General features: G+C 28.8%; 4 protein-coding genes across 4 annotated transcripts; 2 read left to right on the top strand and 2 right to left on the bottom strand.

Annotated features, from left to right (window-relative positions):
- The first annotated feature begins 32,727 nt into the window (after positions 1-32,727).
- Positions 32,728-35,871, top strand: LOC136089940 (uncharacterized). Its single transcript, XM_065816040.1, has one exon. It carries the CDS (start codon positions 32,728-32,730, stop codon positions 35,869-35,871), a length of 3,144 nt encoding a protein of 1,047 aa, XP_065672112.1.
- A 23-nt stretch (positions 35,872-35,894) lies between these two features.
- On the top strand, positions 35,895-36,326 carry LOC136089939 (ATP-dependent DNA helicase PIF1-like). Its single transcript, XM_065816039.1, has one exon. The coding sequence runs from the start codon at positions 35,895-35,897 to the stop codon at positions 36,324-36,326; it is 432 nt and encodes a 143-aa protein (XP_065672111.1).
- A 5,434-nt stretch (positions 36,327-41,760) lies between these two features.
- LOC136089938 (ATP-dependent DNA helicase PIF1-like) lies at positions 41,761-42,192 on the bottom strand. Its single transcript, XM_065816038.1, has one exon. It carries the CDS (start codon positions 42,190-42,192, stop codon positions 41,761-41,763), a length of 432 nt encoding a protein of 143 aa, XP_065672110.1.
- A 23-nt stretch (positions 42,193-42,215) lies between these two features.
- On the bottom strand, positions 42,216-45,359 carry LOC136089937 (uncharacterized). The gene has a single exon (XM_065816037.1). It carries the CDS (start codon positions 45,357-45,359, stop codon positions 42,216-42,218), a length of 3,144 nt encoding a protein of 1,047 aa, XP_065672109.1.
- Between the last annotated feature and the right edge of the window lie 26,730 nt (positions 45,360-72,089).

The raw sequence follows: 72,089 nt of genomic DNA, 5'->3' as shown, positions 1-72,089 counted from the left end.
ATTGGTATAAAAGTAGTTGCATTTATTTTGCAAAGCACCAAAATCAGTAAAATAATTAAGATCATTATCAAATTCTTCGTCTAATAAGAAATCATTAGTTCAAAGAAAAATTATAAAAACTAGACTCAAAATTTAAGGTTTCGTAAGAACCAATTTAATTTTTGTTTTTTCATAATCGAAATGAAATAACCAACTTTTAAACAAAAAGAATGTTCCAAATTTTTTTGCGTTCATAGGTTTGACGAAAAGATTCTTCACAAAAAATAATTGCTGTGATACGAGAATGGGAACAAGAAACCCTATAATCGTGAGAGCAATGAGTTAAATTATATATTTTTTTACAAATATAAACTTATGTATTCATCGACAGATTTCAAATTTTATGTTTAAATTATTCAGTGTTCAGTTTTATGACCATTTTAAGAATAAACCCTCCCTCAATTTGAGGGGGCGACAAACTTTACAATACAATTTATTACTTTTATTTCAAATGTTTAAAAATCTTCCTACGCCACAATACATAAGTGTATGAAACTTTGACTGCAAAATCAGAATAAAGTTATTAAATCTTACAGCATTAGAAGACAGAAGAACCAGAGTAGATGATATCGAGTGTTTTACATTTTGAATAGGTTCAGTAATATTTAATAATCAAAATTAAGCTCAGCCAATCAAAGTATCTAGACTAACAGAAGGTAATAGGGAAAGCAAACTAAGAATCAAAAAAATACTTGTCAGGAACTGAGATCCATGAACTTCTTTGCAAATAAATTGGTTTTGAAAATTAACATCTTTAGGCAAACAAGTAAAAGTAACAAATTTAAGATTATTGAATCCTTCCTTACCAATCGTATTATAAAAGTTTTCCTCGATGCACTCCTATTCATATCCTGTAACTTCAGAGATTCATCAAGGTTCTATCCTTGGCTCTATATAATTTTTTTATTTACGTTAATAATCTCCCAGAAACTCTCACATCTAGGTAGCATTGTTCGCTGACGATACTATCATTTATTCTTGTCTTGATAAAAAAACACACTCTGATTGCTTTGAGGGAGCATTTGAGTTTGAAAATGATCTCAATTCTGCTACAACATGGGGCTCTCGGTGGCTGGTGAACTTTAACTCAGATAAAATTCAATCTTTGAACGGTAATGTACTCGATGAGTCATCTACCCTTCATCTTCTAGGATTAACTCTTATTTCCGATCTTTCTTGGAAACTGTATATCTAATTCATTTCAAAAAAAGCATCTGCTAAGGTTCGACACTTTTTTATTCCAGATTTTATTCTTTATCTCTATAAATCTCAAACCCATCCTTGTATGGAATACTGTTACCATATCTGGGGCGGATTTTCTAATGATGTCTTTTCTCTTTTATATAAGGTGCAAAAACACATTGTAAATACAGTTGGACTTGCTCTTTCAGTGGCGTAGCTAGGATTTCTGGCGCCCAGGGCAATGGTGAAAATTGGTGTCCCCCTGAAGCAGACATACGACTTAAAAAAAAACACCTAACGTTTCCAAGTATATGACTATTTTAATTTAAAAAAATGCAAATGCTAATCAATGCATAATGCAGACTCAATTTAAGTCATGTTTCCGATTACATATCCATTATGGTTCATGTGAATTAGTCATTGAAAGTGACAGATGGTCAATCAGATCCAATAACCAATAACTATTTATAAATTATATTTTGATCTTTCTAGCTTTAACTGCAGCAAATTTATCTATTATGTCGTCAAAGTCTGTTGATTCTAGAGTTTCGACACTAAGGATTGCCAAATCAACAAGACGTTGTTGCCGCATTGCAGCTCGTAGATATGAAAGAATAAGCGTCAACTTGCTGAAGGAACGTTTGCAACTGGCTATTGACACTACAATTGTGAGAAAGAATTGTAAGTAAAGTTTGGAAAAACGTCATCTCCGTATGACAAAATAAATGATAGTAAATATAGCGGAGTTGTTTGTGGTATTGGACCCCCACGAGAATTAAGCAGCATCTGACAGCCTGCAATTTCGGTAAATAATTCTGGTCCAATGTACTGTAAGAGTTTCCCAGATCCAAACAATGTTGTTGCAAATTTTTTGATTTTCATTGACATCCCTCTTTAGCAATAATCTCACATCGAGCAAGAATCCAAATTTTTCATTGAGATCATTTAATTGTCTAAAGCGAAATGTTAGTTCTTGTTGGAAACGACCAAATATCATTTTCAAAACTCTGCTAACTTCATGTTCTTTCACCTGGCATTATTCGCCGTTGCCTGATTCTCCTCTCAACTTCAATTCTCCATTCCATACATCTGCCCTTGCTATACTCAATTGCATTTTGGAACAAATGATTACAAAATTCTTTAAGATAATTTTCCAACATTTCCATATCAGATGCTGCATCTTTAAAGTTCATTGTGGGATCTTGTAGTCCTTTTTGAACGCAGTCTTCTTTTCCAAGAATGTTGTTCCAGAAATAAAGTAAAACAATGAAATTAGATTTTCGAATATTTTGAAGTAAAGTTCCAGCTTCATTTTTTGTATCCATCGTCAGGCTTATATCATCTAAAAGAGTTTCAAGAAGTTCAACCAGTTAAGTGACTTCTTCAGAAATTGCTTTAACAGCTTCTGCTAATGTACTCTATCTGGTTTCTGCTTCTTTCCATATAGTAAATGATTTGCGGTGACAGGGACTGTTCTCGTGATCTTTTAATTGTTCTGTGTGTCTCCAGTTAGTGAATCCACCAGCTTCAATGGACGATTATGAATTTGAGCTGGAAGTTGGAAATAGTAAACAACAGGAACAATAAGCTGCTTCGTTAACTAGTGAATATAACAACCACGAACAACCCACTTCATCACCATTACTAAGTCGTCGTTTGAACCACGTCGAGTTCATAGAACGTCCTCCTGAGTTTGCAACATTAGATCCACTGTTTTTTTGAAATAAATCAGATCGGCAAGCTATGATCTCAGTTCTAAGACTTTGCGACATCATAGGTTGCTGTGTTGTTTCCTCAAATTTTAAAAACTCAACATCAAGAAATGACTATACAGCAGGAATAGGAAGATCTTCAAGCATTCCTTCATTTTTACCGTCACTGTCATTATTAGGATCCGGATCGAGGGTATCTTCACCTCCTTGTCTATTGAGTCTATCAAAAGGTAGTTATCAAACAATTGATAACTACCTTTATCTCTGCTGTCATCTTCAGATTCTGATTCAGTATGCTTCACTTTCTGTATCATCTGTTTACGCTTTCTTTGAATATAGAAACTTGCTCATTAATTCTTGGACTTCAATGCCTATTTCTCATAATTTTTCTGTTTTTGTAAATTAACGGCTAAATTCACGGTGTCGAACTTGTTTACATTTATCATACATTGATGGCCTTAACTGCTTTAAAAAATATATATATATATATATATATATTCTATGTATAGAAGGCGCGTTCGAATCCGAGAATTCCGCTTTTAACCTTTTAGTCACGTTTAATGTCTCGACGAGGACGATAATGCTGTTTATGCAATTGCAATTTAAGTGTTGAAGTTATGTCATTTTAGAATATTTAAACTATTAAAATTGTATAACTCAGTTTTAGTATGATATTACCACTTACCTTTTGCATTGACAATTTTATTTTAGCTGAAATGTTTATGCTTCATATTGATTTATATATAGGATCAGAAATTCACCGCGAACGGGCGTATTTTTTTTTACTTACTGGTTATCAAAATAAAAATACGTCCGTTCGCGGTGAATTTCTGATCCTATATATAAATAGTATATTGAATAATATAAGAAAGGTTGCTATGGAATCCAAAAAAGGAGCATATATTCAAATATATAAAAATCTAAAAAAAGCCTTGTACAGACATTGCACCTCGTTGGGAATCCACTTTTTTGATGATAAAAGATTTTCATACCAACGCAGAATCAAATCAAAGGATAAGACACGACAAGTTAAAGCTAAATGATGCATCATGGAGCATTATAGATGAATATTTCAACGCATTTTTACCAATACATTCGGCCATGATGGATTTTCAATCATAAAAGTTATCAATGAGTAAATTCTACGTTCGATGGATTCAAATAAAAATAGAAATTGAGGACGTTCAAGCAGGTGATTTGGGATTAAAATTGTTACTAACCAACGCAATTAATACACGAGAACAAGTTTTTTTTAAATGTGAAGCCTTTATTGCTGCTTTAGTTCTGGATCCTAGATTTTGCTTTACATCGGGTCATCAACTGTTTAATACAGAACTGTTGAATAGAGGAACCACACAGTTGATCAAAATCCATCAAAAACTTTGCCCTCGACAAGAACAGTCAAATTTTTCATCAACAGAAGAATCCATACAATTAAATGCGTCATATTCATCAAATACTTCTGAAGAGATGATTCCGATGAACTCAGAAGATGTTGAAGCTGAAAAAGTACGCCGTTTCATTGAACATACTGGAGGAGGAACAAGGCAAGGTATTGTTAATGCGTCTTCAGAATCAGATGAAGATATTCGTCAACTAATTTAAAGTGGGCTCGTAATTAAGCGCTAGTGACATTAGAAGTTGAATCCAACATTCTTGCTTACTGAAAGAAAAATCAAAAAACAAAATGGGATTGGCTCTATGAAATTTCGCAAGTATTTTACGGTACAGCGTTCTCCAGCGTAAAAGTTGAACGTGATTTCTCTGGATTCGCTTTGATTTATAGCCATCTACGTATTCGCATTTCAAATGATTTCTTAAACTCTGTCATGGTGGTATAAAACAATCTGGATTTAATTGATAAAATAAAATTCGTCTAAAAAACTAGTTTACTTATTCAAATAACAATTCTCATTATCTTTTAGTCAAACAACTGTTTTTCTACACGGTCTCTTAATTTGCAATAGAACCTTTTGAGATTCATTTTTTGTCTCCATAGAATCTTTTGAGGTTCCATTTTTCATTAAGAAAACTTTTGAGGAATTGTCAATTATTTTATTGTTAAATAAATCATTACTATTATAACTATAAGCATATTATTCGTAATTAGTTATAAATTATTACCGGTTAGTCTTTTTAATATGAATTTAATGAGCTGAATATAATTTTTGTGAGTTATTTCAAATTCTTCAGCTTAAACGAATTTAATTTGGCACGAAATTTTTGAAATTCTGTGATCCGTTTTTTTCATAGAATCTTTTGAATTCAATTTTTCAAAATAAAATTATTTTCAGGATCAACTATTAATTAAAAGTAACTGAAACCGTTTTTTTTTTATTATTATTTTATTCAAAAGAATAGTTTTAAGTTTATTCATACTAATTTAAAACACTTTCAGTAATAAAAACTCAGCTTGAGAATCAGATGGTTTTTACATTCTTATCAGATTCGAATCAGATTGTTTTTACATTCTTATAATGGAAATTGCCAATACTAATCAATACTAATCAATACGGATGGCACTTTTACTTACTTTTTTTTTACTTACTCGAGTAAGTTAATTTTTATCAAAAAGTAAATTACATAAGTAATTTGAAATGTTTTAAGTAAATTTTCATTTCCGTATAAGTAATTTATTTTTTCGAAACGACTTTTACTTTTTCAAGTAACTTTTTTTAATTTAAAAAAAATGTTATGTAAAAGAAGATTTCATCAAAAAGTAATTTACTCTTACATGTAAAAGTAAGTCACTTGAAAAAGCTATATTACTTTTACATTCAAAAGTTATTTACTTTTGAAAATTACATTACATAATATAAAAGTTCCTCAAACTGTAAATTACATTTACCTATAAAATTAACTAATTAAAAAAAAATTATATTAAAAAGTAACTTGCATATGAAAGTAAATTACATAAAAGTAATATGCTACCAAATGTAAATTAAATTTACAAATAAAATAATATTTTTTAAGTAGGAATTTTTTATTTCAAAAGTAATAACAAATCTTTATTAAAAATAAATTACATAAAATAAAATTTAAATTAGATAAGCTTACATTTTATATAAATTGTAAAGTAAATTTACAGTAACTTATATAAAGTTAGCAAATAAATTTACTTATATTTTAAGATAACTTTGACATGATCCTGTATAAAAAACTTTAAGGCACTAACATTTAGTTTGCCGCAACATTCGATATGCATGGTTTTAGGTACTTCTTCCCTGTAAAGTTTGAAAATATCAATAATAGGTTTTCGCCCATGATTAAAACCCTCCCTAATTCTGGTCCATGATAGTTTTAACTATTATAACCATTCTCTGAATCAAACCGTCTCAAAAATGTTCACTCTTTGGCCAACCATTCAAAAGGTCTGGAATTTAGACAAAGCGAGAATAAGGGCATTTAGCAGAAGGTGCATATACCCATGGATGACTCAGAAAGGGTAGATTACTAGAAAAGAAAATAACTGGCGTAATTGTTAGTCTTTTTTTACAATTTTTTTGCGTAAATGCATTTATTATTTAAAAACTAAGGAGGGAAAGTTTAAACTTGTCCTGAATTATGGGAGCTATAACACCATGACCTGAAGATTAAGGAGCCCCGAACTTTTTAAGATGACAAATTATTTTTGTAAAGATTTTTCGCCACTTTGATACAAAAAAAGTCCACCAGCTCAAGAATATCCTTTGACTCTAAAAGTCTTGGTTTAAACAACTACGGTACTTTTATATGGACATAAAAAATTTAGAACTTTTTACGTAAATATCTTTATCTGCGTGTAGTATCAATGGCCTAGCTACCGCAAGGCCAGTATAAGCAAAACTTACGGTCCCACAAGCAACTAAACCAAGAGCCGCAAGGTTCAGAAGCTCTAAGGTATATTAAAAGAGTTTTTTTTTTTTTTTTTTTATTAGAAAAGTTATCGCTCCAAAGAAACAAAAATTGGGCACCTTGGCCACGTATGTCTAATAACAAAATACACTTTGCTTGGCCGCTGTGTAATATACCTATATCCCGAGCTATAGCGTAAAAACGATTTATAAGTAGATAAAGAAATAAAAATTGTGGTGATTAGAGCCTGGATACAAAAATGCCCTAAAACATTTACCAATTCTACTCAACACGTGAGGGCAACAAATTAGTAGTTTATATTATTTTTGTTTTCTTGCACTAATTTTACATCCTCGCCAAAAGAAGTGGTTGTTTCAATCTTTTTCTAAACATTCTTATGTGATAAGCAAGAACACTCTTAAGTTTGGTACTTAAGTATAATATTGTTTATACCACAACATAGCATAATTTTAAAGAAAATTTAGTATGAAGTATTATAAAAACCATTTTGACCAAAATTATTGCCTTTACATAATTATATTAATATTACATCTCATAATTTACGTACGCAAATTTTAAATTGTAATATTGATTTAATTATTAAAGACATCATTTTGTTATGGGTTATTTGGTTATCCATAAAGTCTTTAAATGAGTTTAATGTGGTTTTTAACAACACATTAAAAGGTTTTTAGAAAACCTCATTTGTACGTAACTATATAGTAATAATATTAGCTAAAGAAGAGGCTATTGATTAAATAATTGTAGTTGTTTTGTCGATAAAAGGAACCGTCGCATGTGCAAATTGTAAAACTTTTTTACATTTTCCTGAACATTCTATGTGATATAAACAAGAACATACTTGAGTTCGGCACTTAAGTATGTTTTATTTACCAAAAGTATATTTATTAACCAAAATCATTGGTTTTTCATAATCATAATATTACATCTCAGAGTTAACGCAAGTAGACATCATTATATTATTGGTTACCATAAAGTCTTTAAATGAATTTAATATGGTTTTTAACAACACATTTAAAGACCTCATTTGTACGTAGCAATTAATAATACTATTAGTTAAAGATGCTATTGATTAAAAAATTTTAATAGGTTTGGTAACAAAAGAATACGCCACATTTTCAAATTATGAGTCTTTTTTACATGGTTTTTAATGTGGTATAATACCACGCAATACTTGTATTTAAATCCATTTAAAGTTAAATTTTGTATTTTGTTTAGTTTATATTTTCATGGATAAAATTTTTTTAAACCATTTTATTTATATTAAAAAAAAAAATTATTCAAAATTTCTGTTATTTATGCAATATTTCTTCTGTTTTAGTATGTTATTTTAGAAAAAGTTTCACCTTTTTCTAAAATAACATACTAAAACAGGAGATTTGGTACTTCATATATGCATACTTTAATTTTTTAGATATATTTTCAAAAAATACAAAACTATAATTGTCAACTAAAATAAGGTTATTAAACTTAAACTTCAGAAAAATCACATGACCATCAATTTTTAATGACAAGTTTTTAATGACTATTATGTACGGATATTTAGAGGCTTGGCAATAAGACTATTTTTGTCTTCTTCTTTTTCCCGCATTCGTATATTTTACAAAAGAAAATTAATAATTTGTAACGGCAAATTGAGAAAAATAAAAATTAAAAAAAAAAAAATCCATCACTGTATTAAAGAATGTCTTTATATAATAATAATAAAAAAAAAATAACAATGACGAAATTATATTTGGAAAAAAAAATTAATTTGATAATTATCAAATCCCATTTAAATCCCCTAAATAATTGGGGAGGTTGCTCAAAATTTATATGTTCATTGTTTTTGAACACTAAGAGATTATTGCATGACATTAGAGACTTGTTAATGAACTTAAATTTAGTTTAAAATGTTAAAAAAATGTATTTATAAATGTTATAAATTCATCACTCTCATACCAATGGCATAAAAGGGAAGTCAACATTTTTAAGGGTTTATTTTTAGCAGACTCTGATTATCGCAATACTTTTGAAAGGCTTTACATAAACATGAATATATAAATGTATAGATTTGCTTCATGTCGTTACATAAAGTTAAGTTCTCAAACAAAAACAAAAAGCTTGCTACGGGCCTGATTTTAAATATGTGATTGGAATCTGGTTGTTTAAATATTGTGATTTGCACTTTTGTTATTTTTTTTGCTTTAAATTTTTTGAAAATTTAAAGCAAACTAGTAAATCAAAAAAAAATTCTTTTTTCAAATCCATGCTTTATGCAAGCAGAATTCTATTGGGCCTAGAAATTCTTTTTTTGTTATCTTTTGTAGAAGGAAAAATTACAAGGCAAGTTATGATAAAAATTACATATGGCAAGTTCGCACTTATGCCAATTCGCACTTATGCCAGTTCGCACTTATGCCAATTCGCACTTATGCCAATGTTTGCAAATTCTTTCGGCGCACTTATGCCAGTTCGCGCTTGTGCCAGTTCGCACTTATGCCAGTTTTTGCAATTGATTCGCACATATGCCAGTCCGCACTTATGCCAGTTCGCACTTATGCCAATGTTTGCAAATTCTTTCGGCGCACTTATACCAGTTCGCGCTTGTGCCAGTTCGCACTTATGCCAGTTTTTGCAATTGATTCGCACATATGCCAGTTCGCACTTATGCCAATTCGCACTTATGCCAATGTTTGCAAATTCTTTCGGCGCACTTATGCCAGTTCGCGCTTGTGCCAGTTCGCACTTATGCCAGTTTTTGCAATTGATTCGCACATATGCCAGTTCGCACTTATGCCAGTTCGCACTTATGCCAATGTTTGCAAATTCTTTCGGCGCACTTATGCCAGTTCGCGCTTGTGCCAGTTCGCACTTATGCCAGTCTTTTGCAACTGCTTCGCACTTATGCAGATTCGCAGTTATGAAATTCGCACTTATTCAGCCTCCTCTTTTAAAGCAGTAGCTTATTTTTTTTAATTTAGCGATGCATACCGAATTTACCTACGTTTATAATTTTTTGAAAAAAGGTATATATTCAAAGACAGCTATTAGTAAAGGTGATAAATCAAACTTTCGAAGAAAAGCAAAGCCATTTGTAATTGAAGATAATTAGATCGTTTGGGTAAATCTAGCGTTAAGGTAAACAATTTTTTTTCAACACACTACCTTAAGTATATATTTGTATTTTGTAATTTAATACTAAGGTTTTTTATGTAGTTTTCATTTAATTTGTTATTTAATTTTAATTAATTACTTATCAATTAAATAAAAAGTACAGTGTATTTTTATTATTTTTAAAATAAGATTGTTGTTGTTTTAAATTTTTTGTTGCAAGTTTTGATTAGTTTGATTTTATTTTATTTAGAGATGTTTATGTTTTTTTATCTTGCCTTTGAATGCATGTGTGTTAAATATTTATTATTTTTATATTTATTATCTTTATTTGTTGTTGTTGTTCTATTTTTTATCTTACAGCAATACAGCAACCTTTAAGTACATATGTGTTATATATGTGCGTTAAATTATTCTTTATAAGTTTTTGTATTTGGAAATTTATACTTAATACTATGTGTATTGTAGAAGTAGTAGCATATTTAAACATACATGCTATAACTGTTTCAAATGCAGCAGATGTTATATATATTTTTTTATCTTGCTGAGATACTGGGGCATACATGTTTACAGGGAAATTAAAATACAAGGCCAACATTTTTTAAATATTGGTCAAATATAAGCCTTGGCCAATATTTTTAAAAACGTTACCAAGAACAACATAGAATTATTACTTTTCTTCTCTTGTCCTACCAGTTTGAGGTGCATATACTGATACTATAATAAACACTGATTTCCAATTCCTAATCTCAATACCATCACTTTCTTATTCACTCGTCTTACTTTAACTACATGATTTATCAATTTTTCTGCAACTAAAATACCAACCCCTTACATTCCTTCTTCACTTCCAACCCAGTAGAATTTGTACCAACAATTATCATATCCAATAGTCTTAACACTGCCACCTTTCCAACAAGTTTCTTGCAGGCAGCATATGTCTAGTTTTCTTCTACCTGCCATTTCTATTCACTTTTTATTTGCATTCAACCCTCATTGGCCAATCCAACCTTAAATCTCACACCTTTTATCACATTGACACTCACCAGCTACTTTACCAGGAGGTCAACTGGTGTTAGGACCAACCATGGATACTTCAACATACTTGCTACTGGCCAGTGATGTGTTTCTGTCCAATGCCTTATATGAGGCCAACAACATACCATCAGATGCGTCTCTTGTAAATTCGTGCAATAGGTGATGTGGTATTTTTTTTTAAACTTGATATTTTGGAGCCGATTTTACAACTGGATGCTCTTCTAAGCATTAACCTATTTTATAGTTCAGGAAGCTGAGTATTTTTATACTCAGTTTTCTGAGTGACAACATCACTAGAAAGTCTACCATCCATGGTTAGCGAGCTCCTCCTACCCTCACCACTTCAAAGTGGGGTTTTATTTCAGAGTTTTCCATCTCATATGTGAATATCATTCACCGTGGCTAAAGAGTCTAACCTGCCCAGATCAGTTTAACGTCATGACCTGGACTGGCATTTTGATTAAATTTAATATTTCAAGTCCTGGACACGATGTTAAACTGTTCTTTGGGTAGGTGAGGTTCCATAGCCGTGGTAAAAGCAACTCATCTAGGAGAAGAAAAACTCTGATATCAAATCCTCACTTTAATGTGAATTGGGTAGGAGGAGCTCATAAATCTTGGCTGGTAATCTTCCTAGTGACAGTGTTACAATAAAAATACTCAGCACTGTTTTTGTAAAATAGGTTTACTACGAAGGGCATCCAGTTGTATAATTTGCTTCAAACTATCCATAATATCATTTTCATTTTGCAACGATTAGTTATCTCAAATCATTTATATATATGACAAATAAAAAGGGTCCAATAACTGATTATTGTTGTACTCCACCTATGACTTTTTCCACTCTGAGCTGATCGCACCAAGAACCACTCTTTGTGTTCGTCCGCTTAGAAAACCTTTAAACCAATGTATAATTTGTTTTTGAATCCTATATGATTGTAGTTTTAATAACAATCTTTTATGTGCAACTGAGTCGATTATTAAAATAAAAAAAAATGGATTCTGGTGGGGGAGAGAAGCTCATAGCCCTCATTTTCCCTGGATATGCCACTGGTTTTAAGAAAAGAAATTTCTTTTTAAATTTTTTTAACTTCTTCGACTTATCTTCATTAAATTTTTTCTCTAATCCATAATTTTTTTGAATAATAATAAATGTATTATTTAATGGAATGAATGAGAATTATCTAAATTTTTATATAAAGTTTTAGTCACCACTGTTTTTGTTTATGTTTCACAATATGATTCAGTATTGTTAATTATTTATTTTTTTAAGAAGTATAAGTCATTTTATTAGAGATTTTTTTTTGTGATTATACAATAACAAAAAAAAATCTCAAAAAAATCTCAAAAAAATCTCAAAAAAAAAAGATTGAACATTATTGTTAAAATAAATAATTTTTTTTCTGTATTGAATTTTATCACAAACTGTTTCATTTATTTTCTGTCTTTATTTGACATTTTTGGGTGAATGAAAACCGTCTAGACTTTTGTCACGTATGTGATTATGGTGTAGGTGGTATCCATTTGTGTTTAGTTTTTTTTTTTTTGCCCACTTTTTGGTCACGGGCGACAGGTAGTATTGTAATAATAGTTTAATATTTATTTTCTATTAATAAATATTACTATAATAAAATAAACGATTGATTATTTATTTTCTATAAATAAATATAAATAAATATATATTTTTTTCATAGAGAAAAGTTATTTGGTGTAAAGAAGAGCAACACCATATAATTAAGTCTGTGCACGGTGGTAATGATGTATCTAATGAGGCTAATGCGTTATCTGGCCACATAGGCATTAATTCAACAACAGAACATATTAAAAATAGCTTTTTTTGGTTTGGAATGGTAAAAGACATTACCGCTTATGTTTCAAAATGTGACAACTGTCAAAAAGCAAAAAACAAAAAACTTCAAGTTAAACCATTATTACAAAGCATATCAATTCCAAAAGGTAACATGAAACAGGTTGGGATTGATTTGACTCAACTCCCAGAAGTAAATGGTTATAAATATTTGATAGTACTTATTGATTATTTCAGCAAATGGGTAGAAGCTGAACCTCTCTTTGATAAAACAGCCAAATTTGTGGCATTATTCCTGTATAAACAAATATGTAGACACGGATGTTTTGAAAGACAGATAAACGATCAAGATTGTGAGTTTGTGAATGAGCTGTCTAATGAATTTCACAGGAAAACTGGGACTCATCAACGCATGATAAGTGCATACCATCTACAAGCAAATGGTTTAGTAGAACGTCAAAATCAATCAATAAAATGAACCTTGGTAAAAGTGTTAGAAGATGCTGCTATTGAATGGCCGTTTATCATTGACGGTGTTTTGTTTTCAATGAGAATTAGAAAACACAAATCAACTGGGTTTTCATCCTTTGCATTACTTTATCAAAGAGAACCAGTTCTGCCGATTGATATAGATCAGAACTTTATTGACTATAATGATAACGCTACTCTGATTGACGATGATTCAAATAACAAAAAAGCAATTATGAAACTTTCAATAAAATGAATGAAATGAAGAAGTGTATTTTCGATGAAGCTTATGAAAACATCCAAAAGTCACAAATAAGGCAAAAACGAGACTATGACAAGAGTCAATCCAAAGAATAGCATTTCTATAGGAACAAAAGTGTTATTGCAAAATCATAAACATGATGACAGAAAAGGAGGAAAGCTTGAGATGTCATGGGTAGGGCCATACACGGTAACTAATATTGCAAGTACAAATAACTGTAGTTTTAAGAATAAAAAAAATGTAATATTGAAAAAAAAAAATAACCTAACAAGTTTGTCCTTATACAAAGAGAAATTCTTAAAATATAACAGCATTCAACTATAAGTAATTAATAAGTTATCAAATGATGATAATGTCAAAACGGAACCAATTATCAAAGACGTTGAATCAAGCAACAAATACAATAATGCTAAACATAAAAGCAAAGTAAATGCTTCAAATGAAAGAATAGCAAAATGTGCAACTTTTGATATGAGAAAATAAATTGCAGAAAAGTTTGGAATTGTTAGCAAACACAATGTCGCCTTAGGAAACATTAACCTAACTCTTCGTCCTCAGGGAGTTCATAGAGTTAAAGGAGATGGAAACTGCTTTTTTAGAGCAATTTCTTTTATCATAACTGGTAATGAAGATGATCATGAACCAATTAGAGACAAAATTGTTAACCATATGTGCAACGAAATACAGGATGAAATGACTGGATATTTGAATATGCCAATTCATGCGCATATTTGTATAACTAAAATGCTTGAAAATGCGACATGGGCAACTGATGCGGAGATAATTGGATGTGCTTCATTTATGCAAGTAGATATACAAGTATACAGCAAATATGGAGCAAAAACAAAATGGATGATCTACCCATGTAGTTTAATTAATAAGCTTAATAAGTTAAGTGATTATTCTATATTTCTAGACAATTCAACTAGTATTCATTTTGATGTTGTGATTAACAATTGAAAATTTAGTGCACTTATTTATGTAATTATTTTTAAATATTGCTTGTTTCTTAAATTTTGCGTTTTAAATATTGCTGTTTAATTTTAATTATTGTTTTTTTTTTCTCGCTCCATGTTTACTGTATTATACAGTATACAGTCTGTATACTCGGATATCTGCCCCCATTGTTGAAGCACATCGAATTAAATCTTCGTCTGTGGTCAAAATAAGCAATTTTTATAGTTTTTTTTTTTTTATAGTTTTATATATAACAGGTCTACGAAGTTTCAAACAAAGAGTTATGTTTAAGCGTCATTTGGGGACATTTCGTTTATTAATAGTTCCTAAAATTTTGTCAATTGATTCAAACTCTACAGAAGTTTTAATAATGTTCATAAACTTACATACCTTTGATGAATTACTAGCATAATAGATAAAAATCTAAAACGTATTGCAAATGATTTTTTAATTTGAAAAAAAAAAATTGCTAACTTAGCAAAAATAGGTGAAAATGTTAACGTCCCAAAAACATAAATATCTTAAGATTACACCAATATTAAAATTAAAATTTTAAAAGGTTAAAATTTTGCAAAATGCTATTATACTAGTGTAGCTGTGCCTAAACCAAGATTAAAATAAAAATTTAAATGATCAAAAATAGCAGACTCAATAGTATAAAAAACTATTTTTAGCAATAAAATACTCATTTGATATGGTAATTGTAGGTTATTTTTAATTTTTTTTTAGATTCAGGCACTAAATAATGAACATATCCTGAAAATTTGAAGCTAAAATAATGTTTTTTTTATTGAGATATTATTTTTCTACAGCTTCTCATAAAAAAAATAAAATAAAGGAAAAATTTAAAATTATAAATCATGTACACTACTCAGATAAATCATTAAAAACCACCAACACAATAATCTTTTGCATTTTCTTTATCTAATTTTTGTTTAAAATAGTTTTTTCTTATAGATCTTAATTTTTTTCGTTTCTTCTGACATTTTTTTGTTCTTATTTTTTAACCGTATGGAGTTTTAATAAACTCCAAACGGTAAATTCACCTTACTCTTGTATGTAACTTGACAAGTTGCTCTATCAGACTGCCATTTACATAAGCTTTTTTCACCCTTGGTGCAAAATATATAACGATATTCTTCAAAAGTAAAATTAGTGCAATGATGAAGTGAAGCTATTACAGAGTTCCTCATTTCCAAAAGGCTATTTGAATTTTGTTGTTATTTAAAAATAGCCATTCCAACATAATTTTGAAAGATGTTGATCACATTACCCGTGAGCCGACCTTTACCAGATACATCTTTTCCGTCAGCTAGTTTTACCCGTCATAATTCTTTTCTTTTAAGACGCAGTAGATAGCAGATACATTCTTGTAAATGTTTAGAGTAAAATGAGACACATATTGTGAAATGAAAATAACGAACAAACTTTTGTTTACGGTAACTAGGGACGTTCCTATAGAGTCTAATGCTAACTCAGAGTGTTTCAAAGTGTAAATAAGGACAAAGAAATATTTTTTATTGTTTCCAATGTTATTTGCATGAATATAGACATTAGGGTGTTTCATATTTTATCAATTTTTGAAATTAAACTCGCGAATCGATTTATAAATTGACCATTTATATGAAAATAAGTTTGAACAAAAAAAAGTATGTTTGTACAATTTTTAGGGTCCCCGCCAGTTCGATTTTGGGCAAAAATGTTGGGTGTTTTAAACGCCTGGCGGAGACCTTAAAATTTATCCTATAAAATTTTTTATTCTTTTAAATAATATATGTTGGATTGGATATTAATTACATAAAAGGAGCATATTGAAAAAATTAAGATACGCCTCCGAGTTATTAATATTTACAAAAACCTATTTTCTAACTCGGTGGCGTATTTTCTAACTCGGTGGCGTATTTTATAACTCGGAGGCGTATTTTATAACTTGATAATTATATCATGATATGAGTTCATAAAGTAAAAATTTTTTTTGGGACATTAAAAGAGAGTTCTAACTAATGCATAAAATTTCATTATAAATTAAGTTCATTTCCAAAAATTATGTCACTATCATATCATAATATAATTATTAAGAAATTTTTGGTATCATTTTGATATCACATTGGTATATCGTCATGACTGGATGCACTGCTAAGATAAAGTAATTTTGATTTAGCAACTTGCTTGAATTTGACTTTTGCAATTACTGTTAAAAATATGTGCAACTTGGTATCAAAAAAAAAAGAATTTTAAAGTATCAAAGGACGCATATTTTTTATTAAATTTTTGTTGTTTTTTTAATGAATTTCCTTCTGTTTTTTTATTTGGAAAAGGTTTTTACTTAACTGAAGTAGATTTTACTTTTAAACTTACTAAAATTAGTTTTAGACTTACTAAAAGTACCGCAAACCGGACACTCTTCACAAAAATCTAAATAACTTTTTTAATATTAAGAACTCTTAGGATTTTTTTTTCTGGAGTATAGTTGTTTATTGAAGCAATTCTGCAGTGTAAAAAAAAAAAAAAAAAAAAGTTAAATTTCAAGTTTCTATGGAAAATAAGATTTTATTATTTTAAAAAGTGTCCGCTTTTTGGAAAATTGTCCCTAAAAGCGGAGAGTTTCATTTATATGAAAAAAAAAACAGAATAATTGATAAATTCAATATTTTTATTTTTAATGTTAAAATATACACATAATAATAACCCAAACAAAAAAAACTAGAAAAAAACAAATAAAAAAACATAAGCAAGCTTGACCTTGAAATGAAAATAAAAAATTTATAAACTAGGTTCTGCAACTTTTTGTGCAAAAAATTTCCGTCTTTTATATATCTTTTTGGGAAACATAGTTCACAAATCCACGAACTGCAACTTGATTTTTCTTAAGTTTTTCATAAAACTTGCATCTCTGGCTTTTTTTTTTCAAAAAACTTTGGACACTTTTTGTACTTTATTTTGGCTTTCTTAGTAGGAGTTTCTGCTTCTGCTGCTGCAATTTAAACATATGTTCGTTTTAATAGCTTTGCTTCTTCTTTTTCTCTTAACTGGTTTAACAATGCTTCTTCTGAAAAAGCTTGACCAGCCACTGTTATGACATTTCTGGTTTTTTTTGCAGGATGCTAATAAGTATTTTGGAATTGAAATTGCTTCAATAGAGCTCTTTCAAAGCTCTTTGAAAGAGCTCTTTAAGAGAGCTCTTTCAAAACTGATTTTTACTTAATTCGTTAATTTTTCTTGAGAAGTTAAATTTAAAGTTGGAATTGAAGTTAGAGTTGCAGGCGGAATTAGGGTTTTTGTTGAGCAGTTTGAGGCAAAGAACTTGGGCTGCGCAGTGATTTTGTAACTACTGATGATGTTAATGATAAGTTATTAAAAGTTTGACAAATTTTAATTTTGATTTGTCAATGTTGTCTTGATTTAATGGAAAGAGCCCAGTGTTTTCAAAACTAGCAATAATTTAAGTACAAGTGTAAGCTTCGTTGCTTCTATATAACTGTGGTGAGCAGGCCCGTACGCAGGATTTTTCGTGGGAGGGTGCGAAATTTGAGAAAGTGGACCATTTTTACAACATATCAAATATATTGCTTCCAAAATAATACACAAATATAAACTTTATAATGACACACAAGCTTAATAAGCACCGACACTGAATTTGTGTGAAGTCAAATAATTTCAGTCAAAACAGATCGTAATTGTAGACGCCGAGGATATTTTTGTGAAAATATATCAACAATTTTCTCTTCGTCGATGACTTTACCATAGTGGATATGCATTAATGCAAGTGCAGAGAGTCTTTCTTGCTTCATACTTGCTTTCGAATATGTATGGAGCCTGAGCAATGCACTAGCACTACGTTCGCATTCGCAACTGGTCGCTGGGATTGAACAATAAATTTTTAGAAGAGTGAAAATGTTTGGGAACAACTCTTCATCGCATTCTTGTAATGCTTTCGCTGCAGTTGAAGGACATTCTCCCGGAGGTTTGTTATGGAAACGATGCTTCCATCGAAACAACTCTTGGGGAAACAAATCAGTAGATGGTAAGTCTTCTGCATAAAATTCGACAACATTTTGAAGAGATGCTCCACCCTCTCCACAGAGAGTAGATGGTACAAGCCCCAACAGTTTAGAGGAGAGGATGGAAAGGTCAGAAAATTGACTCTCCAACTCTGAGCTTATGCGGTTAAGGAATGGAATGGCGAGATTTCGTCGATATTACTCCTTAGGAATAATCGCAGGAGCATTGTTGCGCATTATTTGACGTCCAACAGCCCTTGGCTTTGTTGGTTCGGTGTTGACAGAACGTGCCATTCGTTCGGCTTAGGAGTAGACACGCGAAAATTCTTTATCCGTGTTTATTAAAATGTCTTTATAAACAGATTTCACCTCAGCAATTTCATGGTATGCCATGATAATATCCACAGTGCGGCCTTGTAATTTCACAGTTATTCCTTCCAAATGTGACAGGAATTGGTACATAGTCAAGAAACTTATAATAAAGTCAAAAGACATAAGACTTGTCAGCAGTGAATTGGCATTGTCTCTGGATGTTGTATCCCATGTAACATTTGTGAAATCTTCTCCGCATGCATCTTTGTTCGCACCATACGCAGTATATTCCAGAGCGATAGTTACGTAGCAGTATGCTTGATAAAAATGTCTGTATGAGTCATGCCGTGAAGACCACCTTGTTCTACATAGGTCAATGAGACCTTTTCTGGGTTTGGTAATGTCTGGTAATGCCTTCATGATGATTGATTGCAGAAGACTCTCGCGCTTTGGACTGGCAAGGAAAAACAGACAACAGTTCTTCAGTTTGGCAATGGTATTTCTTGTATTTGGAAGAGAACACGAATGGGCTATAACAAGATTAAGGCAATGTCCACTGCAGTGGACATATACAGCCTTTGGAGACTCATTCTTTATCTTTAACACCTACATTATCACTGGACATATTAGCAGTTCTATCGTATCCTTGACCACGAATATTTTTTAAATCGAGATTGACCTATTGCAGAAATTGAATCATGGTGCTAGCAATGACTTCTCCGGTGATTCTTGGAACATGGAGAAAAGATGAAAATTCTTCACGAATGTCTTTGTTTTGATCTACAAATCTAATGCAAAATGCAAGTTCCTCAAGATTATGGCTAGTCACCTCGTCTGCAAGAATACTGTAGAACGTAGCCGCTTTTATTTCTTTAACTACGTCACTACGGATGATATCGTATCCAATAATTGTTATAATTTCGTTTTGAATACGCGGAGAGGTGTATTTAGCATTTCGATTACTGATACCAATATGGGAAAGATGCTGATGTAGAATTTCATCATGTTTCGCAATAATTTGGAGCGCTGCCAAAAAGTTACCCGGGTTGTATTTTATCGAATTATCAGATGCTGACAATGTTTCTTGATCACCTCTCAGAGCAATGCGCTGTCTTCCGCAGAAAAGGATTGCCTCAGCTATTATTTTTACAATGTGTCGATTCCTTTCTATGTTAATCTTTCTTTCTTCATCAAAACAAGTATCAATGTTTTCATTTGGCTTCTTGATTGAATTACAAAACGTCTTTGACAAAATCATTGCATCGCGGTGGCTTATTTTTGTTTGATGTTGTTTTGCCTTCTCGTCTAACTTATGAAACGCGGTAAATGGTTTATTTACAAATAATCCCAAATTCTGTCTTTTGGAGATAAGATACATTACCGAACAATGCATACAGTATGCACAATTCAATAATGGACTGTAGACCATCCATTTGTAATCCGTCAAGTCTCTTGTCTTGAATTGACGCTGAGATTTGTGAAGAAATTGTGACGGAAAAATATGTACTATAGGTGGCTTGAAGTGATTATTCAAGAGAAAGAACTTTTGTCTATCATCAAGTGTCCTCATCGCCATACTCAATTCTTCATAATTCATTGTAGCATTCAATATTTTACCAACATCATTGGTGAAAGCGAGAGGTTCAGAATCTGATTGTTTGGTAGTACGAGATATTTTAGCGGGAGGACTATCAATAGAATCATGTTGTTTAGAAATTGCGGTATTAGTATTTGGTGCATTTTCATTGAGAGATTGATTATGATTTTCAGTTTGTTTTTTTGTACACCATCCATCTAGAGATTGACAAGTTTTAGCTGCTGATATTCGTTTTCTTTCATTTTGCTCTTTGCGCCCCATAGTATATGAAGAGTGACTGAGTATGGTCAATTTCTCATAATAATAACTATGTAAATTTAAAAAAAATGAAATTATAAATATATCATATACTAATAATAGCAATGTAAATATAAAAATGAAAATATATTATAAGATAAAAATTTGTGCAACACCAGTAATTTTAGAAAAAATGTGGATGTACAGGATATATATATATATATATATATATATATATATATATATATATATATATATATATATATATATATATATATATATATATATATATATCATACACAATAACGTAAAAAACAATTTAAAGCAACATAAAATATTAGTTATCATTGTGTTCAACAATAACATACATAATAATAAACAATATTTGCATTAATAAACAATGAAAATATACGGAATAAATAAATAAAAAACATCTTACAATATTGGATGAGAAATAATTGATGTGGTAATCGAAACGTATAATATTAAAAGTGTAATATATAAAGAGAACTTAAAGTAAACAAATTAATTAATCTACGATAGCACCTGGTTGCGGTAATAAGCAAACGCGAAACTAAAAAAAAAATTGTTGTCAAGAAAAATCGTACGAACTTTAATGAAGACATAGTGTTCATAACGACAAGACTTAGCGAATTTTTTTTGAATAAATTGCTAAAACAACATTCAGCATAAACTTTTTGTAAAATATCACGCAAAACATCTTTGACATGGCAAAATACACCAACATAAAGAGACTGCAGAATGTGAGATAAATGGGCAGGAATGCAAATTAGTGTTATATTCTTTTCTTTACACTTTCCCAGTGAAAAAGCGCACATGGAATACGCGTGGATTTTTTCCATATGTAATCCTTTAATTTAAAAATTACTTAAATAGTAATATAAAATTAATCATCAAAGCCTTCAGAGAGGCTTAACTTAATCTGGTATTTGCTACTTTATCCCATTTGGGATTCAAAATGTGTAGCATTTTTGATCTTTTACATGTGATGTTTTCCACCTTTAACCTATGTGGGATTTACCATAAACTATTATAACGAAATTTTATAAAATTAAAAAACGTGTTGGAAAATGAATTTATTTTAAATTAAATGCTATTAATGAATACATTCAAAATAAATATTGAAAATATTATTTTTTTCTTTTGCGATTTACACGCAATTACACGTCTTTTGTCGATTGAATTAAGTAAGTCGCTTCGGCTTGCATAATACTAAAGTTTTATATATATATATATATATATATATATATATATATATATATATATATATATATATATATATATATATATATATATATATATATATATATATGACATGCTTTAATTAAAACCTAAAGGAATTTACACCGCATTCAATTGCATACACATTAAGAGATCAATAAACAAACACACACAAATTGAGTAATTTAATGTCAAAGGATATTTAACAATACCATCACATAAACTAATAAATCTATATACCGTAAGCAGGTTTGTCATTTTATTCTATCGAATTACAATTTTATTTCAATATTCTAGTATTTTCCAATGGGTAAAAGTAAAGAAATACCAATTGAAGTTTGTTCCCAAATTATTGCTTTATATAATCATACTTCCAAATCGCAAAGGCAAATAGCGACAGTTATTGGAGTTTCCCATAGCTCTCTCAGGTAAAAGAAATATAGAAATTCTATAGAATTTTATAGAATTTCTATAGAATCTCTGTTAATTTTTATAAAAATTCCAATAGAACTTTTTTATCTACTTTTTATTTTATAGAAAAAAAAGTTTTATAGTAATTTCTATAGAAATTAATAGACACTCTATAGAAATTTTATAGCATTTCTATATAATTTATATAGGCCATATGTTCCAAAAGTTTATAGATTTTTTATAGAACTTTTTTTGCTGGGCTGTGACCAAGATTATTCGACTTTATAAAGAAACAGGGGAATTTACTTCAAGATCTCGAAGCGGTCGGCCGAAGGTTACTTCCTTGAGAACAGACTTAAGAATACGACGAGAGGTATTAAAGTCCTCTTTTATAAGCGCAAACGAGATTAAGTAAAGGTTGACTCCAACATGTGATCAAGTTAGTGAAAAAACCATTCAAAGTCGGTTACAAAATAAATTTAAAATGCCAGCAAGGAAACCAATTAAAAAGCCGTTGTTAACAACAAAGATGCGAAAGGATAGAATTAGCATTTGCAATGAACATATTCATTTGAAGATTTGATGAAAGTCGTGTTTTCAGACGAGTCAACCTTTTTGCTACAAGATTGCCAACAACAATATGTCCAACGTGATCCTAATTCCTCAAAATATGATCCAAGATACACCATCAAGACAGTCAAACATTCTCAAGGTGTCATGGTTTGGGCTTGCTTTGCATATAAGAGTGCAGGAAGTATAGAGTTTATTGAAAAGAACAAAAAAATTAACAGTGCCCGATATGTTGACATCTTGTCACAAAACGCAAAATGTTCTTTGAAAAAGCTTCACTGTTCAATATTTCAGCAAGATAATGCCACTTGTCACACCTCTAAAATATCAAAGGCTTGGTTCGTAGACAACAAAATTGAAGTACTTTTTGGCCTGGAAATAGTCCGGATCTTAATCCGATTGAAAATTTATTGAAATACATCAAAGATAATCTTGATAGAACCAAATGTATATCTACAGAATCCTTGAAGGATGAAATCAGACGAGTTTGGTGTCTGGAAGCTAATAAAGATCAGTGTTCAAAGTTGGTTGAAAGTATGCCTAGAAGACTTCATCTGGTGATTAAAAACAAAGGATATCCATGTAAATATTGATATAAATATTTACATTGCTTTGTTTAAATGTATTTATTAAAAAGTTTAAATCTTTAAAATGCATTTATTTTCATTTGAATTCAATACATTTGTGTTTGTTTGTTTATTGATCGCTTAATGTGTATGCAATTGAATGCGGTGTAAATTCTTTTAGGTTTTAATTAAAGCATGTCCTATACATATATATAATTTATCATCAAAGTTCAATATTAGTTCCATACATTGAAAAAATAATAAAATTACGCAAAATTGTTGAGTGGTTCTAAACTTTTTTCGGTACCTGTATATATATATATATGTATATATATATATATATATATATATATATATATATATATATATATATATATATATATATATATATATATATATATATAAAGAGAGAGAGAGAGAGAGAGAGAGAGAGAGAGAGAGAGAGAGAGAGAGAGAGAGAGAGAGAGACAGAGAGAGAGAGCAATTTTAATAAGGAACCTTATTATTCGAGCAATTTTAATTATTAACCAGGTTGAAGTCATTAATGACTACAATATTTCACAAATAATTATTTCCTAATTTATTACTTACAATGACTAACGTATTATGGGTTATTGAACACGTATTATGGGTAATGAGCTTGAACCTATGAAGAGAATCCTGAAAAAAAGTGATCAATTAGGATAAGTCGTTAAACAAAAAAACAAAAACAAAAATGTAAAAACCTACTTTACAATGCTGACATTGGGTTTACAATAGACACTGGATGCAAAAGCATCTATATTTTTTAGTGACACATAATTTAATATTCTGAAACTAATAAACAAACATCTAAATTTCTATAAGTAAATTTATTCTTTGATCATTGTCTTCATATCCTATCTTATTTTCATATAATAATCTAATATGGTATAATTTATAGAACATATCACAACAATATTATTAAATTTGTGATGTTCAGATATCATATGAACATTCTTTAACATGTTCATATGATATTTGAATATAGTTCTTGAGTATATTATCTGCAAACAATTAACTGATGCAAGTTCAAGTGTTGTCAAAAACCAAGCACGCATGCATGGGACACTGCAGTGTTCCACGAAGAAATGCAGGTTTGAAAGTCAAAGAATTCCCAATTTTCTTTATTAAAAAAGAATATCAAAATAGGGGGAAATGGGTTTCTGTAACTTATTTTAGGCTCCAAAACTTTTAACTTTAAATTTAATAAGGTCCATAAAACTTAAGGGACTTATGAAGTAGGGGAAAGACGCCTATGATGGCATACTTAACTTTGAAGCTTCATTATTCAGTATCCTGAAGACCAATAATAAAAGTTTTGATATGGATACATTCCTTGTTATATCTAGAACAATAATTACCTTGGGAGTTTTCATCAGTTTTATTTTTTTATAAGTTATTCTTATTGTAAAAAAAAGCACAAGTATGCCATCATAGGCAACCACTGCTCCTATGATAGCATAGGGGAGGATGGGGCTAGTTAGGATTGAGGGTAACTTAATGATTTCATTTAACCTTAGAGTCTTCCCTCAGAAAAGTCAGAAATTACTCGAAACCATCCTAATTTACCATTTCATGCTACGCACCAGCATTGTAAAATTTTGCGCATGCGCATAGGATATATTGCGTTTTACGTACTTTTTTGACCAAAAAAAAATGTTGGAGCATCGCTTTCTTTTAATTTTACTTAAAAATAAGTTTTTCTTATATAAAAAAAAAAGGTTTTCACAACTCGTCAATATTTCAACACCCCCAACTCGTCAGTATGCCATCATGGGTAAAAGTCGTCATTTTCATTAAAACAAGCTGTGTATGCTTTGTTCAAAAGATAAAATTAAAGTAACTATTCCACTAAATGCACAAAACTTGAATATAAAATGCATGAAAATTTCATTTCTGCACAGTTAATAGTAAAATCACAATCTTAAATATATGAAGGAAATAAAACTACAACAGCACATCCCAAAATCGATTTTTGTTGATTATAAAAACAATATTTGTGCACAAGGGACGTTTTTTCACTAAAACTAATGTAAAGTCAGTATAGTCATGTAGGTCTAATCATTTTTTTACCAAAACCAATTTAAATGGAAATATGACCGGTATGCCATCATAGGCGCTATGCCATCATAGGCGCCTTTTCCCTACATTGAGGAACAAAAACAGAAACTTTTTAATTTTTAATCTAGAGTACCACAGAGTTATTGTGAATAAAGCCTCTGGGTCCAGTTTTTAAAGTAATATGATCTAAAGTAATATATAAATAGAATAATATGCTTTAAAATGCATGTAGTTATACATATAACTCCTGATAGTTAACTATATTTATAACTAGTTATACATAAAATTTATTATACAAACTTATTTTTTAAGGTTATGCTTGAACAAATTAGTACCAATTATTTCAAATTCAAGATTTAGTTAAAGTTCAAGTTAAAGTACTTATTTGTTCATTGTTTTTTCACAATTTTATATTTATTTGTTCAAATTTGTTAACTAGTACTAATTCTTACTACAGTAAGAATGTTCATCATTGTTGAACGTGATTATATAAGTAACTTAATTTTATTTTCAACATATTTTGACAACACTCTTTACATTTTAAAAGACGACAGCTTTACTTTTTTATTGATGTTAAATTTATTACGTTTAAATAACTCAGATTGAATCTTTGTAAGGTTTTGTTGTATATCAAAAGGTGTTGTAAATAAAGTAAAAAAAAAAAAAAAAAAAAAAAAAAATATATGTATATATATATATATAATATTTAGGCTATCGGATCATCCATAAATGATGCCAGTAGATAGAGGGGCAGTGTGAGCTGAACAGTTTGACAGTAATTGACAATGGGGAGGGGATGTTGAGACCAAAACAATGTCAATTAAAAAGTTGAATTAAAAAAAAAGTAAAACAATTTTTGCTATCTATGAGCAGGTTTTAGAGGTATTTACAATAACAATGTGGTATAAAAACTTCTTGCTTTTGTTGCTTAAAATTGTACAGGATCATCGGAAAAACAACTTAAATTCAGAAATAAGCTTGCTTATTTGAAAGAACAATTTATTTATTTTTTTACTTCAATTGAGTACTGTTGAGAATAAATGTATAATTTTAAAAATGTATAATTTAAAAAAACAGAAAAAAATTGATGGTATATGCATTTTTTATATTATATTAACAATTCAGATATACCATCATAATATGATAAAAATAACTGACATCATTATTAATGGGAGATGGCAAAAAATTGAGAGAGTTTGATAAAGGGGGATGGTGTTCAATAAACCGGGTCATCATCGGACATCATTATGCATAGATGACCCTATGACTTAGGTAAAATAAGTAATCAATTTGCCATATTTCTCTTTAGAAAGTGTAATAAAAAAGCATTCTAATGCTGAGAACCTATCTATTGGGCAAGCTTTGACCACCTATTTAAAAAATTAGAGAGACAGATGTGGATGTGCCAATCGCAAAAGAACTAATAACGATGTTCTAAATTGATTTTAACTTTGCAGACTAACATTAATATAGTATTCAGAAATAATAAATGATGCTATATTTAGAAATAATAAATGATATATATATATATATTTATATATTTTTAAATACATCAAATTCTAGGAAGTTATATATCATTAAAAAGAGCTTCATTTCAATATTCCAAAAATGAAAAAATTTTTAAAATCGAACCACCCTACAAAAAGTTACGATGTTTTAAGTACCAATTTTTTGATATTAGGATTTGTTGAAGAAGCTGTGGTCAAAATAAAGTTTTTATAAACGAAAACTATTATAACTTAATCAATTCTTATCCAAAAGTTTACATCTTGGTATCAAAAGATAGATACAAGAGTTATCTACAAATTTATATAGGTTTCTAGAATACGGGTGTATCCGGGGGCAAGAGGGGGCACAAAATCACCATCCATACCAGCAATAAAGACTAACAATATTTATAAAAAAGTGTTTTTTTTAATAAATATGTAAATTTTTATGTACAAGATGTTTTGTAATTAGCTATCAGACCACAGTCAAATATAGAAGTTTTATCTTTGTCTTTGGGTGGATGTAAGGGTGATGGTTTCAAACGCCCTATTATCAAAAATGAATATTTCTTTTTATAAATATATATCTTCATAATAAAAAAGAAATCTAGTATCAAATCAAAAATTATATTTTACTACTTTACAACATCACTAGCAGCGCACCATTTGTTTCAAGGGGTGTAGATGGGGAAGGAGGCGTGTCACCGCACCCCCCCCTCCTTTTACAAACTAAATAAAATTATATTTTTAATGAGATTCAAAAAAATATTTAAATGCAATTAAAATAATAAACTTTAATATAAAACCAAAATTAAAAGTACATCACATAATGCTTAGTGATAGTTATAGATGGTTCCCCCTCTGACCTGAAAAAAATTTGAAAAACAAAAAAATGTTTTATAATATTATTTTAATTTATTTATATCTTGGCTTTTAGTTACTGATTAAGATAATAAATTCCATTAATGAAACTATATAATAATCTTTGTCAACAATAGACACGACGTGAATGTAAAATAGACCCGTCTATCGAAAAAAAGTTCCACTACTCAATTAGTATTTTAGCAAGTTCAACTACTCGCTGTAACTTTTTTTGTGCTAGTTCCACGACTCGCTGTAATTTTTTTTTGCAAGTTCCACTACCAGCTATACATATTTTTTGCAAGTTCCACGACTCCGAGTACATATCTTTGCAAGTTCCACTACTCACTGTACATTTTTTTTGCAAGTTCCACTACTCGCTGTAACTTTTTTTGCAAGTTCCACTACTCAATGTAAATTTTTTTTGTAATTTCGACTACTTGCTGTACATTTTTTATTGAAGTTCCACTACTCGCTGTACATTTTTTTGCAAGTTCGACTACTTGCTGCATACTATATATATATATATATATATATATATATATATATATATATATATATATATATATTATATATATATATATATATATATATATATATATATATATATATATATATATATATAAATATGTATATATATATATATATATATTTATATATATATATAAATATATATAAATATATATGATATATATATATATATATACTTATATATATATATAAATATATATATATATATATATATATATATATATATATATATTATTATATATATATATATATATATATATATATATATATATATATATATATATATATATATATATATATATATATATATAAATATTAATCTAAATATTAATACGCTAATGAATAGTGCGCATAGTTACGCCTAATGTTCGTGTTGTTAATGACGGTTCTGTATTCTGTAAAATACACCATTTCTTAGTCCTTAAGTAGTCTCTAGACTTTTGAATGCGCGGTTATATATTCCATGCGGTCTTTCGCAAGCAAGCAAGCAAGCAAGAAAATTAGATCTGATATATTATTATTTTCGAAAAGAATTGATGTTGTTCATAGTTTAAAATAGAAAATTTAAATAATCGTTTGTTTGTTGTTGGTTGCTTTTATTTTTCTAATTTTTATAGCCTGTTTTCATTTTATAGAAGAAGTTTATAACTAAAATTTCTTTTTTAGTAAACTGTTTCAGTTTTGTCGTTAGTCTTTTTAGAACATTTTAAGCAAGTATTGTTTTATTTTCTGGAGCAATTAAGAGGAGCTGATGGCTTTTTTAGTAAGTTCAATTCATTTTCTTATTTATAGATTAAGATTATTTTTTGTAGAAAGAATAATGAGTATAAAATTTTATTTATGTGTTTAATATGAAAAGTTAAATAGAATAAGATTGTTGTTTGTGTTCATGTAAGTTTATATACATAAGTTTGCGTTTATTTCAATCTATTTTATATTGCTCTATATCTATATGTATATTTTATATTCATTGGAAAAATAACAAGGAATAGAAAAACAAAAAAAAATTCTTCTGGAATTTGTCAAAAGAATGTTGTGTTATGCTTTATTTTAAGGTATCTGAATATGTATTATTTGAAATTTATAATGTTGTTCTTAAATGGTTTCATCTTTTTCATTACAATGTTGTAAATCGTAGTCTGCATTCTTTGTTACATTAAAAATAGTTAATGCTAATAAATGTCGTTTTATAGCTGTTACAGGTTTGCTTATATGTTTATCTTATGCTCAAAGTTAAAAAGTTTTTGATAAATATGTGTATGAGATGATATATGTAGTTTGATAAATACGTGTATGTGGTGATATATATAGTTGTTTTATAAATGTGTTTATATAAACGTGTTTATATAAATGTGTTTTTATAATAGTATGAAATGTATTTTATCCACGGATGCGAAGTCCCAAAAGGACTCCAGCTTTTTGTATCTACATTTTCCAAGTCTGTAGTGTCCAGACGCTCTAAACATGTTTGTTGACTTATTATCTGCTATAATAATTTCATGAGATTTAATGACTTGAAACTTATTGTTTATAAGCCAGGAGTCCTTGCCTCCATAATACCTAAGAATTCTGGGCTAAAAAAACGATTGTTCCTCTAACCTAAAAGTCTTAATTTTTTTCCTATTAGTAGTCCATAAACTTATTTATATTTTTAGTGCTCCTGTATACCAAAAACTAGGATAAAGTAATCTTTTTGTGACTTTCTAATCCGGAATCCTTTTTGGTACTCTGCATCCCTGATTTTATCTAATGTGTACATGATTGTTAAATGAGGTGTTTTTATATGTTATATAACATTTAAAAAAATATTGTGTTTTATAGTTAGTATAACTATAACACACAATATATTTGAGATATAAATCTAGAGCAAGATTCGTCAACCTTACCAGTCAAGTGGTGTTACTGCTTTAGGTCTAAGTGTAGTCTAGCCTTCAATATAACTATTCTGAAAATACATAACATCTTTAATTATTTTTTGTGTAATGATGTTACCTTTATCTTTACGTTAGTGTCTGTTGTTAAAAATGATTAATAGGTAGTTTCATTACTAGAACTCGCTGCTTTTGTTTCTTAATATAAATACATTAATATAATTTCCTCAAGCAGAAGCATAAATTAGTGACTTTTATCTGAAATAGCACAGTGAATATTATTATTAGTGCGCATAGTTATACCTATTGTTCGATATTAGTTACAATTCTGTATTCTGTAAAATACACTATTTCTTAGTTTTTAAGTAGTTTCCAGACTTTTCTTAACGAATTGTTTTCTTAAAGAAGTCTGACCTTTAAGAAAACACTTGGTTATAAAAATGTTTAAGTTGACATTAGGTAGATAATGTTTAGTAGCTTAAATTGATAGGTAATATAAAATCTTTTTAAAATTTTATCAAGTAATTAGTTTATTGTAATCTTTTTTTAAATTGTACTTTTAAATGTGTTATAGATGTTAATATTGAAAATATAAGTTACTATAATTCTTATAGATGTTATATGTTTGTTTTTCTATATTTAATATACCATTAATCATTTTCATACATTTTTATTTAAGTTTAATTGTTTATAATTTATAAAGATTTAGATTATTAGAAAACTCATGTTTACAGAGTTGTTATTAATCATGATCGAGTTGTTGTACCAAGGAAATTGTAGAGGTTTATTTATAAAATGTATTATATATGTTATAAAGAAAATTTTGGAATTCATATGTTTTCACTAATAAATAGTTCAATATATATATATATATATATATATATATATATATATATATATATATATATATATATATATATATATATATATATATATATCCTTGGAGTTGCAGCAGCGTCATATTTTGTGTGTTGGGGGGGGGGGGGGTTAATAACTTGTTTTGTACATAACGCATTTATAAGTTTTATTATGCGTTTTGTTCAATGTTTTCTCCCAACACATGAACTATGACGCTGTCCGCGACTCCAAGGATATATGTATGTATATGTATGTATGTATGTATGTAGGTATATATATATATATATATATATATATATATATATATATATATATATATATATATATATATATATATATATATATATATATATATATCTATATATATATCTATATATATCTATATATACATATATATATATATATATATATATATATATATATATATATATATATATATATATATATATATATATATATATATATATATATATATATATATATATATATATATATATATCTATATATATCTATATAAACATATATATATATATATATATATATATATATATATATATATATATATATATATATATATATATATATATATATATATATATATATTATTAGAAACACTTAACTGTTTCTAATAAAAAAGGATATTTGTTTATTTTCTAAATTTTTTTTGTTAGAAACAAAATAAATTTTAACTTTTTTTTATAAGTCTTTGCTAATATGGTTGCAGGTTTTTCTTAATTTTAATTAAATAAACTTAAGAAAAAGTAATACAGGTGCATTACTTTTGATGATGGCAAATAAATTTTATTTTGCATTTATTTGGTTTCTTTATTTTAGAATTTTTCGAATAAGATTTTTTTAGTTATTTATTAATTTTTTTTATTTTATTGTAAACTTTAGAGTAGTAAAACAAAGAAATAGTTAGTGTTGCTTTGATAAATATGTTTAATGATGACATTGAAATGGATGATAGGCTAGATGAAGTTATGTATTTACAAGACGATGTAAGTGCTATAAGGCATGTTGAAAATAATCGTAGACGAAATGAAAGAAATAGACTTAGGCGAGATGAAATTAATCATTTACAAAATGAAAGAAATAGTCTAATTCGAGTTGAAGTTAATATTCGCCAAAATGTAAGAAGATCTGCTCGACAAAGACGAATGTATTCTATAGCAAAAAGTAATGCTATTCCAGATTATAATTATTTAGGAGAAATGAATCAAATTTGTCAGCACTGTGGTGCTAAGAAATTTCCAGATGAAACACATTTTCTATGTTGCCATAATGGTAAGGTAGCTTTACCTCCACTTTCACCATTTACACAAGTTTTACAGGATTTATTCACAGGGAATTATGTAGATCGTAATGCTAATGTTAATTTTTTAAAACATATTCGAAATTATAATGCCTGTCTTTCTTTCGCTTCTTTTAAAGCAACTGTAGTTCAACCAATAAATTATGGGCCTCCATGTTTTAAAATATGTGGCCAGATTTATCATCGTGTAGGTAATCTTAGGCCAGATCAAGATATTCCACCAATATATTCTCAATTATATATATATGATCCACTTGCAGCAGTAAATTTTAGAATGCAACAACGTGGTAATGATCTTTGTTTACGTGATTTAATGTTTCAATTGCAAACTATAATTGCTGAACAAAGTCCATTTGCTCTTGCATTTAAAAATATGGCTGAAGTAGAAGATGAAGAAATTCGTCAAGCGGCTATAGAAGGTCGCCAAGCTTCTGTTGTAAAAATGTCTTTACTTGAAGGGGGTGATAGGCGTCGCTATAATCTACCTTCACACGATGAAGTTGCAGTTGTGTTTGTTGGCGAAGATGGTGCTCCCCCAACTTCCAGGGAAGTTGTTATTTACCCAAGAGGTCATCCTTTAAAAATTGTATCAAGTATGTCAGCCAACTTAGATCCTATGATTTATCCTCTCTTTTTCCCAAGAGGTGATGCTGGTTGGCATAATCAGTTAGTGCATAACCCTGAGCGCGCCACACTGGTTAGAAATCATGTTACATTATCTCAGTTCTACAATTATAGACTTTCTGTTCGGCAATTTTTCTGTTCATTATTTTATGGCAAGAAACTATTTCAGCAATATGCTGTAGATGCATATGTAAAAATTGATGGCCGGCGTCTTGCTTTTATCAGAAATAATCAAAATAAACTGAGAAGCGAGCAGTATGATGCCTTACATGAACATGTTAACAACATTGCGAACGAACGTAATGTTAGACCAAAGCGAGTAGTTATTTTGCCATCATCTTATGTAGGAAGTCCTAGAGCTTTAAAAGAAAATTTTGAAGATGCTATGGCAATTATTAAAAAGTATGGCAAACCAGATCTTTTTATTACTTTTACTTGCAACCCAAAATGGCGTGAAATAACAGAAAATTTATATCTAGGTCAGACTGCAAATGATAGACCTGATTTGGTCACTCGAGTATTTAAACTCAAGTTAAATAACCTCCTCAATGATATATTCAAACATGGTGTATTAGGCAAAGTTGTAACGCATGTTCAGGTTATTGAGTTTCAAAAGCGTGGTTTGCCGCATGCCCACATTTTACTTCATTTAGCCAATGATGATAAACTTGAAACAGCACAGGATATCAATAATTTAATATGTGCAGAAATTCCAGGTCCGGTTGTTAATCGTGAACTTTATGATATTATTAAAACTTGCATGATTCACGGCCCATGTGGGATACTGAATCCTAATTCTCCTTGCATAAAAGATGGAGTGTGCAGCAAAAATTATCCTAAAGAATTTAATGCCAACACAGTAGCCGTTCACAATAGTTATCCACAATATAGACGTCGTGATGATGGGTTGGTTATCAATATTAAAGGCAACAATGTAGATAACCGTTGGGTGGTACCTTACAATCCTTGGTTATCTAAGAAATATCAAGCCCACATTAATGTTGAAGCTTGCATGTCTGTAAAGGCTGTTAAATATTTGTACAAATACATATACAAAGGGCATGATTGTGCGAATGTTTTGATAAATGAACAGGTTAATCACAATGAAGTAAATACTTATTTAGATTGTCGTTATGTTAGTGCACCTGAGGCACTGTGGCGAATGTTTGAGTATCCTATAAGTCATATGTCACACACTATTATCCGTCTTAAGGTTCATCTTCCTGAGAATCAGATTGTGTATTTTAGAGAAGGAGAAGAACAAGTGGCTTTAGATCGTGCGCCCCAACGCGATACACACCTTACGGCATGGTTTAAATTAAATTCTGAAAATGAAGGAGCGCATCGCTATTCATATGTAGACATTCCATATCACTTTGTATTTGATGATAAACATTGTAAATGGAAGATAAGACAAAGAGGTGGAAATAAGGTGATAGTAAGAATGTATAAAGTTAGTCCAACAGGAGAATTATTTTTTCTTAGATTGTTACTTTTGCAGGCAAAAGGAGCAACATCTTGGGCGGATTTGCGTACTGTTAATGGAATAGTTCTTGAAACATTTCGTGAAGCATGTGTTTTAAAAGGTTTGTTGCAAGATGACACTGAATGGCAGAATACTCTTTCTGAGGCAGTTTTAACGCGAATGTTTAAGCAAATTAGACAGCTGTTTTCAGTTATTTTAACCTTTTGTGAACCTGACGACCCTTTGCATCTTTGGAATACATACAAAGTTTTTATGATGGAGGATTTCATTCATCGCCAAGTTCCATTTATATTAGCTGAACAAGCTACTCTTCGTCAAATCGAAAAGATTATTAATCAAAGTGGTAAAACGCTATCTGATTATAATTTGCCTGTTGTTGATGAATTCATAGATTTTAATCTAGAAAATTTAAATGATAATGTTCAGCAATCAATTGACGAAGCTAATAGAATGAGACCGCTTCTTAATGTCAATCAATTAAATGTAAGTAATGCTGTCCTTGCTGCATTGAACGAGCAACCAAGTGTAGAAAATCAACATTCCAGATTGTTTTTTATGGATGGATCAGCTGGTAGTGGAAACACGTTTACGTATAATTATTTGGTTGCTGAAACCATAAGTAGGGGTTTTAAATCTGCTACAGCTGCATGGACTGGCATAGCAACAACTCTTCTTACAAATGGATCTACATTGCATGGTTTATTCAAACTTCCTGTCCCAATATTGGATAACACCACATGTAATGTAACCCCTAACTCTATACATGGACATTTTTTAAAACAAGTTAGTTTGTTTTTGCTTGATGAAACATCCATGATACCTAAACATGCCTTAAATGCAATTGATAGGTTGTTAAAAGATGTTTGCAACAACAACTTTCCGTTTGGAGGAAAAGTCATTCTTTTTGGTGGTGACTTCAGGCAAATACTGCCTGTTGTAAAACGAGGACAACCAGCTGAAATTGTAGAATCGTGTATAAAATGTTCCTTACAGTGGCGATGGGTGCAGAAATTTACATTAACTGAAAATATGAGAGTACATGATGAGGAAAGAGAATTTTCCCAATGGCTATTAAAACTTGGTAGTGGAACAATGCCTGTCAAAGAGGAGGATCCTTTTAAAGGATGCATTGAAATACCAAATCAGTGCATTATTAGAGAAAATGAATCGATTGTTGAAAAGATTTTTGGAGATGCTAATCAAAATGATTATTCTAAACGCGTGATTTTAACACCAACTAATGTTGATTCATTATCAATCAATGAAGAAGTGCTTGAATGTCTGCCGGGTGAGGTCAAAATTTATTTAAGTGCTGATCAAATTGATACTGATGACCTTAATGAAAGAAATAACTTTCCTGTTGAGTTTTTGAACAGCTTAACTCCTTCAGGTATGCCACCTCATTAAAATTAAAAATTGGTTGTGTAATTATGCTACTTAGGAATTTAGATCTCAAAGCTGGGCTATGCAATGGTACTCGAATGAAAGTTAGTGTTCTTCAAAATAATTATATTGATGCAGAGATTTTGACAGGTGTTTCTGGTGGTAAACGGGTTTTTGTTCCTCGAATTCAGTTGGCTCCATCAGATTCTAATTTACCTTTTGTTCTGAAACGTCGTCAGTTTCCCGTCAGATTGGCTTATTCAATGACAGTTAATAAAAGTCAAGGTCAAACATTTGATAGAGTTGGGGTATATCTCAAAAAACCGTGTTTCTCTCATGGTCAACTATATGTTGCATATTCAAGAACTAGAGCATTTAATAGTTTGTTTTTCAAAATTGATAAACATCTCATTCAAGGTATGGTAGGTGGAAAGTGTTACACAAATAATGTTATATTTTCTAATGTTCTTAATTTATAGTCTTTTTCATTTTCATTTTTCATTCATTATAGATTTTCATTTCGAAAATTTACTGTTTGTAGGTTGTGAGCACATTTTGTATGTATAACTTTATTTATTATTTTAATTTTTTTTCTTCATAGTTTTTGATAAATATATCTGTCATTTAATATTGTTATAAAATGTGTTTATATTTGTTATATAAAACCATATTTGTTTATAGTTGTACATATGTTAAAATTATGTTTTCCCCATGTTTTCAAAGTGGTGTGACTTGGCATTATGTTGAGCAAGATTGATAACCTTGCCAGCCAAGCGGTGTACTTATAGCAGAGGTGTGACTTGGCAGTATTTAGTGCCAGGCGGTGTTACTGCTTTAGAGCTAGGTTGTGTTGTCTAGCCTTTTTTTAATTATTCTGGAAACGCATAATATCTGTTAATATTTAGCGTAATCTGTATGAGAGAGTATGCAACCTTGATCTTTAAATCTAGGGCGTTTTAATGTCCTAAATTTGAAGTAATTGAATAACTAATATTGAATATAAAAGCAAATATACTTTTATGTATTTATATGTTTAGTAAAAAGATAAATATAGTTAACTTAAAATTGGTTTTCTAATTTTGTCTTTCATGTTTTAATTTGGTTTGTTATTTTTGCTGGATTTTAGGATCAAGGGTGTGGTGTAAATATTCTGTTGTGATGTTTTGTGTTGATAGACTGCTTGGCTTACCTTCACGTTGGTGTCTATTGTTAAAAATGAATAATTGGTAGTTTCATTATTGGAACTTACTGCTTTTATTTATTTACTAAAAGCCAAGACAACATTTTGCTAAAAATGCAATTTATACCTTAATTTGATTTTTATTTTTTTTTAGTATTGTTAATCCTTTTGTACTTGGAAACAGATTTTATACTTACATTTTCGATAAATGTTTATATTAACTGCCATGTCAACATAGGTTACTATAAATAGGTAAATCGATTTTGAGTTTTTGTGTGGTTTTTTTTATTTATTTTTTTGTAATTATGGTATCATAATTCCATTTTTTTTTTCTTTAAGATATACGATTGACGCATTTATACGATTTATAAAAAAAAAACCTGATTTCCTTTTATTGTAAATTTTTTGTCAGTTAAAATGATATAAATATATGCAATTAGTTCAATTTTTTTTAAATTTCTCTTTTTTATGCCTAATAATTTGTTGTACGTAACTTAAGAGATGTTTTTAAAGAGGGGTCGCAACTAAAAACAAACTAAAAACCTTTAAACACATGGAGAGTATTGTAGTTTTGCGCATTTGTCAAATACGAAGTTACTTAAATTTTATAACGGGTTTAACTAATTAATTAGCTTAGTTTGCATTTGCAACACTTTTGAGGAAAGAAAAAATTCTTATATATTTTAAATTCTTATATATATTAAAAAGAAAAAATTCTTAAAAATGTAAATCATTGTTTTACATTTTATTATTTTGGTAAAAAGTCTTCATCAAAAACTTGATTACTCTTAATAAAAATAACTTTATTCTCCTGGCCACCATTAAGGCAAAAACGAGGAAGGGAGGTCCTTTATTAGTGTCAAAATATATGAGAAAATATACTTCAAATATACTGTCAATATACTGTCCTTTATAAGTGTCAAAGTATACTTCATATTAATCTTATTATTTAAAGTTCATGATATAAAAAATATAACAAGAATTTAGCTTTACTTTTTCGTCAATTTAAAGCATGATGAAGTGTTATTATTTTGTGTCAGTAACTAAAAACGTATTGTGTTGAACTTTGTAATGTCTAGGAAAATGGTTCTGCCATACACTGATATGACCTATGTCAGTTTTAAATTACTCAAATAACGTTAAATAATTGGTAAATTAATTTATTTTAATTTTGCAGATGGCCTAATTTTTTAATTTGAAGGCGTTTTTCTTACATAGTATTAGTTAAGGTTTCGCAACTTTAAATTGTGGAAAACAGCCACTGTAAATTAAGCAATAGACCGACCGTAACCCGTATTACGGGTTGCTTTCTGCTAGTAATTATTAAATATTGAAACAAATAAAATCTTTTTAGTTCAAGTATTTTAGTTGATAAAACATCTTTTTAATTTGTGGTGTTATTCAGCCGTGTTTTTACGTTAAGTTGTCTAGCCTTTTCATAATTTTTTCTTTTTTAATTATTTTGGAGAGACAGTAATGTCTGTAATGTGTGCTTACAAATATCTTATGCTATGCGCTATTGTTTCTGTGTTTTGTGTTGATAGAGCTGGGCTGTTATAGCTATTTTTTTAATTCTTTATATTTTTTGTTATATTGTTATCTGTTATATTCTACTAACAATAAAATGCAAATAATACTTTTGTAATTATTTTTCATTTCTTTTTTTAGGTGTTGGCAGGCTTTACTTGGCTTTCTTTTTATGGTACCTGCTGTGTGTAACAGATTTTAAAAAAACTTAACGATGTTAATGTAGTATTTTTTTTGTCGTTAACAATAAGCAGTGATTACTATTAACCCGTACTACGGGTTGCTTACTGCTAGTTTCGATATGGTTACTTTTATTGCGCAATTAAGTCACGTAATTCCGACTAGATGGATGTATAACTAAGGTAGAAAAGAAATGAAAATGGTTTCGTAAAAAGATTTTATTATATAAAATAACTTACTTTATATCAAATATACAATTATTATATTAATATATATATATATATATATATATATATATATATATATATATATATATATATATATATATATATATATATATATATATATATCAGAGGCGTAGAAAGAATTTTTTGGTGTTCGAGATAGGTAACTTCCAGTCATTGAGCAAACTCCAAACATTTATATGTTTATACTTATGACAAATACATCCATCTAGTCGGAATTACGTGACTTAATTGCGCAATAAAAGTAACCATATCGAAACTAGCAGTAAGCAACCCGTAGTACGGGTTAATAGTAATCACTGCTTATTGTTAACGACAAAAAAAATACTACATTAACATCGTTAAGTTTTTTTAAAATCTGTTACACACAGCAGGTACCATAAAAAGAAAGCCAAGTAAAGCCTGCCAACACCTAAAAAAAGAAATGAAAAATAATTACAAAAGTATTATTTGCATTTTATTGTTAGTAGAATATAACAGATAACAATATAACAAAAAATATAAAGAATTAAAAAAATAGCTATAACAGCCCAGCTCTATCAACACAAAACACAGAAACAATAGCGCATAGCATAAGATATTTGTAAGCACACATTACAGACATTACTGTCTCTCCAAAATAATTAAAAAAGAAAAAATTATGAAAAGGCTAGACAACTTAACGTAAAAACACGGCTGAATAACACCACAAATTAAAAAGATGTTTTATCAACTAAAATACTTGAACTAAAAAGATTTTATTTGTTTCAATATTTAATAATTACTAGCAGAAAGCAACCCGTAATACGGGTTACGGTCGGTCTATTGCTTAATTTACAGTGGCTGTTTTCCACAATTTAAAGTTGCGAAACCTTAACTAATACTATGTAAGAAAAACGCCTTCAAATTAAAAAATTAGGCCATCTGCAAAATTAAAATAAATTAATTTACCAATTATTTAACGTTATTTGAGTAATTTAAAACTGACATAGGTCATATCAGTGTATGGCAGAACCATTTTCCTAGACATTACAAAGTTCAACACAATACGTTTTTAGTTACTGACACAAAATAATAACACTTCATCATGCTTTAAATTGACGAAAAAGTAAAGCTAAATTCTTGTTATATTTTTTATATCATGAACTTTAAATAATAAGATTAATATGAAGTATACTTTGACACTTATAAAGGACAGTATATTGACAGTATATTTGAAGTATATTTTCTCATATATTTTGACACTAATAAAGGACCTCCCTTCCTCGTTTTTGCCTTAATGGTGGCCAGGAGAATAAAGTTATTTTTATTAAGAGTAATCAAGTTTTTGATGAAGACTTTTTACCAAAATAATAAAATGTAAAACAATGATTTACATTTTTAAGAATTTTTTCTTTTTAATATATATAAGAATTTAAAATATATAAGAATTTTTTCTTTCCTCAAAAGTGTTGCAAATGCAAACTAAGCTAATTAATTAGTTAAACCCGTTATAAAATTTAAGTAACTTCGTATTTGACAAATGCGCAAAACTACAATACTCTCCATGTGTTTAAAGGTTTTTAGTTTGTTTTTAGTTGCGACCCCTCTTTAAAAACATCTCTTAAGTTACGTACAACAAATTATTAGGCATAAAAAAGAGAAATTTAAAAAAAATTGAACTAATTGCATATATTTATATCATTTTAACTGACAAAAAATTTACAATAAAAGGAAATCAGGTTTTTTTTTTATAAATCGTATAAATGCGTCAATCGTATATCTTAAAGAAAAAAAAAATGGAATTATGATACCATAATTACAAAAAAATAAATAAAAAAAACCACACAAAAACTCAAAATCGATTTACCTATTTATAGTAACCTATGTTGACATGGCAGTTAATATAAACATTTATCGAAAATGTAAGTATAAAATCTGTTTCCAAGTACAAAAGGATTAACAATACTAAAAAAAAATAAAAATCAAATTAAGGTATAAATTGCATTTTTAGCAAAATGTTGTCTTGGCTTTTAGTAAATAAATAAAAGCAGTAAGTTCCAATAATGAAACTACCAATTATTCATTTTTAACAATAGACACCAACGTGAAGGTAAGCCAAGCAGTCTATCAACACAAAACATCACAACAGAATATTTACACCACACCCTTGATCCTAAAATCCAGCAAAAATAACAAACCAAATTAAAACATGAAAGACAAAATTAGAAAACCAATTTTAAGTTAACTATATTTATCTTTTTACTAAACATATAAATACATAAAAGTATATTTGCTTTTATATTCAATATTAGTTATTCAATTACTTCAAATTTAGGACATTAAAACGCCCTAGATTTAAAGATCAAGGTTGCATACTCTCTCATACAGATTACGCTAAATATTAACAGATATTATGCGTTTCCAGAATAATTAAAAAAAGGCTAGACAACACAACCTAGCTCTAAAGCAGTAACACCGCCTGGCACTAAATACTGCCAAGTCACACCTCTGCTATAAGTACACCGCTTGGCTGGCAAGGTTATCAATCTTGCTCAACATAATGCCAAGTCACACCACTTTGAAAACATGGGAAAAACATAATTTTAACATATGTACAACTATAAACAAATATGGTTTTATATAACAAATATAAACACATTTTATAACAATATTAAATGACAGATATATTTATCAAAAACTATGAAGAAAAAAAATTAAAATAATAAATAAAGTTATACATACAAAATGTGCTCACAACCTACAAACAGTAAATTTTCGAAATGAAAATCTATAATGAATGAAAAATGAAAATGAAAAAGACTATAAATTAAGAACATTAGAAAATATAACATTATTTGTGTAACACTTTCCACCTACCATACCTTGAATGAGATGTTTATCAATTTTGAAAAACAAACTATTAAATGCTCTAGTTCTTGAATATGCAACATATAGTTGACCATGAGAGAAACACGGTTTTTTGAGATATACCCCAACTCTATCAAATGTTTGACCTTGACTTTTATTAACTGTCATTGAATAAGCCAATCTGACGGGAAACTGACGACGTTTCAGAACAAAAGGTAAATTAGAATCTGATGGAGCCAACTGAATTCGAGGAACAAAAACCCGTTTACCACCAGAAACACCTGTCAAAATCTCTGCATCAATATAATTATTTTGAAGAACACTAACTTTCATTCGAGTACCATTGCATAGCCCAGCTTTGAGATCTAAATTCCTAAGTAGCATAATTACACAACCAATTTTTAATTTTAATGAGGTGGCATACCTGAAGGAGTTAAGCTGTTCAAAAACTCAACAGGAAAGTTATTTCTTTCATTAAGGTCATCAGTATCAATTTGATCAGCACTTAAATAAATTTTGACCTCACCCGGCAGACATTCAAGCACTTCTTCATTGATTGATAATGAATCAACATTAGTTGGTGTTAAAATCACGCGTTTAGAATAATCATTTTGATTAGCATCTCCAAAAATCTTTTCAACAATCGATTCATTTTCTCTAATAATGCACTGATTTGGTATTTCAATGCATCCTTTAAAAGGATCCTCCTCTTTGACAGGCATTGTTCCACTACCAAGTTTTAATAGCCATTGGGAAAATTCTCTTTCCTCATCATGTACTCTCATATTTTCAGTTAATGTAAATTTCTGCACCCATCGCCACTGTAAGGAACATTTTATACACGATTCTACAATTTCAGCTGGTTGTCCTCGTTTTACAACAGGCAGTATTTGCCTGAAGTCACCACCAAAAAGAATGACTTTTCCTCCAAACGGAAAGTTGTTGTTGCAAACATCTTTTAACAACCTATCAATTGCATTTAAGGCATGTTTAGGTATCATGGATGTTTCATCAAGCAAAAACAAACTAACTTGTTTTAAAAAATGTCCATGTATAGAGTTAGGGGTTACATTACATGTGGTGTTATCCAATATTGGGACAGGAAGTTTGAATAAACCATGCAATGTAGATCCATTTGTAAGAAGAGTTGTTGCTATGCCAGTCCATGCAGCTGTAGCAGATTTAAAACCCCTACTTATGGTTTCAGCAACCAAATAATTATACGTAAACGTGTTTCCACTACCAGCTGATCCATCCATAAAAAACAATCTGGAATGTTGATTTTCTACACTTGGTTGCTCGTTCAATGCAGCAAGGACAGCATTACTTACATTTAATTGATTGACATTAAGAAGCGGTCTCATTCTATTAGCTTCGTCAATTGATTGCTGAACATTATCATTTAAATTTTCTAGATTAAAATCTATGAATTCATCAACAACAGGCAAATTATAATCAGATAGCGTTTTACCACTTTGATTAATAATCTTTTCGATTTGACGAAGAGTAGCTTGTTCAGCTAATATAAATGGAACTTGGCGATGAATGAAATCCTCCATCATAAAAACTTTGTATGTATTCCAAAGATGCAAAGGGTCGTCAGGTTCACAAAAGGTTAAAATAACTGAAAACAGCTGTCTAATTTGCTTAAACATTCGCGTTAAAACTGCCTCAGAAAGAGTATTCTGCCATTCAGTGTCATCTTGCAACAAACCTTTTAAAACACATGCTTCACGAAATGTTTCAAGAACTATTCCATTAACAGTACGCAAATCCGCCCAAGATGTTGCTCCTTTTGCCTGCAAAAGTAACAATCTAAGAAAAAATAATTCTCCTGTTGGACTAACTTTATACATTCTTACTATCACCTTATTTCCACCTCTTTGTCTTATCTTCCATTTACAATGTTTATCATCAAATACAAAGTGATATGGAATGTCTACATATGAATAGCGATGCGCTCCTTCATTTTCAGAATTTAATTTAAACCATGCCGTAAGGTGTGTATCGCGTTGGGGCGCACGATCTAAAGCCACTTGTTCTTCTCCTTCTCTAAAATACACAATCTGATTCTCAGGAAGATGAACCTTAAGACGGATAATAGTGTGTGACATATGACTTATAGGATACTCAAACATTCGCCACAGTGCCTCAGGTGCACTAACATAACGACAATCTAAATAAGTATTTACTTCATTGTGATTAACCTGTTCATTTATCAAAACATTCGCACAATCATGCCCTTTGTATATGTATTTGTACAAATATTTAACAGCCTTTACAGACATGCAAGCTTCAACATTAATGTGGGCTTGATATTTCTTAGATAACCAAGGATTGTAAGGTACCACCCAACGGTTATCTACATTGTTGCCTTTAATATTGATAACCAACCCATCATCACGACGTCTATATTGTGGATAACTATTGTGAACGGCTACTGTGTTGGCATTAAATTCTTTAGGATAATTTTTGCTGCACACTCCATCTTTTATGCAAGGAGAATTAGGATTCAGTATCCCACATGGGCCGTGAATCATGCAAGTTTTAATAATATCATAAAGTTCACGATTAACAACCGGACCTGGAATTTCTGCACATATTAAATTATTGATATCCTGTGCTGTTTCAAGTTTATCATCATTGGCTAAATGAAGTAAAATGTGGGCATGCGGCAAACCACGCTTTTGAAACTCAATAACCTGAACATGCGTTACAACTTTGCCTAATACACCATGTTTGAATATATCATTGAGGAGGTTATTTAACTTGAGTTTAAATACTCGAGTGACCAAATCAGGTCTATCATTTGCAGTCTGACCTAGATATAAATTTTCTGTTATTTCACGCCATTTTGGGTTGCAAGTAAAAGTAATAAAAAGATCTGGTTTGCCATACTTTTTAATAATTGCCATAGCATCTTCAAAATTTTCTTTTAAAGCTCTAGGACTTCCTACATAAGATGATGGCAAAATAACTACTCGCTTTGGTCTAACATTACGTTCGTTCGCAATGTTGTTAACATGTTCATGTAAGGCATCATACTGCTCGCTTCTCAGTTTATTTTGATTATTTCTGATAAAAGCAAGACGCCGGCCATCAATTTTTACATATGCATCTACAGCATATTGCTGAAATAGTTTCTTGCCATAAAATAATGAACAGAAAAATTGCCGAACAGAAAGTCTATAATTGTAGAACTGAGATAATGTAACATGATTTCTAACCAGTGTGGCGCGCTCAGGGTTATGCACTAACTGATTATGCCAACCAGCATCACCTCTTGGGAAAAAGAGAGGATAAATCATAGGATCTAAGTTGGCTGACATACTTGATACAATTTTTAAAGGATGACCTCTTGGGTAAATAACAACTTCCCTGGAAGTTGGGGGAGCACCATCTTCGCCAACAAACACAACTGCAACTTCATCGTGTGAAGGTAGATTATAGCGACGCCTATCACCCCCTTCAAGTAAAGACATTTTTACAACAGAAGCTTGGCGACCTTCTATAGCCGCTTGACGAATTTCTTCATCTTCTACTTCAGCCATATTTTTAAATGCAAGAGCAAATGGACTTTGTTCAGCAATTATAGTTTGCAATTGAAACATTAAATCACGTAAACAAAGATCATTACCACGTTGTTGCATTCTAAAATTTACTGCTGCAAGTGGATCATATATATATAATTGAGAATATATTGGTGGAATATCTTGATCTGGCCTAAGATTACCTACACGATGATAAATCTGGCCACATATTTTAAAACATGGAGGCCCATAATTTATTGGTTGAACTACAGTTGCTTTAAAAGAAGCGAAAGAAAGACAGGCATTATAATTTCGAATATGTTTTAAAAAATTAACATTAGCATTACGATCTACATAATTCCCTGTGAATAAATCCTGTAAAACTTGTGTAAATGGTGAAAGTGGAGGTAAAGCTACCTTACCATTATGGCAACATAGAAAATGTGTTTCATCTGGAAATTTCTTAGCACCACAGTGCTGACAAATTTGATTCATTTCTCCTAAATAATTATAATCTGGAATAGCATTACTTTTTGCTATAGAATACATTCGTCTTTGTCGAGCAGATCTTCTTACATTTTGGCGAATATTAACTTCAACTCGAATTAGACTATTTCTTTCATTTTGTAAATGATTAATTTCATCTCGCCTAAGTCTATTTCTTTCATTTCGTCTACGATTATTTTCAACATGCCTTATAGCACTTACATCGTCTTGTAAATACATAACTTCATCTAGCCTATCATCCATTTCAATGTCATCATTAAACATATTTATCAAAGCAACACTAACTATTTCTTTGTTTTACTACTCTAAAGTTTACAATAAAATAAAAAAAATTAATAAATAACTAAAAAAATCTTATTCGAAAAATTCTAAAATAAAGAAACCAAATAAATGCAAAATAAAATTTATTTGCCATCATCAAAAGTAATGCACCTGTATTACTTTTTCTTAAGTTTATTTAATTAAAATTAAGAAAAACCTGCAACCATATTAGCAAAGACTTATAAAAAAAAGTTAAAATTTATTTTGTTTCTAACAAAAAAAATTTAGAAAATAAACAAATATCCTTTTTTATTAGAAACAGTTAAGTGTTTCTAATAATATATATATATATATATATATATATATATATATATATATATATATATATATATATATATATATATATATATATATATATGTTTATATAGATATATATATATATATATATATATATATATATATATATATATATATATATATATATATATATATATATATATATATATATATATATATATATATATATATATATATATGTATATATAGATATATATATATATATATATATATATATATATATATATATATATATATATATATATATATATATATATATATATATATATATATATATATATATATATACCTACATACATACATACATACATATACATACATATATCCTTGGAGTTGCTAGTGTCATAGTTCATGTGTTGGGAGAAAACATTGAACAAAACGCATAATAAAACTTATAAATGCGTTATGTACAAAACAAGTTATTAACCCCCCCCCCCGCCAACACACAAAATATGACGCTGCTGCAACTCCAAGGATATATATATATATATATATATATATATATATATATATATATATATATATATATATATATATATATATATATATATTGAACTATTTATTAGTGAAAACATATGAATTCCAAAATTTTCTTTATAACATATATAATACATTTTATAAATAAACCTCTACAATTTCCTTGGTACAACAACTCGATCATGATTAATAACAACTCTGTAAACATGAGTTTTCTAATAATCTAAATCTTTATAAATTATAAACAATTAAACTTAAATAAAAATGTATGAAAATGATTAATGGTATATTAAATATAGAAAAACAAACATATAACATCTATAAGAATTATAGTAACTTATATTTTCAATATTAACATCTATAACACATTTAAAAGTACAATTTAAAAAAAGATTACAATAAACTAATTACTTGATAAAATTTTAAAAAGATTTTATATTACCTATCAATTTAAGCTACTAAACATTATCTACCTAATGTCAACTTAAACATTTTTATAACCAAGTGTTTTCTTAAAGGTCAGACTTCTTTAAGAAAACAATTCGTTAAGAAAAGTCTGGAAACTACTTAAAAACTAAGAAATAGTGTATTTTACAGAATACAGAATTGTAACTAATATCGAACAATAGGTATAACTATGCGCACTAATAATAATATTCACTGTGCTATTTCAGATAAAAGTCACTAATTTATGCTTCTGCTTGAGGAAATTATATTAATGTATTTATATTAAGAAACAAAAGCAGCGAGTTCTAGTAATGAAACTACCTATTAATCATTTTTAACAACAGACACTAACGTAAAGATAAAGGTAACATCATTACACAAAAAATAATTAAAGATGTTATGTATTTTCAGAATAGTTATATTGAAGGCTAGACTACACTTAGACCTAAAGCAGTAACACCACTTGACTGGTAAGGTTGACGAATCTTGCTCTAGATTTATATCTCAGATATTGTGTGTTATAGTTATACTAACTATAAAACACAATATTTTTTTAAATGTTATATAACATATAAAAACACCTCATTTAACAATCATGTACACATTAGATAAAATCAGGGATGCAGAGTACCAAAAAGGATTCCGGATTAGAAAGTCACAAAAAGATTACTTTATCCTAGTTTTTGGTATACAGGAGCACTAAAAATATAAATAAGTTTATGGACTACTAATAGGAAAAAAATTAAGACTTTTAGGTTAGAGGAACAATCGTTTTTTTAGCCCAGAATTCTTAGGTATTATGGAGGCAAGGACTCCTGGCTTATAAACAATAAGTTTCAAGTCATTAAATCTCATGAAATTATTATAGCAGATAATAAGTCAACAAACATGTTTAGAGCGTCTGGACACTACAGACTTGGAAAATGTAGATACAAAAAGCTGGGAGTCCTTTTGTGACTTCGCATCCGTGGATAAAATACATTTCATACTATTATAAAAACACATTTATATAAACACGTTTATATAAACACATTTATAAAACAACTATATATATCACCACATACACGTATTTATCAAACTACATATATCATCTCATACACATATTTATCAAAAACTTTTTAACTTTGAGCATAAGATAAACATATAAGCAAACCTGTAACAGCTATAAAACGACATTTATTAGCATTAACTATTTTTAATGTAACAAAGAATGCAGACTACGATTTACAACATTGTAATGAAAAAGATGAAACCATTTAAGAACAACATTATAAATTTCAAATAATACATATTCAGATACCTTAAAATAAAGCATAACACAACATTCTTTTGACAAATTCCAGAAGAATTTTTTTTTGTTTTTCTATTCCTTGTTATTTTTCCAATGAATATAAAATATACATATAGATATAGAGCAATATAAAATAGATTGAAATAAACGCAAACTTATGTATATAAACTTACATGAACACAAACAACAATCTTATTCTATTTAACTTTTCATATTAAACACATAAATAAAATTTTATACTCATTATTCTTTCTACAAAAAATAATCTTAATCTATAAATAAGAAAATGAATTGAACTTACTAAAAAAGCCATCAGCTCCTCTTAATTGCTCCAGAAAATAAAACAATACTTGCTTAAAATGTTCTAAAAAGACTAACGACAAAACTGAAACAGTTTACTAAAAAAGAAATTTTAGTTATAAACTTCTTCTATAAAATGAAAACAGGCTATAAAAATTAGAAAAATAAAAGCAACCAACAACAAACAAACGATTATTTAAATTTTCTATTTTAAACTATGAACAACATCAATTCTTTTCGAAAATAATAATATATCAGATCTAATTTTCTTGCTTGCTTGCTTGCTTGCGAAAGACCGCATGGAATATATAACCGCGCATTCAAAAGTCTAGAGACTACTTAAGGACTAAGAAATGGTGTATTTTACAGAATACAGAACCGTCATTAACAACACGAACATTAGGCGTAACTATGCGCACTATTCATTAGCGTATTAATATTTAGATAATATTTAGATGAGGGAAAACAAATTGTTATGTTATACGTAAAGATAAGAAAGCGCTCGTGAAGTTATTATAATGTCTTTCAATTATTTTGAAAGTTTATCATAAGAATCAGCAGAAAGATATCTACGAAAAATAAGTCTATTAGGTGATTTGCTCTTAGTGTTAATTTACTTTTTTAAACCATTTTTGTTAAAAAATGAGGAAGATAAAACATAGTATTTTTATTTTAGGGTTGTACAAGCGTCCATACAAGCACCCAGCCGATTCTTGGACTGAAGATCCGAGTCAATGGCCTTCTTTAAGTTATCATAATATTTATCATTACCTGATTAGGACTCCATGTAAGGAATATTTTTAAATAGTTGTTTAAAAGCCAATTTAATTCTAATATCTATTAGTTTGAATGGCTGATGTTGTAAATATTTATGTTTGTTTTGTGAATATTTGTTTTTGCTTTGTGAATATTTATGTTTTCTTACACTTGTTTTTAAGTTTCAACATCGTTTAGTCATCTTTTCTCTAGAAGCTATGGAAAACTACAAGTCATTTGAGGCTTGGAAGTACTTTCAAGAAGGTGGGGTACAAACTGTTGTTCACATGAAAATAAGTCAAGATATCATGATCTTAAAATGTGATGTTCAACCTTCATATAGAAACACATCTCCTAAACATAAGCCTTGGATAGTTCTTGATTTACTTAGTAATGTAGTGACTGCTCACTGTAATTGTATGGCTGGGTAAGTGTCTGTTGAGCATTTGAGTATGATAATTTAACACTTAAAAACTCTTGTTTTGTGAACTATTTTTTTAAATTACTCTAATGCGATGATACCAACTGATTTACCATGTCAATGGAATCAAACATTTATTAAAAATTTTGTTGGTTTCTCAGTTTCATCTATTAATTTATATTTTGATGCTGAAAGGAAAAACTTAAGAAAAAAAATGAAGAAAATGCATGTTTCCCCAACCAATATTGAAAAAAATGAGTTTTTGTTAGATTTGCAAAGTGTACAGCCCAAAACAGCTGCTCTTCATTTGTTCAAAGATTACGATGATGAATTTATTCACCTAGAATCTACTGTTGTGGCAAAATTGCCACTATCTCTTAGAAATTTTTTCATTGAAAACTATAAATCTCTAGATAAAGATCAGTTAAGTTCCTATTATGATGAGAAAAAAGTTTTAAAATCAATTCTGATGATATCGTCTATGTTGAAGAAGCAACTCGAAATCAATCATTGTGTGATTCTTGGTATCTGGTACGAGTAGGCCAAACAACTGGTTTTACTTTGTATCAAGTTTATCATGCTAGAGTTGAAACACCACCTAAAGCACTAATTTTAAATATTTGTTCTGAAAAGAATGTAATAATAAAAAGTCCTCCAATAGTTAGGGGGCGAGAAAATGAAAAAAATGCATTGACTTTATATGCACAAGTTTATTCAGACTACAATAAATCTCATAATTCTGTGCCACTTTCTGAGATTGTTGTCCATCAAAATTTGAAAGTTGAAAAATTAGGACTTTGTATAGACTATGAAAAACCGTGGTATGCATCATTTCCTGATGCTTCTGTTTTTTGCACTTGTTGTGGGCATGGTGTTTTGTAAATTAAATGTCCTTATATTTTAAAAGATAAATCTTTGAAAGAAGAAATAATGAAAGATGTTTTTTATGTTGGTGTAAATACAGATGGAAAATATTTTTTACAAAAACAGCACAAATATTTTTTCCAGGTTCAGCTTGAAATGAGAGTTACTGGAGTTAGTTATTGTGATTTTATGGTATGGACACCCAGTGAGTTTATAGTTTTACGAATTGAACCTGACAGCAGTTTTATCGAATCTGCGTTTAATAAATGTGATATTTTTTGGAATATGTTTATTTTGAGGGAATTAGTAACAAGAGAAGTTTAATCAGGAGTGAAGTTGCCGACCTTAATATCAAATGATACTATCAATGAAGATGATAATATGTTTTGTATTTGTAAATCTAAAAGGTCAAAAAATGGCGATACAATGGTAGGCTGTGATTTATGTGTTAACTGGTTTCATCTTAAAAGCATATCTTTAAAATCAGTGCTAAGATCGAATGTATGGAATTGCAATAGCTATAAATACAAGAAAAAGTCTGCAAACAGAAAAGTAATAAATATTTTTTATAGTTTTAGCAAGCAAATAAACTTTTTTACTATTTCATTTTTTAAATAGTTTTTTAGAAACTAACTCAATAATGGAGCAGTGCGAATGCTGAGAAATGAAATGAAAAAAGCATCATTTTGCTGAAACAAAGATTATCAAATTTTAGAATATCGGCTATTTTCATAGCCACATATATTTAAAAACATAAAGGCATATGATTCAGTATCGAAAAAACTATTACAGATTAGTTTTAATTATCTCGATTAATTGTCTTTGAGATTGCGGAGAATATGCACTAAAAGAGTTAAGTTATCTGATCGATAGAAAGAAGTTGACTGCGGATCTGTGTACAATTTTTCCGGTGTTATTAATACGACGATATTTTTACTTTAGGTTAAGCGGTTTCCTTTTATAAAATTGTCATTTCATGTTTTTTTTTTTGTTTTAAACAGTATTTTACGTTAAAGCAAGACTTTACCGTAGTTTATGTTTATATTTCTCCGCAAGTTTTTTTATTTTTTCAAACCGATTTTTATCTTTTTTTTTTTTTTTTTTGTTATTCACCTCCTCAAGGCCGATAAAACCACTACAGATGAGGAGGCTACTTAATAGTGGTTATAACCCTCTCTCAACTCTATAACTCCGAAACACGAACCTTGACGAACAAGGCCGCTGCGCGGCGAAACAAGTTGAGCGCGGTACTACCAGAGACGTGGTGGGGATCGAACTCGGAACCTCTCGCTTATGAAGCGAGCGCTTTACCACTACACCACTACCGCATCTATTTTGATGACAAACTAAATGTTAAGTGTGAGATGTAAAATGAGAGTAAAATCTTCTCTAGAACATATAGCTTTATTATTATTATTATTATTATTATTATTCTTTTTTATTTTGCCGTTTAACAAATTTGACAGTTTCCATAAATTTACAATTAAGTTAATGGCCGGAGCAAGAAGAAGGCATAATTTGCCTTATCGCCAAGCACCGTTTTACAATTTATAATTTTTACAAAGTTGCTTCAAGAATATATAACATAAAAGAAAAATTAAATGAATGTTTACAAAAGATATATAATAAATAAAGTAAAATATCGTTTAATACATAATATCATGAATAGATTGAGTAAAAGTAAAAGTTAATATATAAAACTTTATATATATTTTAAGTAAAATATATAAAAGATAAAGTAAAATATCATAACTAGATTAGGTAAAAGTAAAAGTGAATATATAATAACTTTATATATATAAATACGCACAAAAAAAAAAATAAAAAGCGAGAAAATGTGATTTTTGATAATGATTATTGTCAAAAAATTTTAACCTCTTTTTTTTTTTTTTTTTTTTCTTCCGAATAATTACGAAAATACGAATAATTAACTTGTTTTTCAGTTTTTAAATTATATATCTGATCTATTTTTAAAAGAAAGACTTATAATAATATAAGTCAAAATCTGCGTTTAAAAAAAACTGCTTTGAATCAGTTTTAAACTGATGAAGAGATTTTTTTTTCCGGAAACAATGTTTGGAAATCTTTTCCACAAAAGTGGTCCGCGATTCTGAATTGAATAAGAAACTTGTTTAGAATAAGATTTTGGTATAACAAAGTTGTTAGCGGAAAATCTTGTAGCATATTTATGGTGTATTACTTTAAAATAAGTTTCAAATATTTTGGGGGACAGCTTCGTAAAACTGTGTAATCTTGAAGCTCATCTTTACTGAAATTGTACGAACCGATTAATTTACTGAAAAATCGTGTTAACAGGTTATTACATTTTCGACAAAACCTTACGGAAATATTTACAAAAATATTGTATACTTTTTTAGATTCAACTACCTAAAAATATTTAATGCTATGCTAAGACTATATTGAAAGCAGATAGCTTATTGGTATAACCAATATTTTACCATACCTAGAAATGTAAAACTGCAAATTAGACAATCTAATTAGCAGTTTTACATTTAATAATAAATTTATTTTTATACTTTATTTTGGCTCCGGTCGATTTTTTTTTGCCTTTATATTTATATTTTGTAAAAAACACTGTAAAGCTTATTTTAAACGACAATTAAATAAAAAAAATTAAACAAATTTGACTCAGGGCATGTGACATACAAGAATGAACTTTATAGTATCCGTTTTAATTAGTGAAACTACTTATATACAGAGACGTTAAAATCTGAGGCTGGAGCTACACTATGCGTTGTCCATTTTTAAATACGAACTACAAACCTAATTCCGTAAAAAAATATTTAAAAAATTAAAATTGGAAAAATCTTTAAGAAATACAAATAAAATCCTCCTTCCGCTTAGATCGTCCGGACTAATCTATATGCGGGATAAAAATACGTACCATGTAATACCAAAAGTCCAATTCTTTTGCTCTTATTTTTTTTTCTGCTTCCTCTTTTTTATGGATCTTTAAGCCAGTCCGGGCCCAAACACACATAGATCATCCACACAATATTTTAAAAATCCGGAAAAGTTGTTTGGGTAAAATATCCTGAAAAAATCTGAAATATATTTTTCTCTTAGTTTTGCTTTTAGCTGAGTTGTTTCTAATTTTTTTTCAAACAATTTCTTAGTTTCGTGTGAGCGATAAGTGAAAAAGCTTAAAAAAAGAAATATATTGCAAAAATATATGCCAAAACTTAAATGTATGGAAAACGTTTTGGATATGCAGAAAAACTAAAAGTTGAGAAAATATCCAGAATTCCGGAAATATCCGGAAAAAGATAATCCCTAACAACACACCGCATGCCCTACCCCTCCCTTCACAACGGCCTTGCTTATTTAATGTAAACAATTCTCTACGTCAAAAAATGCTTTTATTGAGATATGGGGCTATGAAAATAGCCGTTTTAAGAAAAATTAGGATGAAGTATCTTTATTGAACACAATTCCTTCCCCAAGGCTTGTTAAAGCAGCACAAACTGTTACAATTTTGTCACAATTAGAATGAGTAACTGAGGTAGCTTCATCAGTTATGTTTTTAACAGTTCGCAAAGGCATTACACCTTAAAGAATGGTGTAACAATTTTTTAACAGCCGAATAACTCTTTCTATATGAATCCTTACAGATGATATTTTGCGAGATGTTTGTACCTCTGAAGCAGAGAGTTATGCTTTACCCTTTGTAAAGGCTGGATTAATTAACACAGAGCAACTTCCAGCTGCAAAATCGTCTTGTAAAGTAAAGCCTCTATCTGATAAGATTTGATCACCTGGCATATGAAACTTGCTAGATGTAAACTCTGATTCTCGAGTTACATGATTATCTGAAGCTCTCCCACCATAACATTTGGAAATAAAGTTAATTGCTCCATGAGGTGTGCACGAGATAAGACATTTAATTGTACTGTGTTTTTTATATTGGCTGTAAAATTGTGCTCTTACCATTAGAGATGATGGTGATTCCACAAAAATCTTAAAACAATCAATAATTGATGTTAGTCTTGAGAATTTTTTCTTGAAAACAGGAGGGACTGTTTCATATATATAATCTCGATCTTGCATTTTTATTAAAAATCTTTAATTTTACATACATAATGTCAATCCATTTCCAAAAGTTATCCAATGCAGAAGTTTTTTGAAAGCCAAACATAAATGAAAGCATCTCAAAGCTAATGTTGTGTCGTAACTTTACTAAGCAGAAAACAATTTGATCTGCCGAATCCAATTTTTCTTGAGCTCTTTTGCATAGGAAACACAACAGCCTTTCTAATACTGGAAGACTAACTCCAGTAAGCATATTGCACTTATCAGGATGGGCTCGAATTTTATTTATTCCTAAACTGCAGTTGCTATCTTTTATTGACATCCACTTTGACATAAACAAATCTCTTTCTAATCGAAGGTTATTTATTTATATATATAATTGTTGTCTTTCCAAAGTTGTCACATGTCTTCCAATGTCAATTTCAGATTTCTCAATTAAACTTATTTCCGAATTTAAAAGACTATAGGTTGACCTTTTGGTGAATATCAATGTTTACAGCAACACTCTTTTCTTTAAAATAGAAAAAAATACATAAAATATTTTGTATACTTATATTGTGTTTAAATAACTTTTAAATAATCAATACCTTCTATATAATTCTTACTAGAATCTTGGACTAGAACATCTTCATTAAATATAGGAACACTGAATTCTGAAAAATGTTTAAATTTTTTTTACAATTTTTGCAAATAAAATATAATAGCAAAGAGTAAACAAAATCAAAAATCAAAAAAGATAAATTAATTTTAAGATAAAAGTAACTGATACCTTGTTTATTTACAATGCTGGAACATTGTTCTAAATTAACTTTGTTATGTAGAGATTTACTAATGTCTGGAAAAATATATTTCAAAAAACAATCAACAACCCAAAATGTAAAAAGAAAAAAATATTAAATAAAAATTAATTAATACCATGACTATAACTGAAAGATTGTTCTAAAACATTTTTGGAATATACAAGAGCAATGACATCAGATTGTTGCAAACACCCTTCAGTACTAACTTGGATATGATTTTCTGCTAAATATAAAATAAATTTCTTTATTTTATGAAAATTTACTGGAGTAGTTTTAAAACCTTCACAACAACTACTATAAATGACAATGAATATCATCATTGTTTGTATACAACAATTTAAATCATAAATAGCTAAATTAAATAATTCGTTTTTTCACTTACTCTCATTAATTATCCTCTTTTTTTCAATAACAAAATCAACTTCGTCACTTATTGATTGAGCAAGTAGTTTTAATTTTTTGCATGCAGAAACACTTATTTCTGAAAGAAAATTGAAAAGTTCAACAATGTCAAAGTAATTAATAAAAGTGACTCAAAGTAGACAATAATATTTACTTTGTCTATTTATCCTCCTATTGACTCGGTAATTATGTTACTATTGACATTTCTTTGAGGAGAACTTATTGTTGCAGTATTAAAAACTGAAGGAACTGAGTCAGGATGTTTCTCAAAGAGTTCTCTTGTACCTAAAATTTTTAAACAAGTAGTATTTATTGAAATTTATTTAGTGTATATAACAAAATGTTTAAGAATGCTGTTTACCAGTAATAAAGTGTGCTGAACAAACATAAACATTCGAAGATTTAGGAAACCACAGTTTGCTCGACGAAGTGCTATCTGCAGCACAATTTATCGCATTTAACCATTTTCTTCTAACCGTTTTATTTTTAGGAATGCGATAAAATTTAAGTTCTTTGTTTTTTTTACAATTAGTTGTGCAACCTACAACACAACAACTCCTTGGCATCTTTTTGTCATAAAAAACAGTTATAACGCTATTTGATATTTGTGTTTGTTTTCCCTCCGTTCAAGATGGTTAATTTATTTCGCATTTTGGCGTGACGACACGCCGACTAGATGGATTGAGTGATTATATGGGCTGGGCACTCGATGTGTATATATATATATATATATATATATATATATATATATATATATATATATATATATATATATATATATATATATATATATACATATATATATATATACATATATATATATATATATATATATATATATATATATATATATATATATATATATATATATATATATATATATATATATATATATATATATATTTATATATATACGGGAGTTCAATCTAGATTGGCTAATATTTGGTCATATTTACTATTTATTGGTTCAACAATATAATATGATAGGTGAATTAGTATTACCTTCGAAAAAGTCATCCAGACATAACTTTAATAATCGATTTAATATATGATGTTGACAAGCAACATAGAGAGGTTTCTGAAAGCTAACACATTTAAAATGTGTCATTAATCTCTTTATCACACCACTCATTCTCCCAATGTTAACATTTGTAGTGTCTGTCAGGACCATTTTTATAGATCCCCATAAATTATATTTTATTCAAAAGTTTCAGAAGTTCAACAAAAAATCTCCGATTTTCCATTCTTTAATACCGTTGGCTTTAGCCTAATCTCTATTTTATTGTTCTTTATTACGACAACATGACGTTCCACCCCAACTACCTTTTTTCCATCAAAATGTAAACACCAATTCTCAACCTTAAATTCTTTTCTTTATTTATCTTGTAACTTTTTACCTGCACTGATGATTGCCATATAGATTGCTGGTTAAGTTGGTACAGGAAGATTGACACCAGACATCTAAAGTTGTCGAAACATTGTGGCAGCTTTTTGTGAACTTAGCCTTGCTTGACAAACTAATTTAACAGCCTGGACTTTCCTCTGTTTAATTTTTTGTTTATGAATATTTATTGAAAGTTCATAATCACTGCCATTGTTACTTACTGACTCATTACTACTTTTGTGTTCCTCTCTATATTCATTCCAAATTAAAGTTGATGGCATCGATAGAACGTTTTCTTTTTTAATTTTCTTTGAAGAATGTATTTTTTTAGGATCATCAGGCTTCATTGTACTATATCTAACTCTACCTAATGTCCAGAGTTCCTTTCAAATAAAGACTTTTTTCTTCAGAATGTGACCAAAGTTCATCCTCTTTTGTTATATTTAATAAACAATCAACTAACTGGTTTTTTTACATCTATCTGTCTCTTTTTAATTAATTTTTCTACCATTCTTGGCACTGATCTTTTATCTGTTGTTGGAAAATTCAAATAAGCCCATAGTTCGAAGCATTTACCTGAAATTTTCTTTATTAGTCCTTTCACATTTTTACAGTTTGATGCCAAGCTGGTGTATCGGTTAATTATTTGCCAATTTGTTAGCATTTTACATATTGTTCCTAACGGTTCTTGAGATATACTCTTACATAATTTTTTATTTTTCTCAAGGTGAATTCTTTTTCTATGCGTCTGTTAATATTTTGGCTGCAATAGAATTTTAGTTTAACATATTGAATCGTTGTGCAATAACTGAGCTTGTAATGCCTTATACAGTTTATTATTTGATTAGATTAAATTAAGCAACGCTAAATTTCACTACAAAAACAAAACAAATAAGTTTTCCCTTGCAGAGTATTAAGTTAAATCAAAAATCAAAATAGCGCATTAAGTTTAATGAAAATGGCCTTGTAAAAGAGCTTAAGATCTGTTTACTTCTGTTCTTAAAGCAATTTTAGCCTTGTGTAATTTATGGACAATCCCTTAGGAACTATAATTCATTTAGTGTATAAGTTTTTTAAAAGGATGCACCTTAAAATTATTGTCATTTATTTCAAAATATAAAAGTGTACAAACACACGCACATACATATATTGGCCTCGGCAGGAAGCAAGAGCTTTAACTCATGCTCTTTGTTATATATATATATATATATATATATATATATATATATATATATATATATATATATATATATATATATATATATATATATATATATAAATGTTTGTGCAGGATGTAACTCCTGTTGTATTGGCAAGACATCAAAACTGATTATGACTAGTATTTAGTTAAAACTTTTTCATGAAAATGTTTATTTTTTACCTATTAATCATCTTAGTACTTGTGCAAAGTACTTATAATGCGGTGTAATTGTTCTGTTAAAAACTAATATTTTAGTTAATTTGTTAGTATATCTAGCCATTTAATGCTGATATTGTGTTTCTTAACCTTTTTTTTGGGCTCTATAATAAATATCTTCTTTATAATTCAATAAATCATCTATCACTCACCTAAATATTTGACTTGAGATTCGACAGTATTTTTCACAAAGTTCAAATACCATTCCCCCCAATACAATATTTTAGTTAGAGAAAGCTTAGGTTAATTACATTTATGATTCTTCTGCAGCAGTGAATGAAGTAATTTAAAGGTTCCCATCTATTAATTAATGGATATAGCATTATGATTGTATGTAAAAAGAACATTAAATGTTTTTTACATAAAATCATAATACTAATATCTATAAAGAAGCTTAGATTTTGTAAAAAAACGTCTTGTTCTAAACTTAATATAGACGTAGTAAAGCATATTGTTAAGCCTTAAACTACTCTAAAGATGTTTTGAGCGCACTACTAATAGTAGACAAGTATATTATACTTATTAACCTTTAGTACTGTGCTCAAAAACAAAAATCTATACTGATAGTTAATAGAGAGATTTTCAGAGGTTATTCAAGTTATTAAAGATTAGCAGTGTTATACAAAAAGATAAAGTCTTTAATCTTTTATATAACTCTGCCAATCTCTGATAGCCACCTTAACTGTACTGCTAAATTTTATAGTATTATGATGTTTTCATATAATATATTATGTTACATTATTACTTTGTGATATATACATATATATATCACATTTAAACAAGAATTAAAGAAAAAGCAACTAATAAATTCTTTTTAAAAACAAAAAATTAATAAAATACTCTCTTAATAAAACCAAAACTCTTCTTTATAAAATAATTTAATTGAATATTAAAGTTGATTAAATTCCAAAACTAAACGGTATAAAGTAGACGTAAAAGTAAAAAATCTTTTAGCATACTTCAAAATTAAGTTGCAAAGATTTGCATATTTTTCATATGCGTAACAGTCTAATAAGCATTTAGTCAATTATCTTGAAATGAATCATTGTTTTTGGAGGTGTACCAAAAATTGTTGACAATGGAATATATATATATATATATATATATATATATATATATATATATATATATATATATATATATATATATATGTATATATATATATATATATATATATATATATATATATATATATATATATATATATATATATATATATATATATATATATAAATATAACAGTTAATTTAGTGAAATAAATTCTTTTCAGCATTTCATATCAACAAATTATATTTTATTTTAATTTTTATCACTTATTACTTTTGTAGTAACATTTAAAAAAAATAAGGTTATTCATAGTTCAATAGTGTTATTCATAAGGTATCAATAAGGTATCAATAGTGTTATTACAAAACAAAAAACTTTTTCTGGAATTTTGGTTTTGGTAGCAAAGTGCTGTGACTCATAGTTTTACAGACCAATATTAATAATTCTTTAAGAATTAGCAGCTCTGAATCTGTTCTTATTGGAGACTGTGCTTGGATAAGAACTATTTTAATACACTTACTCAACTTGAAAAAGCGTTCAACCATATCAAATATTAGGTTTCAACATGTCATGCATAGGTTTAAGTTCATGTCCAAGTTCGAGTTTTACATGCTTCTGCAATATATCATCCTTTTTAACAAATAATTTTTTAAACAATTTATGCAGTGGCAAATCAAGGGTGGGAGGAGGGGGGGGGGAGGGCTAGGAGGGGCTATAGGCCTAGGACCCACAATTTTAGGGGCCCCGATTCAAAGTAAATAATTTTTTATTAACTCTGAAAGTTAAATCTTTTATTAACTTAAAAGAGCCAAAGTTAAATTTACTAAATTGTCTGAAAACAAAAGCACAAAAATAAAATAACTGTCAACAAAAACGCTGCATTATATATTTTTTCCGGTCTTTGACAACGAAAGAGCGCAACTACTTCTACAAAAAAAATTACTAGATTGGTAGCAGCGCCTTGTAGCAATAATTGAATGTAACATTTGTACAAATTGCTACAAAAACAATTCCCTTCGGAAAATTATTAATGACTTGAATAATTATATTGTTATTGAAAATGCATTAACGATTACAATTCCACAGTTCTTTCGTACTTCCGCACAAAAGAGTTCTTGTGTGAATGCATTTAATAACTGAAGCGCTAAATTCGTGATAGAGAAAAAAATAACAGTTTAACACTTTTCAGGTTATACAGTTATAATTAAAATGCTAAGAAAATATAAAAGTGGAGCTTCTAAAAGAAGATTGAATAAAGAGAGAGAGGAAATGGTAGCTAAAATTCCAAAAATGACAAATTTTTTTTCATCGAATCAAACTAATATGCAATTTCCACAAACTGTAAATAATAATAAAAACAATGAGAGAAAAGATGAAAACAATAACACGGAAAATGAGGTAGCCTGCCAAGGTCCTTCAAATGAAATTTAAGAAGTTGAAAGTGTTGAATCTACAATGCATAATAATGAGCTTGACTCAGGTACTCCAATTTTTACTATCTTTAATGACACCTCTAACATCTGCTAAACAAACAATTTACTTTTTAGGCAGTTAATATTTTTATTCTATAAATTGTCAGTTATTATTTTTTTATTAGGCTTATTTATCATGATTTTTTTTCTTAGATACCATTCTACGCGAAGACCCTGCTTTATAGCCATTACAATTAAAGGAAAATGAACGTATGAAGTATTTAAACAAGGGGTATGCTTTTTTTCAAAATAAAGAATCTTCGAAGCGGATGTTCAAAAACCAGTACAGATATTATTCGGTTAAATATTTTCAAAAAGTGATGAATAATGTCGAAAAGTGTGACCAAAAATGGTTAATGTTTTCTGAATCCACTGGATGTGAATTTTTTTACCTTTGCAAGTTGTTTTCAACCAATTACGACAACGTGTTTGTCAAAAGTGGCTTTTACAATTAAAAAAAACCTAAACAAACTATTTTCGGCCACGAAAACAGCAAGGAACATATTCAATGTATGATCAAGTGGATAGAATTCATAAAACAAAATACTCATGTCAATGAATATATGGTAAGCCAGATTAAAAGGGAATTTAATTATTGGTCTGCAATCTTAAATAGAATAGTAGCGGTTATTCGTTTTTTAGCCGGAAGAGGTTTAGCATTTCTGGGCCATAATGAAGTTATAGGATCGTCAAATAACGGAAATTACTTAGGCATATTAGAACTGTTGACTCAATTTAATCCAGTTTTAAAGCAACACATTGACAATTTTGCAAATAAAGGCATAGGTAATGTAAATTATTTGTCTAAAACTATTTGTGAAGAGCTAATTGGTATTATGTCTCAAAAGGTTTTAACGCACATTATTACCGAAATAAAAAAAGCAAAATACTGGGGAATTATCGTAGATTCGACTCCTGATATCTCACGTGGATCAACTTTCTGTGATATTTCGTTATTATCTAGATGGCCACGTGTATGAGCGATTTTTTGTTTTCTACAAATTAAAAGCCACGACGGTAAATCTTTGATTACTGACATTTTAGATCTACTGGAAAGATATGATATTGATATAACCAATTGGCGGGGACAGGCATACGATAATGCAAGCAATATGTCTGGTAAATACTCTGGATTACAAGAACGTTTGAAGGAGTGGAGTGAATTAGCTTTTTATATCCCCTGCGCTGAACATTCTTTAAATTTAGTAGGGCAGTGCAGTGTCAGTGAGTGCATCCATTCTAGCAACTATTTTGGCGTTCTCCAGAGTTTGTATTCATTTTTTGTTGCTTCAACACATAGATGGGATTTATTGAAAGGAAATCATGCTACACTCAAGCGCCTATCAGATACACGATGGTCATGTAGGTCAGATGCTTCAAAAAGTTTAGTAGAAAATTTTGATGGGATACATGTAGCGCTATGTCATATAGCTGAGGATATAGAAGAAAAATCTGATACTCGTCATGAAGCTTTGTGTTTATTAAATAAGATCACTAAGCTAGAGCTTGCACTCATGGCTGTACTTTGGTATCACATAGTTAAGAGGTTTAATGCAGTTAGCAAATTTCTTCAAAAAGTTGAATTAGATTTGCAAACAGCAAGCAGTATGTTACTTTTGCTAATTGGCTTTGTAAAAAACTTACGAAACGACTTTACGAGATTTGAGAATGAATCAAAAAGACTTAGCTCGTTTATTGAAAAAGACTATTCGGATAAGAACAAAAGAAAGGTAATTAAAAAATTGAGCAACAGAGAAAACCAAGTTGACTCTTTAAGCGTATCCGACAAGTTTCGAATGAATACATTTTTTGTCATTATTGACAAACTTGTGACACAATTAACTATAAGAAGCGATGGTTACAACCACGTAAATAAGCTATTTGGGTTTCTATCGAAGCTGTTAACTATTAGTACCATGGAATTGCAAGTTAGCGCGAAAAAAATTGTAGAAGTGTACTCAAACGATTTAGGAGATAGTTTCATATTTGAAATAGAACAATTTGTAACATTATTAAAGTTGCCGCATCCGGGGTTTTTTTCGCATAAAAAAGATAAATCTGAGACTGAAAACACATTGATTCCTTTGCATGTTTAGAATTGGATTGTTGAAACCGATATTATTGATGTATTTCCAAATGTTTATATAGCATATCGCTTGTTTCTAACTATTCCCATAACAAATTGCGAGGCTGAGAGATCATTTTCTACTCTTAAAAGAGTTAAGAACATGCACCGATCAACAATGGTCCATAGTCGTTTAAGTAATATAGCAAGATTAACTATTGAGTCAAAATTATTAGAAACTTTGGATTTCAGCGATGTGATTGCAGAGCTTGCGGGGAAGAAAAGCAGAAAAAAATCACTCAAGTTAATTCAATAAAATATGTATATAAATAAATATCAGTGATAGCGTCTTTGTTTTACTCATTTTTGTCGTTGTTAGTGTAACGGGGCCTCCTACTTTTAAATAGCCCCGGGCCCCGAAAAGTCTTAATCCCCACTGAATTTATGGTGCTAACTTTTTTTGAAACTGAAACTGAACTATTTTCAAATTTGATGTAGCCTAACCGTACGGAAAATTTCTATGGAAAACTCATGGGTATTTGGAACACGTTTCCATGGAATTCTATGGGTTTTCTGTAAAAAATCCATTGGTTTTCCATGGAAATTTCATGGGATTCCATGGAAATTCCATGGAAATTCCATGGGTTTTCTATAGAAATTCCATGAGTTTTGTATGGAAAGGTGTTTCAAATTCCAATCGAAATTTTATGATTTTTCCATGGTAAAATGGCATGTCTTGTTTTTTGAACGTTTTGTAAAATATTATGTTATTTTAATTGCCATAAAAACCTTAAAGCACAAAATTTATCACGCAAATTGCTAATATATTATTGAGTTCTCCTAATCAATGGATCGCTTTCGCGCAACGAAAGCAATAAACAAAATAAAATTTAAATCTTGTTGAATTCTACAAATCTTTGAAAAGTAATAGCTATAGTGCATCTAAAACACTAAAATTTGACTTCACCAAAAGATTTAATACATGCATGTGTACAAGCATACTGAAAATAAACGCAACAAAAAACTAGAAGTGATATCATAATATCATAAGTAATATACATTGAAAAATCAATTGAATTAGATCAAGAAAACAATTTTAAAGAAAGTATAACAATTTACATGTTTTTTATTTTTAAATATTAAACATATAAATGTTTTTGTATTTAAAAACTGTTTTTTAAATATAAATTTTACTAGTTTTATTTGATAAAAATTGTATATATAAATCTTATAACTTCAGGCTTTAACAAATTAAAATGAAAAAAATATATACATACCATTAGTACATTTACATACCAACAGTTACTGTCGGCACATAAGTTATCCACCAATTACAAAGCAATATATCAATTAGCGCTTTAAATTATTTAACATTAATATTTAAGGTAATATACTAATTTGTATTTCATTGGCGGCTAACTATGTGCTGACTGTGCACACACAAAACATTATTGAAAAAGTTTATGAAAACAAAAAATCCTCTGGTTCATTTTCATTTATGATATTTCCTTTAATTTGCTGCTTTCGGAATTTCCCTCCTACTTCTTGTGGCTTTTCAGCCATTGATTGCTTTATCAACCTGTTTTCGGTTCCAGGAAAATGTTTATAAACATACGCTACATAACAAAAAAGAAAAAGCATAAATCTTAATACATGAAGTAACGCATTGTACAATGGCATAAAAACATAACGTTTAGTAATGCCACTTAAAAAAATGACGCAGAAATTATTTTTTACAAATTTTAAAATATAAAACAATCTTACCCAAAAGGGCAGAAACTTTTGAGGGATCCAATGCTGGCTTTGCTACTTTTAAAGGGCTACTTTTAAAGGGCTACAAAACTAATTTTGATTGGTTAAAATATACCAAAATCCAAAATTTGCACATATGACAACTAGATACGATTAAGCATGTTGATCTAATGCTGATCATACTAGCATTTGACAAATATAAATGTTTTCTCTTTCTGATGTATCTTCTTGGAAAAAGTGTCAAACTTAATAGATGAGCAATGTAGATGCAAAAGCCGAATCTTTTTCAATGCCAATTAATCATTAATTCTTTTGAAAAAGGATGCACAAAATCTAAAGCAAAATTTTGCCGACCTGACGTCAGCTAAGTATGGCACTCTTGTCATAACCTAACCTTAACAGTTAGGTTAAGACAAGGCTACAAGAGTTTTTAGCAATTTTCAAATTTTAACAAAGCAGCCTGAACTCTAATAATGAACAATAATAATATGAAATAGTAGTAGTAAACAATTAATATTTAAATAATTCAAACTAAAACCAGTACCACAATTTAAATTTATACCTCATCAACTTGTTAAACCCCAGTGACATTCTGCACAACACTTGATGGAAATGGTGAATTTGCAATAAATTGTCGATTCTCTAAGAAATCAAATATAGGTTTGTAAACTTATTTCTAAAAGTAAAGTTAAACAAAATATAACTCTAATGACAAAGTAGATTTATTTCCGAAAGTACAGGTAAACAAAATACAACCCTTATAGCAAAGTAGATTTAGATAAAGCATAAAAAAATACTTTTATTTTTTAACTGAAACTCATCTTAATCAACACAACGATGGGAATTAAATATAGGGACTTAATTCAGAGTATGGCAAATAGGGACTTGATCCATAGTATGGGTTTTTTTGGCAAAATGAATTGATAGAATTACCACTTAACTAATAATAACAAAAAGCAAAAAACACTTTCATGAATTTTCTTGAATTAGACAAACTTTAAAAAAATTCTTACTTTGCTGATTTGCTGATGGTTTGTCCATGGATCTACTCAGCGTTGTTGTACTTGCAGCAAAACTTGCTATTTGGGGTGAAGCAATAGGAGACGAATCCAAACATTTTTGGCAAATCTATAACAACAAAAATTGAAAAAGGAAATACATGTAGCATATATATATATATATATATATATATATATATATATATATATATATATATGTTAAATAATATATATATACATATATGCTAAATAAATGTCTGAATAATTGTAAACTAATCATAAGCATTTTTCATATATCTTATATAATACATAAACTGTACAAAACTGAGCTGAGAAAACATATATAAACACATTTAGAAAAAATTTTTGTCAAAAATGCAAGGAAGCTAAACTTACCATCATTCAATTTAAATACTAATTGTTTCATTTGTTCATATTCTATTTTAAAACGAACATGTTCTTCTGCTTGTATAGTCATAGGAGTAATTTCTGTAGGGTATAAACAATCTGATTTTTAGATATATCTAACAAATTGTTAGTTGCACAAATTTAAATGGTTCAAATAGTGTCGAATATCAAATTTATCAAAATGAGGTGAATTAGCTGAATATGTAGGACTTTTATATATGTTAAATAATTTAAATAAAACAATCTTTTAAACTACCCAATAAGTCAATTTCTATTTTTCTTTGTTTTGATTAAATTAATAATAAAATAAAAAATAGTAAAGCAAGGGGTACTATTATAAAGCAATTAACAAAAATCTGTTAACTAATAATGAAAAGGTTAAATATAACCATCACGATATTTTTGTACAGTGGAAGCCAATTGCTGGCACTTCGAACTTGAAGATGTTGGTAATCTTGCAGTGTTTGGAGATTTTAACATAGCTGTAACATTTTGTGATGTGAAAACCAGGGCATTTTATCCAGGTTTTCGCTATCCATTTCATTTTCATTATAATAAATGCTTGAAATGGCTGATAAAATCCTGTTGTCGAAGGATTTTGCTGCATAATTTTCCCTTTAAGATTATTAAATAAAAAAGAATTTGACATTTGTAATAAGTGTATTAATGTTAACATTTCATTTTTTGATAGTATATTCTATTCATAATCAAGAGATGTGATACACACACAATTTTTGATAGTATATTCTATTCATAATCAAGAGATGTAATACACACACAATGGTACACAAACAGAAACTGTACAATAGCACTCGAAATAATTTTTCAAAACTTGCCGATCAAATGTAATTTTTTACAAAAAATAGGATATTTCCCATTAAATTTTTTCAAAATTTTCTTCAAAATAGCTGATCATTGATTGATGATAGGTTGTCATTTCAAGCACTGGTACAAGTATTTAAAAAAATATTAGGAGCTTAGTTCTAAAAGTACTTAAGTCACAAAAAACAAGAAAGAGAGAGAAAGAGAAAAAAATTATTTTAAATTTAATCATATTTTTATGTTGTCTTTTTGTTTTTATAATTTAAATATCCATAAAAATTACAAACAAACGAATTATAAAATTTTTTATTATTAAACAAAAAGACAAACTGATATATTGATAACAACAAAGTTTCTCAAAACCTTTTTTTTTACACATTTAATTACTTTTATCACTAAGCTAAAATAAAAAATATAATTTATATGTACAAAATCAGATTGCAACTACACTACAAAATCAGATTGCAACAACCTTCGGCTTTAATTTATTTTCTGAGTTACAAACATGCATTTTTAATTTCTTGGAAGCAGACTCTTCATTGAATAAAGCATGATGACTTTCATTTGATGAAGAAGGGCTCTTACTAATATCTGAATCAAAATTATCTTTTTCTGTCCAATATTTATTTTCTTCTTTGCTCAAATCAATTAGCTTGTCTAAGAAAAATATTAATGAGATTCTATAAAGAAACAGTAAATTGCCCATAATAATATATTAACCATGTATTTTTGCCACTAATTGAAAGAACACATCCATCGTGTGAAGACCATTCTTCTGAAGGTACCTTCTTTTTTTTGTCCATCCATTTGACCTCGCCAACTTGTTTAGTCAGTAAGCATTCGCTTGTCACAAACAGCAATTGAAGGCACAATTGAAGTTTGCTGGCTGTTCACCCAAAACACCAAACCGTAACTTATCTTCAAGTCAGGAATTAATATATTTTATAATAACTATAAAAAAAATTTGTTGGGACACTATTCACACAAAATATAAATAAAAACTACTTTTAAAAAACTAACTAGCACTTTACTTAAAAAAACCAGTTACAACTTATTTGGCATATTACTATTTATTTTGCTCTTAAATAAACATAAATGAGGTGTCTCACAGAAAAAGGTACCGAGCCCTAGAAGACTAGATCTAGAAACTAAGACTTGGTACCTTTTTCCTGCCTCGAATAATTAAAATTATCCAATTCTAAAATTCCTTATTATCTAATTTATCAAAATGTTTAAAACTAACTTGGGGTGGGGGAGGGGGGATGGCAACACCTGTCTGGCCTGACACTGAGCAAAATAAATAAACAATACCGAATGTAAATATATGATATCAATTTTATTTCTATTATTATTAACTATAAGAGAAATAATTATTTTTTATAATTAAAGAAAATAGTTTTAGAGAAATGGGTTATAAAAATTGATTATAAAAAATACCTTGTAATAATAATAAGAATGATTTTTTTAAATAAAACATATTTATAAACTTAACAAACCTTAAAGTTATATATAATACTTAGGATAGCTAGAATAAGATACATGATGCATAATAAAAACAAACAGAATTTACATTCAAATAAACAAAGAAAGCATCAAGTTTATACAAACAGATTAAAACAAATGGAATTTGGAACTATTTATTCAATTTCCTATTAATTGGGAAAGAAGCAAACATACTATGTTACAAGAGAAAACACATTTAAAGGTAAAAATAAAAACTTTTGCTGAATTTCATTAGCAAGCATGGCTTCCAAAGTATTACTGTTAGAACCAGTAGTTGTCATAATATGTCTACATATAGCATGATGAGATAGAAATGCATATCTCCCTGTAGTGAGTTTAATCAAGAATACATAACACTCATTGTTAACAATAACAAATGAGCTAACAAGACAGAGTATATAATATCGCACAACTACACAGTAATTACAACAACTCCTAACATACTGCTGACTATGCACCATTTGGCCATTAACAACTGCTCTTTTGAAAAAAGTTAACTGATCTGGAACTACATTAGGCAAAATTATCTCTAAAGCACGTTTTTCAGCATTGGTTAAAAACTTATACTTTGGTGCACCAAAATATTTTACATTTTCTGTGCTAACAGCTTTTCCAGATGTGTTTATTCTAGATAAACATTTATCAAAAAATTTAAAAACAGATTCTGGTACAGTATTTAAATATTTAGCACCTATAATTGGCAAATTTCTGTAAAGCGTAAAGGTACAACATATCCAAAGTGGTACGCTTTGTGTACCCTTAAAAAGGTCCAACAAAAAACCATTGCTGTTTTCAAACATGAAGTTAGAAATATATAATAGACCCCATAATAGACCCCACTCACGAACAGTAGAAGAAATATGCTGTAACAAATATTATAAGTCATATAATCAATGGCATATATAGCACTAAAATCTGACACAAACACATGCAATTGATTTTCAGTTCGATCTAGATCTGCATGACTAATACTTTCGCTTGATAATATGTAAATACTTTCCTCTAGTAACAAAAAATAATTATAATAAACTTGTGGTAGAACACCATGCATGTAACCTGCATGTTGGTAACATTTATATAGAACAAGACAGGAACAAATTTATTATACTTATAGACGGAAATTAAAAAAAGCTTACTTCTTCGTCTGAACTATCTGAAGGATGAAAAACATTATTTCCATCACCAGTCAAACCTGCCTGCTTATAATGCAAGAATTTAGATAAAATTTTAAAGTATAAAATTATAAACACTCACAAAAAAAAAGATTTGAAAATCTCTAATCATTTTTTCAGAATCAAATCTCGAATCAAAGCGACACTTCGAATTGATTCAAAGGGCCCTAATACAAACATAATAAATATAAAAGTTAATGTTAAAAATTAATTTATTTTTACTTTAGACAAGCACTTTTGATTAATTAAATATAAACAAATAAAAACAACTATAAAAAATAAGAATGTATTATTTATAAACATTGGTTTTATATGTTTACATTTGACTGTGAAGTTAAATCTTGCACATCAAATAACTTCCCTTTAAAAACTCTACCTTAGCTTTCCTTCTCCACTCAGTCATTCTTGGAACATCATTACAAGTTGTATCCCAAAATAATGCTTATACCTTTTCTGGTTAATTTGTAAACAATTTGTCATTTTAGTTAGACAGCTTTTAAATTATTTTAAAAATATTAAATTCATATAAAAACCAACAATGTCATAAATGATTCAAATGATGTATAGCATCATTTATATTGCCACTCAAACCTGTCTGCTTATAATGAAGTAATTTAAATAAAATAACAAAGTAAAAATAAAAAGATTTCACAAACTATTACATAATTCATGTATTATAATAATTCTATTATTTAATAGTAAATCAAAAACATAACAAACTTCCCATATAGATCTGGTCGCTAACTAAATTCTTACTAGAATGGTCGCAGCAACAAAAAGATAAAAAAACAATATAACAGAACTAAAATTAAATAAAACATTTACCTTTAAAATCAAACTGATTCATGTTGCCATAGATACACATAAGGATACTAGACATACTTACAAATTGTAAGTATGTCTAGTAGGGTGGGGCATAAAACACCAAAGTCAATAAAAAAATACCATAATAATTTTTCTGGTTCCTTTTGATATGTGTATATGTGTATTAAAAAATGTAACTTTTTTTTTTAATGGGTACCCCTATGGTTGGTCCAAGCAGTCCGAAAAATAAAAAATTTATAATTTTTGAAAATAATAAGGGGTGCAGGGTCACTTACAAATATTTTAAAGATATCTTAAGGGTTATTTTTGTAGCCTGGTATATCTATTTTTAGATTGTTTTGTTTTATTGCAAAAGATGATGGAAATGGTCAGCCCTACCCACAATACATGATGTTTGTATTTGGAAGGAAGGGTTAAGTTGAAAAAAATTGGTAATTTTTAAAATTTTTATCTTAGTGTAAATAAAAATAATGTCAACAAGCAATAGTTTTGGAAAAATATCTCATTGTGAAGTTTTTCTTGTTAGAAAAAGAATTGGAACAATACCTAATACACAATTGCCAACTAAAAAAACTGTACTGCAATATTACCATTACAAAGATCTTATGCTAAGAGCTGATTTTCCAAACATTTCCTCAGTTAGTATAGCTTCATGTCCTCTTGGTGATTTCTTTACGGCACAATGTGCTGAAATAGGCGGTTGTCTCCAAAAATGTTTACCATGCTTTGTTTATGAGGTGAAAAAAAAGGCAAAAAGCATGAACTCCTTTTATTAATACTGACAAGCATATCAGGTTTTTATGAAATTAAAAAAATTTTAATTTTTAGTTTAATCCAATTTCAAGTTTATGTTATATATGTAGCAATTATAAAGTCATACAATTTTATATATTTATAATAAATTACATTAATTTTAATGCATTCTTCTACGTTTGTTTTAGAGACAAAAATGC

The sequence above is a fragment of the Hydra vulgaris genome, chromosome 13, assembly GCF_038396675.1.
Source record: "Hydra vulgaris chromosome 13, alternate assembly HydraT2T_AEP".
In the NCBI taxonomy this organism is placed as follows: Eukaryota; Metazoa; Cnidaria; class Hydrozoa; order Anthoathecata; family Hydridae; genus Hydra; species Hydra vulgaris.
The sequence above is the reverse complement of the archived record's forward strand: the minus strand, read 5'-3'. Positions and strand labels throughout refer to the sequence as shown.

What these genes read in the sequence shown, in the direction of transcription:
- LOC136089938 (XM_065816038.1), bottom strand. Translation starts at nt 42,192, where the DNA reads ATGCTACTTAGGAATTTAGATCTCAAAGCTGGGCTATGCAATGGTACT.
- LOC136089940 (XM_065816040.1), top strand. Translation starts at nt 32,728, where the DNA reads ATGGCTGAAGTAGAAGATGAAGAAATTCGTCAAGCGGCTATAGAAGGT.
- LOC136089939 (XM_065816039.1), top strand. Translation starts at nt 35,895, where the DNA reads ATGCTACTTAGGAATTTAGATCTCAAAGCTGGGCTATGCAATGGTACT.
- LOC136089937 (XM_065816037.1), bottom strand. Translation starts at nt 45,359, where the DNA reads ATGGCTGAAGTAGAAGATGAAGAAATTCGTCAAGCGGCTATAGAAGGT.